General features: G+C 38.0%; 2 long non-coding RNA genes and 3 pseudogenes across 7 annotated transcripts; all 5 read right to left on the bottom strand.

The window, feature by feature from the left end:
* Positions 1-2541: 2541 nt before the first annotated feature.
* LOC147478120 (uncharacterized) lies at positions 2542-5111 on the bottom strand (annotated as a pseudogene).
* A 7233-nt stretch (positions 5112-12344) lies between these two features.
* On the bottom strand, positions 12345-23275 carry LOC147478119 (uncharacterized). The gene is made up of 2 exons (XR_015208194.1): positions 22827-23275; positions 12345-12816 (listed from the first exon to the last, which is right to left on the bottom strand). It is a non-coding gene; the product is annotated as an uncharacterized LOC147478119 (long non-coding RNA).
* A 9910-nt stretch (positions 23276-33185) lies between these two features.
* On the bottom strand, positions 33186-36553 carry LOC147478118 (uncharacterized). 6 transcript variants are annotated; one of them, XR_015207735.1, is made up of 7 exons: positions 36069-36553; positions 35806-35898; positions 35622-35690; positions 34968-35090; positions 33639-34320; positions 33433-33531; positions 33186-33322 (listed from the first exon to the last, which is right to left on the bottom strand). It is a non-coding gene; the product is annotated as an uncharacterized LOC147478118 (long non-coding RNA). The 6 variants fall into 6 exon arrangements; XR_015207732.1 differs by having other exon boundaries at positions 35806-36553; XR_015207733.1 differs by having other exon boundaries at positions 35622-35898.
* A 471-nt stretch (positions 36554-37024) lies between these two features.
* Positions 37025-40702, bottom strand: LOC147478117 (peroxisomal targeting signal type 2 receptor-like; annotated as a pseudogene).
* A 2669-nt stretch (positions 40703-43371) lies between these two features.
* LOC147478116 (cytochrome P450 86B1-like) lies at positions 43372-47116 on the bottom strand (annotated as a pseudogene).
* Between the last annotated feature and the right edge of the window lie 11942 nt (positions 47117-59058).

Raw genomic sequence — 59058 nt, 5'->3', positions numbered from 1 at the left:
CGAAGGGTAAATCAATCATTGCGTGTTTCCAACACTTAAAACTCACGAAAGTTGGAAATTCTAGACCAACAAACGCACCGCTTCGCCTATAATTTTCATGAATAAACCGATAATCCACCCCATTCAGAATTCAAAAAAGTGCCTACCGTTTTGTCGCCCTTTCTCCATATTCATACCCTTCTGTTGCAGAAAAAAAAAAAAAAATCCTATAATCCATCTTTGAATTCTCAGTTTTAATATATCCCTCTAATCCTCCTCTTCTCTTCCTTTCAAACGAATTGTTACGACTGTTTAACACTGCCGGAATGGAACAAGTTGTTATTCGTTTTTTTTTTTTTTTTTTTTTTTTTTAAATGTTTCAAGTTTTCATCATTTTAGTTCTTTTTTGGTTAATGCGTTATTTGCTTTGTTTCACCAACATCGTGTGTAGTATTAGAGATAGGAATAGATATCAGAGGCGATTTTGAGCACCTCATTCGTCTTCTACATAAGGTATTGATAGTGCCTATATTGTTACTTAATTTTCTTCCTGTTTTTGGGTATTTAGTTCCCCCTACATAAATTCTTTCCAACCAATAATTTAATTTTTGGATATTTGACACTGTCTATTACTGTTTTCCGTTCAACATCCCGTATACAAAATCTCCCAATGTCGACGCATAATCACAGTTTAGGTAATTTTTTTTTCATTTAATTGTTTCTGTTTCTCATTTAAATTTTGTCTCTTTAAAGTCGCTGCTTTCAGATAATTGATTGTTAACAATGGATGCAGATGACAACTACCTTAATAACCCTTCAACGTCATCACCACTACAATGCTCGAGAACGTCTAGGATAAGCACTGGTTTTATAGATTTGCTACAAATTTCGTTTGAGATGAAGATTTCCACCTATACATGTTGCCACAACCTAAAATTTGCAACAAATGTGGAGCAAAATAGTTCGTTCATGAAACCACAAAAATATGTTGCTAAAAAGGAAGAATAAATCTCCTGAGGCCATCACCACCACCAGATTTAGTTCAATTGTTTTGTGATGAAGGTGACCTTGGGAAACATTTCACAGAAAACATACGGTCATATAATCATGTGTTTGCATTTACTTTAATGGGTGTTGTATATGATGAAAATATAACTCTCATCTATTACTTACTAAGGGTTGGTTGAGCCTTTTCTTCCTAACGTCTGTTTTATGGTCATGAATCTCGACAGGTTCAGTTTTGTCCTTTTGGACTCTTCTTTTGTGAAAATCTTTTAGTTCCAAAATATTTGACTGTAATGCACTTTACACATATTTGATTGGAATTTGGTGGAGTTGGTTTCTATTACAAATGTCATCTTTTGGGTTCTCTCAAGATTATGTGAGTTCCTCTTTCTATGTTTTTATTCTTCCTCTATTTATTGTCTTACTAATGATCGCATAATTTGTACTGATGCTTTAATTTGACAAAGAGAAACTTGCTATAGGTATGAGTTATTCACTCATTATATATACTAGCAAAATGCACGTGCTCTGCACATGGATGGAAAATAGATAATATTGATAGGTATTTGCATTTGAATACAATATCGGTGTCTACATTTCATTTTGGGTTAGATAGACTTACCCCTCCCCCTCCCCCTCCCCCCCCCATTTGTAATATCCAACGGTCAAATTTCTTCATCTGAAAAAAAAAAATTCATCTCGTAGTTGTTGGATCTTGCAATTGGGGGTATCACTAATATTTTTGAAAATGGGGGGTAACACTAATTGCAACTATTAATGGGGAGTAAGTCTAACTAACCCTTTCATTTTTATGAAATTATGTTAGCATACTCAGTTCATTAGCTTCCGAAACTGGCATGCTAAAAGAATATGGAAGATGGAAGTCGTTAAATACTGACATACTATATATCTGCCTATACATATAAAAAAATTTCCAATATGATCATGTGTTCACAGAGTGACGACATATATAATCTTAGAAAAAATATTATGGTTTTAGAAGAGGAACTTGGAAGTGTGGAACACAATTAGATAATATTGTGTAAGTTCATAAAAAGTAAAAAAAAAATGTAGTTGTCCATCATAAGTTCTAAGTTGAATTGAAGTCCTGACGACATGGTCAACATAGGCACAAAGAATAATTGTTTCCTCTAAATTTGAGGAAGAAAGATAGTAATTGCCCCCTCCGTTCCATAAACATAAAATAATAATAATAAAACTTCTACTAAATAAGCAATCTGTAAGGTGTGGACTTTCCTTAACTACAACAGACACCTTAAAGGGTCATTGACTATAATTAAAATACAAATGACGTGAATAATACTAATCATTAATGTTTTCCTAATGTTCACAATTTGACCAGAATTACAAAGAATGTTTTTCCCCACCTTCTAAATATATACATGCTGAAATGGCAATATGCATATGCAAGGTACATCCTTAAATGACACCCAAATCTTATAGAGCAACTTTATATATGGGAATGACACCCAAATCAGGTACATCGGTGAACGCATGAAACCGATAAGCGGATAAGCCCCTTCGCATCCTTCCCCAGCATGCCCATCCAGTGCGTCCTGTGAGACTTGAACACTACAATTACTATATTGGTAAAGACTGACTTACTACATACTATCACTTGTAGAGGCTCCAGTCAATTGCTTTTCCTTGATGAAGTTTTAAGTAGCATAAATTAATCCCTCACGTCAAGGTGTTGGCTTTCATGTATTGCTTTGTAGCACTTGAGACTGCACAATGGAAGCTCTGACTTGGAATCTCGATATACATATGGATTGGTGCAGGAAGAACCAGCACATTTTTCACGAGGAGGTGAGTAACTAAAAGTCCAAACCAAATACCTCGTCAATTTTGTAAAAGAATGTAATATGTATATAGTTTAGATATGGGCATAGGCATATCATGTCTCAATTTTGATCCCACGAGAATGAAGCCTGGAGGGATTTTCACCTGCAAGGCTTCGAGCTAAATATACTTGGTAAGCCAACATCTTCTGAGAATGTAACGACTATCCCAAAGAGGGATCTAATGACTCAGCTAGTAGTATTTGGTGGAAGTGTCCGTGCATTGGCAGCCTTCTCCTGTCAGCAGAAAAATATTGATGGCATAAACAAAGGGTTGTAGATACCCGACAATAATTTTTAACACAAAGATTAAAATTTTCAATAGGCCTCTGTACCTGTGCTAACTCATCTCGACGCTTCTTTAGCTTATCTTCTCGCTTCTTCCTATTTGAATCTTGACTCAGTATTTTCCTAATAGCCTCAGCCAAAAAAACCCCAAGTTAATCATTTGTTCACTTAGAATTCTAGAGGTTGACATTTAAGGAAATATATGGAAATACAAATTATAGAAGATGTTATACATAAATAATAGACAAATAACCTCAGACTCCTTAGCCGCCTTCGCTACTTGCACTCTACGTCTTTGAGCAGCCTCTGCCTTTTTTAGCTGTTGCTCCACTTCAGTAAGCTTTTCTTTATGCTCTGCTCACCCAACAACCAAAAAAAAATAGAGAAGTAAGCTTAATGGGAAACCAACATGTTCATCTAAGAAAATTCAAAGGACAACAAAAAAAAAGTTAAAAATTGTTACTTCTAGGTGGAGCAAGAGGCAACCCATTTGGTAATTCAATCAAACTTGTCGATGCATCTTTGCTCGACTGAAGCGCTCGTTGACGTCTTGTAAGAGACATTTCCTTTTTCGCCTCAATTGATGAATAAATAGAATCCTTTTGTAAAACGTCTGATATAAGTTCTTCTTCCACAAGATCCTTATTCTCAGATTGACATTATGACCTTGACTTCTTACCATCTCTTAAAACCTTCCTTTGATGCTTATCCTCACCATCTGCATAATTGAAGCCACAATCAGAAGTAACCTTAAGACTCCTGAGTTTCTCAAGATAGCGAATCTCCTTATCATTATCACCATCATCAAATTACTCATCTAACACACGCCGTTTGGGGACACGCCTGCTCTTACGAACAGGCTCCAACTTGTCTGTTTTCTTCCCAGCTACACCATCTCCAGGCATCTTGTTTTTCGAAGACCCCTTCTTCCTGAGACTAAAGCTTCTTCCAGAGAAATCCTTCCATGGGACTCCTTGCAAACCAGACACTAGTTTTGAAGTGCTATCAATGTCAATTGTAACCTGAACCCAAAAAATACTCAAGCAAAAGATTTGCTAAGATTTTTAGATCTTTTTCATCATAATGCAATAAAAAAATTATTGAGAAGATAAATTAAATTTGCATGAAACTTTCGGCATTTGGCATACAAAAGGTCGTGTTCCTCATCTGTCTAATAAATTGGGATTAATATAGGTAATGCCAATATCCATAAAGAAATTAGACGGGGGACCCATTCAACCTACTCGGAATGGCCATAAAATCTAAAAACTACTATAACATGGATATGATCTCAACGTTTTTGGCACATAGCAATGCAATCATAATCATTATATAGATACCTTAAAAAGTCAAAAGAAATTTTCAATTGCTGGAGTTAGAAACTCAAACTTAATCTCACACCTAGAAAGATGACCATCTTTTGAAATTGTACAAGGAGACCTTTTCCAATTCTGTATTCCATTTCAAAATTTGACAGAGTGAATAAGGGATCACCTAAAGATTCGCCTTTTTAATGTATGAGCATCCAGAGAGCAAGAAGGCTTCAATCTAACAACACAGGTTTCATTTGCAACGGAGTTGGTATGTGACGTACGAGTAATGGCTCCCACTCTGAGCTTTACTTTTCTTAGTTTGTATTGATTTACTAATCCATCTGAATATCCTGAAGTCCGGCAATCACCTGTCATTGTGTTGTCTATATTGGTACAAAACTTTTCCAACTGCAAGTGTAAATTTCCTATGATCCTATGCATCCTTTTATACATATCACCAACATTGCAACAGTTGACATCTGACCCGCACATGAGAAGCTCAAAACAAATTGGTTTATATGAACTCTTTCTTATGAAGACTAGTATTACAACCATCGTTTTCATTACTGGATACGTTCCTCAAAATGTCGGACATTGGTGTCGATGGTATTGACAAGACATTGTGACTGACTGGAAATGGCTCCAACAGAGGCCACCTGGACATCTTGCTTCTCTTCCTCCTTACAGGTACTTCTCCAGAATAGGTTAGAGAACACATACATCTGTCGATTCAGAAGTTATTAGGAATAAACTTTCAACCTAAACCACATAGATAGTAGGAAGCTATGGTCTACAGCTAATCCAGAAATTCTAAACATATGAAAAAACGGATTCAAGTTGTATCATATGAAAGAGATAAAGAAAATAAATATCAAACATTTGAGTAGCAAACATTTGAAGTGATAAATAGCAAACATATTCATCCAAACTGAAATCAACTTTAGTCCTTTGACTTGAATTCCCGTAAAATGGGCAAGCCAAGGATTTAGACGTAAAATCCCATTGTTGCAAATGTTACGAATAAGCATTACATATGCTATGAAGGCCCCCTTAATTATCCTATAAACACCTTAAACAGGTTGAGTAGCAGAAGTTGAAATATAATTCAAACTTTTATGAAATATGAGTGAGAATATATTTATGAAGTGGTTCGCTATATCAGTCCTTTCAGGAGCATTATCGGAGCCAGTGCTCTAACCCAAGATATTGCTCCCATGCTCCAAAGACATCGCTTATCTATGGGTAAAATGATAGAAAATAAAACAATCATCGCCTGAAAATAACATAACAAATTAAATACAAACCAAGAAACAGAATTCAGGGTATTCATATACAGAAAAACTGTTGTTGCACCGTACGATCTGAAAAGTGGAGAAGTTCTAAAAATTCTATAAGACAATGGACAAAATCATGCTTGTATAATCACATGGAACTTTTCATTAACCTCTCACAAACTAACTATTTTAAAATTCTGATCATGGAGTCAGGGGTCAGTTACTTCCAAGGCATGAAGCATGCATATGGTTCAACTCACCGTTGAACGTAGCATCCCTAGAAAGTTCCCTAAGGAATGAAAGAAAAAATCTTTAGGTTATTAAACTAATAGCACAAACAACATGCCAATATTAATTAGACATATGCATCACTATAAGCACTGAAAGTCTTGATAAAATTATTAGAATGGAATATCATGGGTCATAGTAATCCACACAAAACATAAATACCAAAACATACTCTATAGATTTGAGGGTTCATGCATGTTAACTCTAACTGAACATTTTCACAACATACCCCATTTAAAGTAACAACATACAACCCCATTAAACCAAGAAATCATGATCAGACCAAGCACTCCAAAATTTAAAATTGATTGCAAAATGAAAAGAACTCACCATTCTTATCAATATCCTTGATGATACACGTGATATTATAACACCACAATATGGTCGTTCGTGCTCTCACCGCTCCTACTCCTTTCCATGCTTTCACTTCTTAAAGTCGGTATTCTGCCACTTGCTTTCCTTTCTTCAAAACTAGAAGAAAGCAAGAGAAAAGGAATAGGCAACAGAGAGTTTTTTTTTTTTTTTTGGCTTGTAGATTTTAGGAAAGAGCAAATGAGGGGAGAATTAAGAGAGAGGAGTGGAAGAGAGAAAAAGAGACCGGGAGAGAAGTACGTTCAAAATGCGTACAATTCAAAATGAGAGGCGTGGATTTGAAATTTTAATTAACCACGTCTTTTCATTTTTTGTTAATTACATTTATTGTGCATACAATTCAAAATGAGAGGCGTGGATTTGAAATTTTAATTAACCACCACGTGAAATGACTAATTACTCTCATTCAAAGGTGTTAAGTAATACTTCAATTTAAGGATAAAATGGGTACATTAAATTTGCAGAGGGTGAGAAAGACGAAGCAGCCCTTCTTAATATTATATGGGTGTTTTTATTTAAGCATTCATTCAGGGGCATTATGCGTAAGAAAAATACCCAAATGAATTTAAGGGTCCAGGTTAGTTATAGGAGATACAACTAGTATATATATATATATATATATATATATATTAAATGCTAAAAGATTTACGGTCTAGGAATTGAAGTTCTAATATTTTTAATTAGGATAGACTAGAGTCTGAGATGGGAATTGCGTGTGCATAACGGCTAAAATTTTTATTTACTTTTTTCCTTAAATTTTTCTTTATCATACCTAAGATTTTTCAATAATGACAGTGTGAAATTGTTCCTTTCAAAGTTTTCTTAACAACATATTGTTGCAATGTACATATTTCCCAAAATGAATAGTCATACTTCTGTGTGTAGAATATCTTTTCCCATCAGCAATTTGATCAATATTGATTATTCGTTTTTGCTTTTGGATAAATGTGATTCTCATTATAGTTTGAATATTGTGGCAAGGAATGTTCCATTAAAATTGAGGTAAACGATGGGCAGAGGCATGATATGTGGGTTACCTCTTCAGAACATTAGAATGGGAACAACGCATGTAGCAGACATTGTGATGTTAACCAAAAGGTACATCATTTTACTGCTCCACTCGAATTTTTTTGTCTAATATGTTCCTTTAACGTTAGATAATTCATATAGGGAGGACCGATGACATATTATGAATTATTAGATCATCCAACTAGAAAAGAATTATAGAAAAATATTGTAAGTTAACCAGACAGGAATATGCGGGTCCATCTTCGAAGTGTTGTTGATCAAACCTCAAAATCAGAATAAAAAGGATGCATTTCAAATTCAAAGAGGATAATTATTCATTGGAAAACATGCACTTAGCAAGTGGAGAATAGATAGTTGGCTGATTGGAAATCGTACGATAATCTCATGTGTCAGTTCCAGGACCGGTCGTTTCTAAATTCAGAAAGCCGAACAAGATCAATAATATGACTTCTATGCAGAGTTCGCTTTTGAGTTCAATTACCGCTTGAGAGGTCAGAGGTTTCTTTTGTACATTGTGCTATTTAAATCCGATTGAATATGTTGGTGGTGTACTGGTGTATTTGGTTGTTGCAAGTTTGTTTCTACATAAGTTGTCGTATCTTTACTGTTGTTGCTAAGTAAAAACATTTTCTTAAAAGTTAATTATTCGATCAATCAATTGACATTCCATATGTACTACTCTCTAATGTTCAATTAAAAAAAATGAGGTTTAATCTGCATGTACACAAACTATAGCTTATGAACGACAAATACATGGGTTTTTTTTGTACAGTTTGCATGCTTCAAGTTAATTAATATTGCCTTTTTATTTTATGCACTAGACATTATGGGAAGTCCAAATATTTTGGATTGCAACTGTAGATTAGATGGATACAGCCATTAAGCAATGAAATTTTAAGTTCAATTTAGGCTACTTTCAGACATACGATTAAGCCAAAACATTTTCTTCCATTAGTTGAACTTAATCATGCAAGTTTTTTCCATTATTAGTGTTGCAAGCTACTTTCAGACATACGATTAAGCCAAAATATTTTCTTCTATTGGTTGAACTTAATCATGCAAGTTTTATCCATTCTCAGTGTTGCAGGCGCGTTTTGCCCGTTTACTAGTATATATATGGGTCAGGCTACTTTGATATCTTATTTTGACACCTTATTTTGACATCCACAACTTACACAATGAACTAAGGGCTGATTTTCTGGGAATATGTTCTCCATACAATAGAGATCATCTCCAGAAAATATCAAGACATTTGAACGTGTCTAACCTTGTCAAAAGTTGTGTTTAAGTCCGATATTTATCTAACGGTCCACAATTTTAGCACTCTTTTTAATAAACTAGACATATCCAATTGAGACGAGTTTTGGTAAAGATTTTATCCATGATAAGAAGATTTTCTCTACCAAAAATCAGCCGTTACTTTAATGTGCAAGTTCATTTTTAGGTTTTGGATGTCAAGATAAAGTGTCAAAATAAGATATCAAGGTAGGTTGCCCCTATCCCCATATTTTTCTACCAAAAAGCCGCCCTTACTTTAATGTTTATGGCTATTGTTAGTTTGTTAGAGCATCATCAACCGCATTGTTATAATTGGCTGTGACATGTCAGCGTTTTTCAGCGAATAAAATTGCCAAATCAAAGTTAAGTACCAGCGCAAAAAATCTGAAAATTTGATTTTGTTTTTTGGACGGCACAACTTGCCCCGTGCGAAACTTTTTTTATTTGGCACGGGTAAACTTGTCCCGTGCCAGTTGAATTCATTTCAATCCAATTTGTTCTCAGGCCCAACGGTACAAAAGCTCAATGGTACAAAATCGAGAAGTTTTAATTTTTTATTAAAAAAAAAGGAAAAAATGTTGGACGAAAAAACTTGTCCCGTCCCACTCTTGGGAGGGAAAACTTGTCTCGCACGAGTCATTTCTATATTTCCGACTAATTTGGTTTCGGATTTGACAATTATTAAAATAAAAACGGTGTTTTGATAGTGCGTTGGGGACGAAAATTACCAATTTTTTTGTCAACTGTCACATTAGAAATCGATTTTAACAATAGATTGATGATGCTGTTAGTTTGTTATATGGTTGTTTATGCAAACGCAGCCATATTGATTGCTTGTGGAAATCGGCAATAGACTTTCTTCCTAGTTCCTATCAGCACTGTGGTCCACTAAAATGGATGAGTATGGGCATTTGATACTCATGTCTTCTAGTGTATAAGATTCAGTGCAATATTAAGCACGGCACTCGTGTCTCACCTAACAATGCAAGTAGGATTTATGTCATCGTTTAGCCATGTGATTGTGTGAGTTGTGACCATCCTTCTTTTCTAAGACATGGCCACAGTAACTAACCCTCGATCATTAAAATGGGAGTTTGATCCTAAATTGCCAATTGGATCATTAACAAAATTCACATTTGTAACACCCTGGGATTCCTAGGAATAACCGAATACTACACAAGCAGTGCACCAGCAAAAGGGCTGAACCGATGATGTTATCTATCAAAGAGACCATGCAATGAGTATTCGATGAACTAATTGAACATTTTTTAAATCCCAAGACAATTTACTACACAGCAAGATTTCCTTAATTTACACCCGATGCCTAAGCTGGCTGCTTTATACGCTCGATCACCACCCGAAGGAGCTCATGCGTTCGAGTTTTATTCTCTACCTCTTGTGAATGGTGCTGCGCTAGGGGCTGGTTCCAACCTAACTGATTGGCTCATGGTGGAACCCAAGTTCTGTACATTCAATAGAAATCAGGCTAAAGATATGGATAAGACCTTTTGACAAATTGCAAAAGTTCATGAGCTATTTGTACCTTAAAAAAGTTCGTCCCCAATAAACATGTGGGTACTGAAAATGATCAAATAGCCTTGGCCATGTAATCGGATTCTTGATTTCAGATAAATGGTCAACACTTAATGGATTATGCACTTTGTACAAGGTGGTGTACGTAGTGCAAAATCTTGAAACCTAGAACTAAAATTTACAGTGGCGGAGGCAGGAATTGTCTCCAGGGAGGGGCCTAGTGCTTAGTATACACTGCACAACCTAAACAAGTACTTGTTTTTTTTTCCACTGTAGAACAATATACACTGTGGAAGGCATGGCAACCAAAATAGCTATGCATCTCATAAGGCAAAAGTCTTCGTATTGACCAACAAAGTAGCACTGTGGCCGGGCTTAAACAAGTGCTATTACTATTCTTTTTTTTGTCGCATGTTCAGGGGGCCTACGTCCTACCTGGTCTCCACATAGCCCACTGACTAGAAAGTATATATATATATATATATATATATATATATATATATGGAATAAAGCTTACCAGACATGTATGTATTGTTTCTTGAGTTGGACGACGAAAAACAAATTAGACAACATATATTACTATGGTTCAAATTATTACATACATTGAGGGCGCATCGAAGTTAATTTGTTAGAGTAAAGAAATAGTTTATATGTCAAGTGTGTGGAGAAGTAAGTTAAATGTTCCAGGAAATGAACAAAAGCACGTACATACCTCTAACCCGGCCGTCATAGCAAATCCTTGTTGAAGTCTTCAATGTTCTTAAATCATGCCTTATCTTCATGTGGGGATTCTCTTAAGATTAGGCTTCATTTTTATCTATACCTAAGATTGTGATTGGTGTTGATTGATGATGATATGGAATTGGGAGTAAACAAAGAATTGAATGTGGATTCAAAAATACAACAAACTTACGTGCGTGGTTTCAAAAAAATACAATGTATTTTTTCCTCTATTAAACAGTACAACTAACTTTCTGATGCAATATAGTTAATGGCAGATATGAATGAATGTCGTGGAGCTTGAAAAAAGGGCTATGAAATTCCAATTACTAAGAGGTAACCTTGGAAGGGGTAGCACAACTGGTCCGGCTTTGGGTTGCTCCCCAATAGTCATTAGTTCGATTCTCCTCAAGGCCACTGGCGACAGGGGATCCAGTGCCTCTCACTGTATCATATACTTCAACAAGTACTATAAAGGAATTAGATATGCAACTAAGCATGCTTTCGAGAAATTAGGCACGGTCCATTGTTAACCACGTGCAGAAGTACAACTACCCTAGCCTACCAAAAAAAAACTCCACTTGCCTACCAAAAAAAAAAAGTACAACTACTTAAGAGGTAGTTAATTAGCTAGCTGGTAGTTAAGAGATAGTGGTGCTAGTAATTGAAGAAGTTGAGACCGGAAGCTTATTCTAGCCTATAAAACACAGTAGTACTGAAAGATAAAGAACATACGACATACAAGATTATGGACCTCCAACATTCACTAGTGTCATTAGAAAACCATTTGATGAAGAGATGGCCAGAATTTTGTCTTACACTATTTTGCTTCATCACCGTAAGGTGGTATCTCAAACACAAGAACGAGGTCCTGGTGCAGTGGCCCATTCTCGATGTAATGCCATCACTTCTCAAAATCTGCCATCGAATTCATGAATGGAGCGTTGAGCTCGCCAACTCAGTTGGCAACACAATAGTAGGAAGGGGACCGGTTTTTGCACGTTTACGTTTGGTGTACACATGTGATCCACGCAATGTCGAGTATATTACCAAAACCAACTTCACTAACTTCCCTAAAGGTGCAGACTACATTGAGATCTTTGATATACTCGGCAAAGGGATCTTCAATTCGGATTATGAGTATTGGCATGCACAGAGGAAGGTGGCCAATATGAAGTTCATGTCAAAAGATTTTAGATCTTACATAGCTCAAACGACCAGGAAGGTGGTAGAGAATTCACTACTTCCATTTCTATCATAAGTTGCTATACAGTCATCTGTTAAAGATTTGGAAGATATTTTTCTGAGGTTCACTTTTGATAGTGTCTCTGACATTATTTTTGGGGAAAATTCCAACTCCCTTTCCATAAACCTCCCAACTAATGATCTAGCACAAGCAATAGCGATGCAACTCAAGCCATATTTTACAGGCATATACTGCCTATGCTATGGTGGAAGTTTTGCCGTTGGTTGATGATCGGATCAGAGAAGAAACTAGTTAAGGCATGGAAAATTTTCGATCGTCATCTGGAACAATACATCATGTTGAAGAAAGATAACTTGCGGAAAGGAGATAGGGAAATTAATATGATAGCATCGTACATGATTTCCCAAGAGACGGGTAACAGTGGATTATTACCCGAAGGCAATGGTTTCCTCATAGATATTAGACTGAGCTTCCTTTTTGCTGGACGAGATACAAGTGGCACGTGGCTTGGTTCTTTTGGTTAATCACAAGGAACCCATATGTTGAGGCTAAGATCTTAGAAGAACTAAGACGTGTATATGCAGAGAATAACGACAACGGGGCTCTTAGAGGAAAGGGAGGACCTTACGCGTTCACTTCAGAAGATTTAAAGGGAATGGTGTATCGACCTAATTCATGACCACCGAGACGACAGGTGACGAGCCGAGGCGACATAATAAAAGAAGGAGAATGAGCACAGGATCCAGTCTGCGAACAGAGAAGTACCGCGGAATCCGGAAGGGCATAGGGGTCAACGGAGTATCAATGCCCCAAAAGGAGATGCTGAATAAGAAAAGAAAGAGCTGGAGCACCATAGCCAAGACACGATAACGTGAGAGATAGGTGGACAATGCAAGAAGATGGGACACGAAAGGAGATCATGGGGAGAGGAGAGCGGTTAGAGAAGATGGGAGCGGTTCGAGAAGAGAAGGTGGTTAGAAGGGATATAAAGAAGAATGAGAAAGAAAAGAGAGAAAAAAAAACGAGAGAGAGAGAGAGAGAGAGAGACCTTTATTGGTTGTATTAAGTGAACATATACATTTTGGCGCCGTCTGTGGGGAAGAAGAGAGGCTCACGATCAGGTGATTGATAATAAAGGGTTATAGGATGCCAACAATAGCTAAGAAAGCAAGAGGGAGACCCAAAAAAGTGAGGGCTGAGAGTGTTGGAGAAGAATCTGTGAGTGTGGAGATAGAAGAGATGGAAGAGGAGGTTCAAGAGGACGCGGGGGAAGCAACCAGGCTGTTACAGGAGGAGATAGGAAGGTTGAGAGATGAGAATGACAGTCTGAGGAAAGAAAGAGATTACACACGGGGAGAGGAGGAGATCAGAGAGCCGGAGAATAGTGAGGTGCAAGGCCAGCATGAGGAAGCGCATCTTCGGCCAAGAGGCGATCTGGGGGAAGGCATCACCATGGAGATGGTCCAGGCAATGATTGAAAAGGACAGAGAGATGAATCGGGTGGCGGAAAGAGAAAGCCAAGGGGTGGTGAAGAAAGTGGTGGCAGGTCTTAATTAGAATCCGCTGGCAGATGCGATCTAGAACTCCGAGGTGCCCAAGAGGTTCGCGCAACCAAGATTCGAAAGATACGACGGGAAGGGTGATCCTGCGGACCACCTGCACCATTTCAGGCAGCAGATGCCGCTGTGGCAAGAGAACAAATATGATGGACTCCGTTGCATGATGTTTCCCGCCAACTTGAAGGGGGGAGCTTCGGACTGGTATTATCGGTTGGCGTCACGGAGTATAACCAAGTTCGGGGAATTGGAACAGGCATTCGTTGACCATTTTATCCACCAGAAAAGGAGGGTAGTGGATATAGCGGATTTGTTTAATGTCAAACAGAAGTCCCATGAAACACTTAGGGAATTCCTGTGTAGATTCAAGGAGGAGACTCTGAGGGTGGAAAGTCTGGATGAGCACACCGCCATCATCGCATTCCAACATGGGCTGAAATCGGGAACTAGAGTCCACGAATCTGTGTCAAAAATCAAGGTCACAACCTTACATGCGTTATACCCGAAAGTGGAGAAGTACATATGTTATGAGGATATGTTGCAGAGAAACGCCAAGGAGCCTAAGAAGGCAGATAGATCAGTACATAATGTAGAACAAGATGAGCAGAAGAGCAAAGGTAAGACAGTGACAGGAGAAGGGAAATCTTATAGGGAAGAGTCACGCAAATCAGATAGAGGCAGAGACCAAGTTAGGAGAGACATCCGTGAAAGAAAGCCATATCACGACATAGAGTCCACACCGTTGAATAAATCATTAGAAGAAATCTTGCCACTAATCAAAGGGCTGCAATATTACCAAGGTCCGCGAAACATTCCCAGGGAATTAGAGGGTAAACCGTTTTGCGCTTATCACCAGATCAGAAACCATACCACCAATGAGTGCTTCGCGTTACGATGGTTGATCGAAGAATGATAAAGAAGGGATTGTTAAGGGTGTTTATCAAAGAGGTACACCTAGTTGAAAGAGCACCGGCCGTGCCCAGAATCCTGGGTACAATCAATGTCATATTTAGTGGAGCGACGTTGGGGAGGAGTGCTCACAGGGACAAAGTAAGAAGGACTGCCAGCTTACAACAAATAAATGAGTTTTCGTGTGTGCCATGACCCGTACCAGGGGCCGCCATGGGAGATGAAAAGATTGAGTTCACCTCGAAGGACTTGGAAGTGGCAACCGCTCCCCATGAGGATGCATTGGTGATTACGGTAGCGGTGGGTAATTATATGGTGAAGAGGGTTTTGATAGATTGCGGGAGTGCAGTGGATTTGTTGTTTAGGGGCACAATGGAGGAAATGTGTATTGAAAAGAGGCAGATGAAGCCCCCAAGGATGAATTTGTTTGGATTCAACGGTAGCATGACCGAGCCTATTGAAGAGTTGCTGCTACCCGTAACTGCTGGACCGGTGACTGTGATCACTCGTTTCATGATAGTGGACGCCGCCTCTCAGTACAATGTGATCTTAGGAAGAAGATGGATTCACGAAATGAAAGCAGTTCCATCCACATTTTATCAGGTGATTCATTTTCCAACCAATGGGGGAACATATGAGATAAGAGGGGATCAGGTCGCAACTCAAAACATTCACCAAGTGATGGTTAGAGGACTAACCCGCGCACCAGAGAAGGGAATGCAAGGGAAGGGCGAGTCCCCGACATAGCAATTAAAGTCCGTGATTTCCAATGAAGAGTTGGCGGCGGGGGGAAAGACAATGGATAAGACTGAGACCGTGAACCTGGGTCAGGGGGAAGAAGAGAAACTGGTGTCTGTTGGGGCGGGGTTGCCAGAGGTTTGGAAGGCGAAGCTGATCGCGTTGTTAACAGAGAATAGTGATGTGTTTGCATGGTCGATTGAGGATTTGGTTGGACTGGAGCCGGAATTTACATGTCACAGGTTGCACATACGAGAAGGTGCAAAACCAGTCAGGCAAAAGATGAGGGGAGTGAGGCCGCAGTATGCACAAGGGATAAGAGAGGACGTACAGAAATTGAAAGCGGCCGGAATAATCCGCGAGTGTCAGTTTACAGAATGGCTTTCAAACATAGTCGCGGTTCCTAAGAAAAATGGGAAAGTGAGAATGTGCGTGGATTTCGCAGATGTAAACCAGCAGTGCCCATAGGATTGATATCCAATGCCGCGAATAGATGAATTGGTAGATCGAACGACCGAGTTTAAAATTTTCTCCTTCATGGACGCCTCGATAGGGTATAATCAAATGTTAATGTACGGACCGGACCAGGAGAAGACTGCGTTCATAGTAGAGGGAGGAGTGTACTGTTATACCCGGATGCCTTTCGGACTGAATAACGCAGGGGCAACTTTTCAGAGGATAGGGGAGAAGATGTTTGAGGGCAAAATCAGGAGGAAGATGGAGATATACATAGATGATATGGTAGAGAAGAGTATGACTGAAGAGAAACATCTGGAAGGATTGAGGGAAACTTTCGCTATACTGCGAAAATATAAGCTAAGGTTGAACCCGGAGAAGTGCACATTTGGGGTGACATCTGGAAAGTTTTTAGGCTACATTGTCACATACTGCGGAATCGAAGCTAACCCAGACCAGATTAGGGCATTAGTAGAAATGTCGTCACCACAGAACGTGAAGGATGTACAGAGGTTAGCGGGAAGAATCGCGGCTCTCAATAGGTTCATTTCCAAGTCCTCGAACAAATGTAGACCATTGTACTTACTATTAAGGAAGACAACTGACTTCCAGTGGACCGATGCATGCGAAAGAGCATTCCAAGAGTTGAAGGGTTATTTAGGGAAGGCTCCTATCTTGTCACGACTGGGGCAAGGGGAAAAGTTGTATTTATACTTGGGTGTGTCAGAATACGCAATTAGCTCGGTGCTGATAAGGGTGGTGGACAAGGCAAAGATACCGGTGTATTTCCAGAGTAAAACCATGTTAGATGTAGAAACCAGATACAGCAGGATCGAGAATTTTGCGTTGGCCTTGGTATTTTCAGCACTGAAATTGAAGCCTTACTTCGATGCTCACTCGGTGGTCGTGGTGACCAACTTGCCTCTCAAACAGGCGTTGAAGGCGGACAAATCGGGGAGAATGTTGAAATGGGCAGTGGTACTGAGTGCCTATGACATTGAGTATCAAATCAAGATAGCAGAAAAAGCACAGGCTATGGCAGAGTTCTTGGCGGAATTTCCCCCCGAAGACCCAACATGGGGAGAATAAATGATCATGGAACGGGAGGGAGAGGTCGGCCATGACCTTTTAGACCCTTGGGACATGAGGAATGGATGGAGGGTGTTCGCAGACGGGTCCGCGACTAACACCGGCAACGGAATTGGAGTGGTATTGGTTACCCCAGAGAACAATCGCTTGGAACTGTCAATGAAATTGGGTTTTGCGGCTTCTAGCAACGAATCAGAGTATGTAGCAGTAATAGCTGGGCTGGGATTAGCCGCGGATCTGGGAGTGAGGGAGCTGACGGTTTACTCCGATTCTAACTTGGTGGTTTGTCAGATGAACGGAGAGTTCGCTGCCCGATGTCCCAGGATGGCAAAGTACTTGGAGGTATTGCAGAGAAAGGCTAAAGAGTTTGATAAGATCCGTTTCGCTCATTTAAGACGCGGCGAGAATAGACATGATGATGCATTGGCATATGTGGCCGCAGTATTGCCTGGATCCGAAGGCATCCAATTGAGATCAGGGTGTTAAGCAAGCCAAGTACCGCCAATAATGAAGAGGTTCGGATGACCACGGAGGAAGAACCTGGATGGATTGAACCCATAAAGAATTTCTTGTCCGGGATAGAGATCGAGAACAAATGAGAGAGAAGGATAATGGAATAGGTATCCCAGAGATACACGTTGCTGGATGGAGACTTATCCAGACGAAATATCAGTGGACCGTTGTTGAGATGTTTAGGGTCGCGGCAGTCTCAAGAGATCTTGGGAGAGGTTCATGAGGGGGACTGTGGAAGCCATTCGGCTGGAAGAACGACTGCGCATTGCTTGTTATTCCAGGGATATTTCTGGCCACACATGAAGAGGGCAGGAATAGAGTATGCCAAAAGGTGTGAGAAGTGCCAACGATTTGCACCACTGATACATGCTCCAGCTGAGCCCTTGCATAAGGTGTGCAGTCCTTGGCCGTTCGCGATGTGGGCCCTTGATATAGTAGGGCCGCTACCGATGGCAAGTGGTAAACGACGGTATATGTTAGCAGCGACGGATTACTTTACAAAATGGGTAGAGGGTGTGGTGCTCCAACAGATTAAGGAAGAACAGGTGAAGAAATTCCTATGGGAGAATATAATTTGCCAGTTTGGGCTACCACATACCATAATTGCTGATAATGGTACGCAGTTTACAGGTGGGAAGGTGCGAGATTTCCTCCATGCGTTCAAAGTAAAACAAGGATTTGCGGCTCCTTACAACCCAGAGGGGAACGGGCAGACAGAATCTTCCAACAAAACAATCATGGACAATTTGAAGAAAAAATTGGAGGATAAAAAGGGCTCTTGGGCTGACGAGTTAAACCAGGTTCTGTAGGCATATTGAACCACACCGCGAACATCCACGCATGAGTCACCGTTTGCCATGGCGTATGGGGTGGAAGCAGTGATTCTGGTAGAAATGGTGGCGGCCACAACTCGAACAAGAGCAGTGGAGGAAGGTCAATGAGACGGTATTGGCCGCGGAGTTGAATCTTACGGAGGAAAGGAGAGATATAACACGCATCAGACTGGAGGAGTTCCATAAAAGATTGCAAAGACAGTACAATAAAAGAGTAAAGTCGCGAAAGTTTCAGGTGGGGGACCACGTTCTGAGACGAGTAACACCGGCAACCAGGAAGGAGACGGACAAGAAACTAGGGCCAAACTGGGAGGGGCCCTATACCGTGGTAGAAAAGGGGAGCGCTGGAACCTATCGGCTGCAGACACTACAAGGAAAAGACATCGTGAGGCCTTGGAACATCAGAATGTTGAAGAGCTTCCAAGAGTGACATATTGTATAATGTTTGAATCAATGACAAAGGCAGCAGCTTCTAAAAATGTAGTTATATTTTATGATGATGTTTGTGTTACATATGTTATCAATGAATATAATACTCCTTTGTCCAAATGTTCAATTACCTTTTTGGCTACAAGTAAGCAGAGATGGGCTAAGAAAGAGGGGGTCCAACAGATAACTTGGGAAACTGAGCTGTCCCCAGACAGCTTCACAGCAAGAAAAGTTAGCGAAGGAAGAAGGGGGAGAGTCCCTTCGCGAACCACGAGGTCCAAGCCCAACTTGGGGGCAAATTGAGTTGCACCAACTTGGGAACACATCGAAGATAACGGGAGGGGTGAGCCCCTCGGACGACGAGGTCCGAACCCAACTTGGGGGCAAATTGAGCTGCACCCAATTGGGAACACATCCGAGATAACGGGTGAGTCCTTTATGGACGACGAGGTCCGAAACCAAGTTTGGGGACATATTGGGCTACCCCCAATGGAGAGTACATCTGAGATAGCTGGGGATGAGCACTTCGCAGACGATGAGGTCCAAAACCAATGTGGAGGTGAGCCCTTCGCGGATGATGAGGTCCGAAACCAATTTGGGGGCAAATTAAATTGCCCAAATGTATTAGTGAACAAACTAGGCAATTGTGGTGTTGAGTGAAAATTGTTATACAATATAATAAATTACAGAGAACCCACTGGTTAAAATAGCAAAAGATAAGTGTTTGCCCGCTGGGACTACCCAGAAATACGGGACGCGAACTATGCATACAAAATGTGTGAAAGCAGAATATCACCCAACTAAGTACATGAGAAACTATCTCCCAAACTACTGCTCATTGGCCGCATCCTGCAGAGTAGGATCCTCAGCTTTTTGGGGCGAGCCTTCGGATATTTCTACTACCGCATCATCTGCCCTTGAGGTAGTATTGAGATTTCCTTCGGATGTCGGCGGTGAAGCAGCGGAAGTACCAACAGTCAGGGTAGAGATGGAGGAGGGCACGGGGATGAGTCTCCCAGCAACGGTGAGCTCTTCTAGCTGACGTTGAAGCTCCCGGGCAATCTTCTTTTTAGCCAATTCACAAAAGCGATCAGATGCAACTTTTAGCGATTGCTCAAGGGAGGCTTTTGTCGCTGCCTCAAGGGCTACTTTCTCACTCTCCATCTTAGCCTGTAGTTCAGACTTTTGTTGGCTGAAAGCCTCCTCAACGGACTGATGCGCCTTGTGGGATTTGAGAGCCGCGAGATGTTCTTCATCGCGTTCTTTCTCCAAGCGTACGCATCACACTTTCCAGCCTTCAAGCCCGTTGATCTCCTGTTTCACCACTTCTAGTTTATCCAGGGTGTTGGTTAGGCCGCGAATGACATAGCCTATATCCAAGCTTAACTGAACAGAAATGAGTTATTAGATACGGTGTTAACAAGGAAAACGCATCAAGGCAACAGAAAAGATGTACCTTTTCCCAGCCAGTGTAAATGGCAGCGCGGTGAGCAGCAAAGGTCCCAGAGTCACCGTAGGCCTGGTCCCGAGGAAGATGGGGACTGAAGAATAGCGTGGCAGCCACTGCATCATTGTCCAGAGCTGAGTCTCGGGTGGTCACCACGTGATCCCTAGCCTTGAAGTCAGGACGCCAGACTTCAGGTCCAACGGGGATGGGATCCTTGCCCGGGGATGAAGTGGAGCTACAGCCGCCGCCGCATTACCGGGGCAGAAAGGGTAGCGGGAGTCCCCATAGTTTTGCATCGCTTAGCGGGCAGGCTCTTCGCCGCAGATTCATTGTTGCCTTCCTCTTCATCGTTGTCCCAGAGTTTCAGCTTGGTGACGTCCATGACAGGGGGTTGTAGAGGGGAGCCGGCAGCTTTAAAGTCGTCCTCCCAGTCAGCAAGGGAAGAGTATGGGGCTGGGGCAACTGGTGGGCGGACTATTGACGTCTCCGCGGTATGAGGGTGTGATTGAGCTGTCGTGGCTCGTTGGGCAGCAACTTTGGAGCGAGAAATCTTCTTGGTGTAGCCCCTCCTCTTGGTCTTAGGGGGGAAGCTTTGGGCAGTCGTTCCTTGGGAGGAGGCAGATGATAGAAGGGTCCTTGGTACTTGCCGAAGTCTTTGAGAGAGGAATCTAGAAGAAGAGGGGTGCCTTTCTCCGGATCGATACCTAGAACGTCGCACTGATCACTACCTAATGCACAGAGGTTTTGGAAGATGTCTGAGAAGACACCGACGTATATCTGTGAGTGTGAGTCGGGTCTCTAACCTGTGCACAAGAAAATTATAAGGTGTTAGCATCGCGAAATTGAAGACGAAATAGACACGGTCAGACTACACTTACCGCTTGGGAGAAAATGTAAATGCCTCAAAGAGACTTCAGAAGGTATGTCCGCGGAAAGAAAGCTCCCAGACACATACAGCGGATAGTGATGCCACACTTTGTCGGAAGTACTGATGTTGAGAACAAATGACTTCTTCCGCAGACGGCTACAGAATGATTGGTAGCCTACGTACACTCCCGAATTTGGTACTTTTCTTTATGTAATAGTGGGCAATAATGTCCCAGAGCTGGATTTTGGGGAGTTGGTTTTGTTATAGAAGTTACCGGCATACATGGCTTGCCAGAAATTACCAATACCCTGACACGGCAGAATATTGAAATGATTGCATACTTATACATCTAACAAGGATAAGGGAAAGCGCAGACCGGCCACTATCTGACCTACCGTAGTGACAAGAGTTCCCGGCCGAGGTTTGACCAGGTGAGGGAAGTGAGTAACCCCAGACACGTGCTCTAAAATCACATCGTCTGGGATATCGTAAACCGCCTTGACCGCAGCTAGGTTTGGTTGGCGGTAGTGTGTAGGGGGACGATGGAATTTAAACGATCTTCCAGAGGTGGAGGGGACAACGATAGGGCCATCCGAGTCCGAGGCCGCGGACTCAGATATCTCAGCAATGTGGCTACTAGACCTAGAGGAGGGAGACCTAGATATGTGGGATCTAGCGGCAGATGAGCTTGTCGACTCAGAAGCCGACATGGTGCAAATGACACTAATTGCAGAGACTAAAATATGAAAGATTTAAAATGCACAAGTGGGAGAATCCAAAGGTTGCCAGTGAACAACAAAGCTAAAGTGTGTAACAAAGATTTGAAAGAGAGAAGGAAAAAGAAACAAACCTTTTCCACGAAGCAGCAGTGGGCAAAGAAGATAGCAAGAGTTGAACCTGGTGCGAAAGTAGTGGAGAATCAACGTAAGGAAGGAGAGAAGTGTGGAAACAAAATGACTAAGGAGAAAGAAGGAAGAGAGGGGGGAGGGGGGTTTGGAAAGAGAAGTGTGAATGAAGAAGCAAAATGAGGTGGGAGAGAAAGGGAAGGGTTTGAACGGGTTTCGAAGCGACAGGGGTACCAATGTAATTCCCAGAGTTCAAAAATCGAAGAATTAGAAGGATGGGCTAGTAAGTGAGCGACACGTGGAGGGGTAAAGAACGAGGTGTCAGGTTCTGCAGGCCATCATGATTATTGGAAGCGTGCAAGACACGCGAGGTGTATGGAGCACACAAACAGAGTTAGGGTGACACGTGTTAGGAGGAAAGGGCCCAATGCTGGATAACAGGGCTTCCACTTTTCTATGGGTTCCAGCATACAAAACCCAAGCACCGTGGTGTCAGTGGGAGAGGGTATCTCGGACCCGAACTAAGAGTCTGAGGACCGAGAGGGGGCATCTGTATCGACCTAATTCATGACCACCGAGATGACAGGTGACGAGCCGAGGCGACATAATAAAAGAAGGAGAATGAGCACAGGATCCAGTCTGCGAACAGAGAAGTACCACGGAATCCAGAAAGGCATAGGGGTCAACGGAGTATCAATGCCCCAAAAGGAGATGCTGAATTGAATAAGAAAAGAAAGAGCTAGAGCACCATAGCCAGGACACGATAACGTGAGAGATAGGTGGACAATGCAAGAAGATGGGACACGAAAGGAGATCATGGGGAGAGGAGAGCAGTTAGAGAAGATGGGAGCGGTTAGAGAAGAGAAGGTGGTTAGAAGGGATATAAAGAAGAATGAGAAAGAAAAGAGAGAAAAAAAAAACCAGAGAGAGAGAGAGGACTGAGTACAAGAGACCTTATTGGTTGTATTAAGTGAACATACAAATGATGTATCTACATGCAGCCTTGTGTGAGTCTCTGAGGTTATACCCTCCAATTCCTGCCACTCACAGAGGCGTTGAAAAGGAAGATGTGCTACCAAATGGCACGACCGTGAAGCCAGGAATGATGATCTTAATCTCAATGTACGCAATGGGAAGGCTGGAATGGGAATGGGGGAAATATTGTTTAGAGTATAAGCTGGAGAGATGGATCGACGAAAATGGGAAGCTTAATCCTATTCCCTTAACTAAATTCTTTACATTCCTTGCTGGTCCAAGGAATTGCATCGGTAGGGACATGGCTTTTACTCAGATGAATTGGTGATAGCGGCTGTGCTCTTCAACTTTCATGTTGAACTAGTGGAGGGTCATATTGTTCGACCTAAAGCTTCCATAGTGCTCCATATGTAGAATGGATCGAAGGTCAGGATCAGAAGGAGGGTTTCTCAAGCGACTCACGCGCAGTCTAATGAGTAACAGTATGGTTTCTGTTAGTGAATAATAGTATTCTACATAAAAGCAGTGATGCATGTGTTATGATTCTTTAGTAACCATAACAAATATAGTTGAAGAATTCGTATTATTGCTTCTTTCCTTACGATGTAATGGTATTAGGTACCAATTACCTATGCTACATACCCAAGGAGAAACATGTCTCTGAGACCTGACCATATATCCTTCATTTCTGAGACAGTAACCATCATTAAAATTGGAGTCTGATTCTAAATTGCAAATTGGTTCATCAACAAAATTCATGTTTGTAATTTATGAATAGTACACCGCTAGCACACCAGTAAAAGGGCTGAACCGCTGAAGTTATCTATCAAAGAGACCATGGGTATGACTGCGTACGTACTGCACCAGAACTAGTCTGTGGGATTGTAACGATTGAACAATTGAACATTTTTTAACTCCCAAGACAGTTCACTGCACACGACTATTCCATGGCAAGATTTCCTTAATTTACACCATATTAAAGACTGTAGCTATGGTTACTTTTTACGCTCACCACCTAAAAGAGCTCATGTGTTTGAGTTTTTTTTTTTTTTTTCTTTTAGTATTACCACTCTACTAGATGAGCCAATTAGAATTTACCCCAACTAGATGGGGAAATTAGGGTCTCCTTTTGAATACACACAAAAAAAAAGTCAACTTAGGTTGACCGTGTTTTTTTTTTGTGTATACTCAGGGAGAGACCCTAATTTCTCCATCTAGTTGGGGGAAATCCTAATTGGCTCATCTAGTAGGGGGTAATACTAGTTAACATTTTTTTTTTTTTTTTTGGTAATCATGTGTTCGAGTTTTATCCTCTACCTCTTGTGAATGGTGCCGTACTGCAAATGATTGGCTCATGGTGGAACCCAGGTTCTGTACATTCAATAGAAGTCAGGCTAAATATATATGGATAAGAACTTTTGACAAATTGCAAAAGTTCATTAGCTATTTGTACCTTAAGAAAGTTCGTCCCCGATAAACATGTGAGAAGTTGAGAACTAAAAACGATCAATTAACCTTGGCCATGTAATCGGATTCTTGATTTTAGATAAATGGTCAACACTTAATGAATTATGCACTTCGTTGTTAGGAGGTGTAGCGCAAAATCTTGAAATTTAAAAAGCATATATGGAATAAAGTTTACAACATGATCGTATTGTTTCTTGAGTTAGACTTTTAGAAAAGGTTTGGTACAGTAATTGAATTAATCTGATTGTGGATCAATGGATAATGGTTGAAAAACAAATTAAACGGCATATTGCACTATGGTTAACTCAAATGTTTTTGGACTGGATAAGAGTTGAGCTAAAAGAAATTAGTTGTGATCAACGACAACATACATACATATTTGAAAGAGAGTGTAGTAGCCATTTATTCGAAAAACAAATTTGTGTTGAACACCTATCCCATGTTAGTATTCTTTTTGGCAAGCCTATGAAGATCAATAACCCTTTGATGTGGTTTTGGGTGATGTTGTCCTAATCACCCAAAAATTTTACCGACTTTGTTAGTCGGCAACTGCATTCATATTAGTATAAAATTGTGTAGTAATTTTTTTTTTCTAAAGATGAGTGATGGATAGGTGATTAGGACAACATCACTCTTCTAAAGTAAGACTCGGACAAGCATGTGGACAAGCAAGTAAAATGGTTTCCAGGGAATGAACAAAAACACATACCTCCAACCCCTAACCTTATTTTCTTCCATCATAGCAAACCCTTGTTTATTTTCTTCTTCATTAGTATTCAATATTGTGAAATCATGCCTTATCTTCATGTGGGGGTTCAATTAAGATTATACCTAAGATTGTGACTGGTGTTGATTGATGATGATATGGAATTGGGAGGAAACAACGAATAAAATGTCGATTCCTCCTTGAATAATACCTAAAACAACAATCTTCTTTGTTGGGGGAGAGAAACCAAAACCACTAAAAGCAAGATTTATGTTTTTGTAATCACTTCTTTATACATTTCTGATATGGATAGGGGTGTATGGTTTTCTAGAGATGCACTCTAGGAGTCTCTAGGTATCTAGGTTATTGAGTGGGTTCAATCGCCTAGACAGAGTGAAACAATTAAGTTAATGAACATTAATGCGAGTAATTAGCAAAGAAAAGCTATTGCATAAGCTATTAGCTCTTAACAGTCTTAAGTAACAATGACACATAAAAGCAGCTACATTCTATTCTAAACTCTTTAGTTTATCAACTTTTGAAATGGCCAGAGTTTTGTCTTACAATGATTTGCCTATTCTCTCTGACATGGTATCTAAACGCATGAATTAAGTCTTAATACAGTGGCCTATTGTGGGATATTCCCCCTTCTCTCATTCAAAAATGCACACCGTGTGCATGACTGGACTATCTACATCAGGTACAACTGCAAAAAACCGGCTGTCAGGAGATTTTGTTTACCTGTGACCCTCGCAATGTTGAGTACATTGCTAGGAGTCTAAGACCAATTCCCAAAAGGCAAGCACTACATAAAGACTCGACATACTAGGAGATGAACTATCCAACCTGGACTCTGATTCATGGCATGTACGGAGGAGTAAGCACGCATGGCGTTCACATCAAACAATTTAGGAGCTTCATAACTAGAGTGAGCAAGAAAATGGTGGAAGACACACTTGTGCCTCTGTTGTCACTTGTAGCAAGAGAGTCATCTTTTATTGATTTGGGAGAAACTTTCATGAGGTACTCGTTCCATACTATTGTCATTGCTACCTATGGGAGAATCCAAAATTTCCATTCACTGGCTTTATGGACCCTGGATTTACTCTTTTTTTTTAATCGGTCATGGATCATGGATTTACTAAAGCCATGGTTGATTTTTTTAAAAACTGTATTCTTTAGGCATATTATGCCCCCTTTCTGGCAAAAGTTGTGCTGTCTATTAAATTCCTTAAAGAAAGCAGATCTTTCTAAAGGTGCAGAACAAACTGGTCTATTAGCTCATATACAAGCTTTCAAATGGTGACAAGTTTCCATTTGCAGGACAGGATACAACAGGAACAGCTGCCTCCTAGTTCTTCAGGTTGGTTTCAGATAACCCTCATGCGGAGGAAAATATCTAAGAAGGGCTGAATCAAGATTGAAATGCTAGGCAGGGTCTTAGAACAAGGACCGATGGGTGTTTGACTTGGAAGGTTTAAGAAGTATGGTACATCTACATGCCACCTTGTGTGAGTCCTTATCCACCCACAAAGGAGCTGTAAGAGAAGATGCAGTGATGTACTCCCCCCACTAAGCCATCTTTGGTCCTCCGCATGAAGAGTGGGATGACTGTAAAGGTAAAAGAACGGGTCTCCGGATGCTTAGACGAGATTAGAATTATAGCTACAGATAAGATAAACAACATGCTGTACTGCTTTCTAAGTGAACTTATAACAAGCTATATAATCAATATATTTAGCTTCCTTGATTATATAATAGAAAGAGTACATTGTAGTAGGATGAGATATCCTACAATACAAGTACATCAATAAAGTAAACGAGTTGATACACTATCAAGTATCAACTCCAAAATCCATTTCATGAACTTTGTATAGAAGAAAAATTACTGAGATGTCAGGAGAGCATGGTAGTTCAAATCCTAAAAACCGGGTGCACATGCAGCGGATGTAATGGAGTATAAACCGGAGGATATAATGTGATAGAGTTACAAAATATCATGGGGTGTATGGTCTCTACATCTACTGTATATACAGGATTGAAACTTTAGAGCATTTATAGTACACCTAATCGCTTGAAGTCCTTCTCCGCTAGTGACTTAACTACATGTGCAACCAAACAACTACATGTGACTTAACTACATGTCCTTCAGCACCTAATGTCTTCAAAATAGGTAAACACAGGTTCATTGCTGCATCTAAGGATTGGTTGGATCCTATTTGTCTACATTTCAACAGAAGACTATAAAAACACAAACAACATCATGAATCATAAAACAATAAATGGAAAGGATAGACTGTTGAAGGCTTGTCAAACATGAAATAATTTTCAGAACTTGTTCGAGTGTCATAGATGCTCTGCCTTTAGGTGTATTCATCTCCATTTTATGATTTTCCTTCAGGTTTCATGTCAAATAATTGGATCTATCGAAGTGTTACACTGCTGCAACAACATTCTTGTAGGGACATACCAAGTCCGACACAGGAAGATCCTGTAAACTATGCTTACAATACCTCTATTTGATCTGACTAGAGCTAACCACTACTCAAAGGCTAACATTGTAACACTAATATTATACTACTGCTTATTTAAAATACCAATTAATTTGTCTTCTATACTAGGACGTGAGCTAATGGCGACATTTTATTCATTAGAGTTGTGCTCAAAATTCTACTCCTATTAGTAGATGATGTGTTTTTCCTTCAATGGAGTTGTAATGATATCAATTAAAACAATGTTCAATAGAATATTCAAGAAAAAGCTCGCAAATGGACTTGAGTAACCAAAACAATATCGTTGACTGTAGAAAGCTACATGAGTTTTTTGAACAACATTGGGGACTAAGGATAAGTTTTAGTACAATGAGGCAATCTGATATTCATCACATTCACTAAGTAACATTACGGAACAGCATATCAGAATGCGAGGAAGCTCAGTCTTTATTAAATAGGACACAAAAACAATACTAGTCAACTATAAAAGCTTACAGAGTCTATTGAACAACATGGGGAAGCAAACTAGTTTTATTACAATCAGCTTCAATGAGAATTCAGTTTTCATCTCAGTTATCAAGTCATCGTTTATAAACATTAAGGAGCACAAAAAACCCATATTATTAAGCAAGAATAGTAACAACATACCAGAATGAGATTCTCCATTATAAGGACTGGTAAACGGGCACGTGCGTTGCACGTGTTAGGAAAGAAAATTGGGATAGAGAAAATCAAATGAATGAATGTATGTAAATTGGTAACATATTATATTTGTTTGAATGGATATATTATGTAATATGGTTTAGATTAATACAGGTCGAGGTCTGACATAAAACTTCAATAAGAAAAAACACTTCAATATGCTAGTTGTGTACTTTGCCTGCTTTGATTTTTGTTGCGGTGTCATGTTGCGAATAAATATATTCGAAAAGGCATTTAACCGCCTGTAACTTAGTCAATATATAATTATTAGTGTATATGCTACAAACTAATTTACCAAAACAATAGGTATTATGTTGATGAAGTTAACCTTTGTGCTGCTGTTTGTGTAATTATCTTGTCGAGCATCTGTATGTGATTGAGGAACATTGTTGGATTCATATGAATGTTTTACTTGTAAGATATAAGAATATTATATCATGGTGTGCAAAATAATTGTTTATCTACATTGAAGAATAAAATAGCTAAAAAAAAATGCAAGAAGAATAGCATTTTTTTCATCATTGATTCTAGCGAATCCATCAGTTCTTTTTTTTTTTGTCGTTCTAAATATTTTGGTTGGTTTAAATAAGTAGGTAGCTTGGATAGAGAAAGAAATTGTAGCTAGCTAACAAAAGTCATTTTCTATTTATTTATTTAGAAACGATTACAATGAGAAACAATTAGAAAAAAAGACATTGGACACTATTAATATTTCTTCTATATATAGATCTATTAAGTCGGATATAATATGTGGAGTGAATTGAATGTGTAAATAAAAACTTTCTGTAAGATGTCTATGTGGCAAGATTACCATTTAAAACTTTCAATATAATGTGGATGTTATTACATGTGTATGAAGATTGAATGATTCAAATGATGGAGTGATGATTTTTTCAAATCATCTGTATAGAGGCGACAAAAGGAAGAAATTATGAATGCTAGTCGCATCACTAAATTACATCTGTTTAACCATGTCGTTAGTCGCACAATACTTTGATCAATTCTTGCCTTGACTATTGTTCCCATTCTGAAAATGCTATTATCAACCAACTCCACATGCAGTTCGTTGGCACATGTCGGGCTTCAATTCGTCTTGATTAACATAATGCAATGGAATGTTGGTTCTTTGAGAGTCAAATTAAATATATGTAGTGAGTAGTTAGTAGCAGGTGCAGAGTGCATAGTGAAGGAGTTCAGAGGCATTAAAAGCGTTATCCACTATGCACACTCACTATGCTATGCGTAGATGATTATAGAATCGATTTTTCAAGCGGCAACAACTTTAATTATAGAAACATCCATAATACAGACTGGTGTATTGGGAAAAATGTTAGTGTTCTTCATAAAAAAAAATTGTTGGACTGGTATTAAAAACTCTAATATTGCATCCAATAGATGGAACTTCTATATGTCAGAGGTGTTATGTTGAATAAAAACCCCATCTAGTATTCTGGATGAGAACCTTAGAGGTTTCCTTTCATTTAGTATTCCGGAGTCAAATTTAAAAGTTGGAAGAGAAGCCCAAACTAAAAATGCTCATTTGCACAGCGTGTTTTGTATCTACTAAGGCGAAAATTACAGTGTCATGATATTATATTTTTATTTTGAAAAAATTACCGTTTGAACTTTTATTACAGTCATAAGTTTCATTTTCTATTGCACATAAGTGTGCATGCGGGATTCGAAACAGTGTTACTAATTATATTTGTAAGTGAAACTATTGGGAGTCTAAATGATGTAATAGAAAATTTTGAACAATAAAATAAATTTGAGCTATCAGTGATTACATTTGTTTATTTATAAATATATTAAGCAAGCCTAAGCCTACCTCACATGAGTGCAATTTTATCCCTTGATTCAAACACTTTAGCCTTCTAAATGGTTAGCCACCAGCGTGCATGGTGAATATATATACCTCATTAGCAGAAATCTCATTGAACTCGACCAGGCAATCGATTTGAAATCTGAAACTTAAATCTTTCGAAACTTAAATCTTTGAACATTCTTGTGAACTTGTCTGCTTAAGTACTAATACCTTATTATCCAAGTCTTCCTTTCTTTTCTTGAGCCTTGAATATTGTATGCCTTGAATACTCTATTGTATTACAAACTTAGAAAAATCAGATTTTCTATGAACTTGACTTACATACCCATAATGCTTGTTTAACTTTCGAGTAGTTACATGCATACATGCATACCGATAGACCCACTTTGAAACTGAAATAAACTGCTTATTCTATTTTTTGTATCATGTTTATCTTTTTGCCATAGATATAATTTCCTATCATTTGATTCCATGACTGAAGAAACTGTCAGGCTAGGGCACAGAGCATAATTCCTGTTACAATTCATTTCCCACTTATGCTACAAAAATCCAGTATGTTAGTGTGGCAGTAAAGTGTCGTCAACTTGCAGAGGACATGTGTTACGCCAATCGTATTTTGTAGAGGATAATATATCCACAAACATTTATTGGTATTTTGTTTATTAATTTGCAACTGTGAATACCTCCAATTGATGTGCGGAGACTCAGGATACTAATGGGGGAAGAGGTGCATGGAAGTCATTTGGGTGCCTGTAGATAAAAACGAAAAAGGATCTACTTGCTCGTTCCAATTGTTCAAGTAGAGAGAGCCGAGAAATTTCTTAGAAGCAAGCCTTCATATATGAAATGTGGCATCATGAAAATATTGTTTGATGTATTAAAATAGCATTTCTCTAAATTCTTTACTTCCTTTTTTTTTTTTTTTTTTTTTTTTGGGTGGAAACTTATTGCCATTAGTTTGTATAGCTTTCATTGATATTTGGCAACAATTAAGAAAGAAATCACCATTTTAAGAAATCAAATTAATTACATTCATTTCCTTTAGAAAAAAAAAAAAAGAAGATAAGTATGTAACCGGTTCACCAGACAGAATGCCAATAATTGTATGGATTGGTGGTTAATCGTGGATATACTTAGAACATATGTCTTGAGTACTTGACAAACTTTTGGTTAATTCATCAATACACTGAAGTAATGTTACGAAGTTCAAACATTTTAGATTCAATTGGCCTTAAAAATGTGCATGGCTTCTTATTAAATCTAAAACTGTAAAATGCCTTTACAAAGCTAGTTGATTAGAACAAAATTCCCAAGGATAAAAAATTGCTTAGAACACGAACAATAGGTAGCCGTATTATACTATGATCTGGTCGAGCTCGATCATCTTTAAGTGCACAAAAAGAAAATTTCTTTTTATTTATTAATCCAGTTTTATATCTCTAGTTCGCAGGGAGTAGTTCTACTATGGCTAACAACAATGATTCCAAAGAAATGGGTTTCACAAACAAAGCTTAATCCCCAAATTCAAGGCAGTTGGCACTTCTATATTCATCATTTGTTCTTATGACCATAGGAAGTGGCGGCATTAGACCATGCTCCATGGCCTTTCGAGCAGATCAACTAAAAAGAAAAGAAGACAGTCCAAATTATAAGAGAATCTTACAGAGTTACTTCAGCTGGTACTATGCATCAATTGGACTTTCTATTTTAATTTCAATGACTATCATAGTTTACATTCCAGATCGTTTTGGATGGAAATGGGGGTTTGGAGTTCCTGCTGTGCTGATGTTCCTATCTATTGTCATTCCTCGTGAGCAAAATAAATCTAATAATGTGCTGAATGTCGTTGCGAGTGAGCATCCTCACCCACCTAGTGCGAGGAACCTGCATCAGTAGCTCTTGATGAAAACTTGGTCCCCCTGGCGTTGAAGTGAACATCGGATTAGCCAGCAGTCTAGAAGCATTTCCTCGCAGTACGTGTTTCCGGGCAATGGTGGTTATGTTGCCCTCTTCATATGTGGTTATCAAAATTGATGGATTCTGAAATGATATCTCTACACGTTTTTTCACAGTGCACTTCTGGCTAGTGCATCTGTAATAGCTTCTGCAACGGCCAAACAAAGGCCTGTTAGACAATGAAATGAAAAACAAAAAGGAAATAAGGAAGAGAGAAATTGTAGGGGTACATTCTTAGCGACTCGAGTCATCTAACTGAAGTTTCATTACCTTGTTGAAGAATCTATGATATGATGCAATGCAATTCTAGCTAGCATCGCATCACAATCATAGTGTTTGCATTGACATTAAAGCATATATAGAAGTATATATATTCAAATTAGATAAGGATTGGAGTTCATTGATAAATGATCTTACATCCATTTTAGAACCTACAAACACTACATATATATAAAACTGAAATATTTTACTAATAACCATATCAGTTTTAAATGGTTAGCAAATTGTGGTGGTTTCACTATATGGATCAAATCCATCTTACTTTCGGAGAAAAATAAGTATATATACAGTTACATAGCTTAATTAAAGATAATCTTGCACTGTTAAAAAGAGGTTGGGGACCTCTCTAAAAACCTCGCTTATCGACCCAAAAAAAAAAAAGCAAAAGTGCTCATTAACTCTGTGTGTATGTAGTAAATTAACAAACCTTGGATAAAGGCTATTCTTGACAGCCTTCTGGCCATATTTCCTCCATCTATATCCATCCTTCCATGTCCTCTGCAAACATTTACTGGGCCTAAGCCATAAAGAGCAAAGCTTAGTTCTGTTTGTTGGAATTGTAACTCCTTATCTCTGCAAATAGAATTCTCTTCACGGTCTTCACCAAGAAAACGCCCATGCATAAGCACATAAACAGCATGAGAAAGTAGTACGAGTAACTCCACACGATCCTTCCCATAACAGGCACACACATCCCAGTAAAAGCATATCCAGCATATGCGACAATGTCCAACAACGGTGCTTCCCCACTCCCCAATGAATACAATGATACCTTTTAGTAGCGCAGCCTCTACGAAAACCATCCAAGTAGTCCCTTTGTGAATTGAAGGCTCAAAGCTTCTGGACTAAACCTGCATCACATGAAGGAAATGAGGAACATTGGAAACGTATTCGTAAGGGGAAAAAAACATTGTATGGCCCTAATTATGCAGTCTTACTTTCCAATAAGGCCAATGTGAAGCCAGCAAGGACCACATAGGTACCATATGACATCAGGGGGGTGTACAGGTCAGGAGCATTTATGTCAAAAGATGGAGGTTTATAGGAGAGTCTGCCACCTACTGGTTCAGTTATTCTTGTCCAATGGCCCTGAATAGGAGAGTCAAAAGCGGATTAACAAAAGAACCAAAAACAAAAATCCCAAGAGAAATTTAAAAAAAACACAGCATAAGAGAAATTTCAAATCACTTTGTGCTTACTCGGTGTAAAAAAGGAAAAAGAATAACTTTTAGCTTGTTCCTCACGTATTGTCCATTCACTTGGAAGTAGTACTGAGGATCGGAGAAGTACTTGCTTACCTGATCAAAGGATAAAGAAGAATTAGTATAGCTTACTTCCCATAAATTTCACAACTCAATTGTATATCCCATTGCCTAATGCACTCTGGAAATATTTTATTACATACATTGCTTTGCACAAACTCAGAGCTCGAACCAAGAATTCTCTCTCCATATGCACCCAATCCATCGCGGATGATTCCTTCCCCAGCCCGTCTGTTTTTCGTCGAAACACACGAACAAACACAAAAATGAAATAAAATAAAATTAGACAAAATGCACAAACTTAGAGATGAAGGGCAATAAGCAAAACTGCCACATTAGTTGTCCCCGCTACTCTTGCTGCCCCATTGCCTCCACCTGACTCTAATGATCCAGCAGCAAAATGGCCATCAAGAATTGCTTGGGCTGGACGCTTTTCATTTCCAAACTCATCAAGACCAGAAAATAGAATAATATTATTCAGACAACCAAAGGAATTAGTATGCTTTGGTATTGGATAAGAAGAAGTATATTCAGGAGGAAACATAGTTTCAGCTTGTCCATTAATTGGAGGCACCCAGATGACTTTCATGCACCTCTTCCCCCATTAGTATCCTGAGTCTCCTCACGCACATCAACCGGAGGCGTTCACAGTTGCAAATTAATAAACAAAATACCAGTAAATGTTTGTGGCTTGGCATTCATACCCCAGCATGCGTCAATGACTGCACCCACTCGTTGACCTCCTGTTCTAGTGGCGGAGTTTCATATATCACTTGCATTTGCCACCTGGCTTCCACTGTCCCCCAGGTAACATTTAAACACAATCTTTTCTAAAAAAAATAGTGAATGTTAAAAAAAAGAATATGAAAGCAATGATACCAACGCTAAAAAGAAGAATATAAGGAACATGACTGTTGAAACAACAATTATGTACTACCAAATTAAAGTCAAAATGAAGGCATAAAATTGAAAAAGAAAACATTGAACTTTAAGTTAAGGTAGTAAAAAAACATTGCACGTGTTACGAAGAAGATAATAAATTTTTATTTGGGAAGAAGAGTGCGAATTACCGAATTTTAAGCTAGGTACACATCTCTCCTGAATTCTCAAACCTGTAGGTGCACATTACTCATAAGCTGGTGCAAAATCCCTTTGTCTAAAATAAAATGATGCCATTTCTATTTTATCGAAAAAATCCAAAGAAGACCACCATGAAAGAAAGAGGCACCACTTTAGCTTTATATTAACAGATGCCTTAATGTTTTGAAAATCTCAATCAGATATTATTGAATCGCTCAAATTATGGGGGTGAGTTAGACTGATCATGTTGTAAGGGAACTTTGTTTTTTATAAACGTATATGAAAGTCGCAATTACATTTTCTCAAATAACTAATCGGTAAAAATGCCTACATTACACGATGAAAATGAACAATAAAGAATGAAGAAATTAATTGATTTCAAAAAAGCGTACCTGATATGAAGTTGTTATGTTTCTGGAAAAAAAGCTCTCAAGATTTTAATACACGTATAATTGCTACAAAGTAGAAATCCCCAACATACCAATGCTCTGAACCAAGATTCACCACTCATAAATCTGCAAATCAGAAACCATTGATTAATAAAAATGTTCAAAACTATAATTTCTATGAAGCTGATCCTAAGGAAAGCTATGGAGAAGTGTCTGACAGTAACAAACTTGTGTTGTACAATCCATCGAGGTTAAACCATAAATGTCTATTGTTTAAATATGGAAAGTATGGTATGGAGAAAGCATAACATGTGCTAGTGGTTAAACCAGAAAAAAAAAAAAAAAAAGTGTCATTAACCAACGTAGCACATAAGTTTACAGAATCCCAACTATTAGTCTCAAACCATTTGTGTATGAAAGAGACAGAGAATAAAATAGAAAATAAAAGCATAACTGAAGAAAAAAAATCATTTATGAATCACCAAAAGTACTGGGTTAGAGATTATATTTTTCTTCACTTTGACGGATACTCACTTGATTTTGTATTATTTCCATTGATAATAACACAATGAAGCAAAGGATAATACCCTTAAGTCTTCCTGATGCTCGTTGAATGAAAAATGAAAGCGAAAATTCAAACAGTAAGCAATGACCAACCTGTTATTGAATCCAGTGTGTTTCTCCCAATCCAAATAATCCACTTCCTTTCATTTCTAAGAGAAAAACCTATAATATAAAGCAATTTACTAAAAACGAATAGACTTGATACCAGACAATTCATAGAATAACAACTAAGCAAGGTCGAAAAATGAAGACGACGAAGAGCAGACAATTAACATACCCAATATTTTTCGTTTAGTAGCCAATCACCTCTCCGAAGCGTCGTGAATCGGGAGAAAGGGATATTGAATAGACACTTGGAGAAGGTGGGAACCTTAAATTTTTGCCATGGAGACGACGAAGAGCAGACAATTAACATACCCATTATTTTTTATTTAATACCCAATATTATTGATGTAAATGTTGTAGATTAGTGAAGTTATCAACAATTTTGAAGTATTGTCTCACAAAAAATTGTAAATTTAAACTTAAATCGAGATTTACCTGTCAGCATTGTACAACGAAAAGCTTTTGAGACCCGTAAAGCCTTTTTCACCTCTCTTGTTTGCGTGTGTCTTGCTCAAGATTTAGGGCAACAAAATATTGCCTCTTTGAAGGCTTCAAATGAAGAGACACCAATTTAGGCGAACACTTACAATATTATTGTTGGGTAAAAGTGCGCCAGCATGAAAAATCCCTAATTAAGAAAAAATAGTGGCTGTTAAGAAAAAATGAATATGAAAGCAATGATACCAACTCTAAATCTTGATGGCTATTGAAACACCCATTAGTATTACCAAATTAAGGTCGAATTGATGGCATAAAATTGAAAAAAAAAGAAAAAGAATATAAAGAGACGATCTAAAGAAGAGTGAGCAGTCGATACCCTTGCATTTGGAATGGAAAATTGTGTAGTAGTAAATAACCCTTTAAAACAGTAAGAAAACAACAACATACCAAATTCACAGCGATTAAGAATTGTTAAATGCAAACAATGGTTGCAAGTCTTCAATTCAATCAGTAGAGCAAATGAATTTCCAGCAAGTTTCAGTTGTGAAAAAATAGAAAGTGAAAAACTGTTGACGGTCGAAAGTGAGCGCATTTCGATCTTGTGTTTGGAACTTTGGAAAGGGAGGAGAATGGAAGAGAAACGGAAGAATTACCTGTTATGTCGACAAAAAATCTTGTATCTCTGAAGTTGGGAATGGGATCGAACATGTGTTTTTCGATCCGAAACGGTGCGACTGTATTAGTTAGTTAGGTGATGACGGAAAGACGCACTATTTAGAATCAATTATATTGTAAATTTGTAATCACCAATTTACCCTTTGACTTAATGTCCGCTGAGAATTTTGTGGGTGAAACTTTCGGGTACCCTTTTGATTTAAAAGATTGGATTAAAACCGGTAATACGGGACTAATAAACGGCGGCTAGTTTTCCCATTATATATAAGATTGCTTCCAATTACACTTCTGCTGCTCCAAAACAAAAGCAAATTTTCTTCAAGGCGCCCTTGGATCAGTTCCATGTTGCCATACATAAATAAGCTCATCCCAACCGGTACTCACAAAAAGACCCTCAACAAGTACACTCATATCCATTCCAACCGCAAATTCCGTATGGTGATCATATCATATCTCCCAACAAGTGCATCCTCAATCTTATAATCCCATAAACATACAGTCATGTCATAGGAACATGACGCAATTAAGCTATCCCTATGAGGCAAAAATTTAACTCTCCTCACAGCATAACTATGCCCATTTAAAACAGTTACAGGAACTCGAAAACTCCTCACAGCCCAAACCTTAATCAACTTATCAACCGAAGCAGTAGCAAGTAAACAATCTCATGCATACTTATTCCAAACACAAGACAAAATCTCAAAATCATGAGCAGGTAAAATCATAGTAGAATTAGGCTCTCTAACATCCCAAATTCTAAGTGTACAATCACCCGAAGCCGAAGCAAAAACATCCCCATGCCGCGGGTTCCATATCGCCAAATAAACACAATAAGCATGCTCCTTAAAAGTTCTAACAATTATAGGCCTATCAATAGTCCAAAGCTTTACACTATCATCCTAAGAAGAACTTAAAAACGAATCCCTCCTAACCGGATTCCAATCAACCGAATGCACTTCACGAGTATGTTCATGTAAGGAACGTATCGAGTTTTGAGTTCGTGGTAATGCAAGGTCATATAGCTTAACTGAACCATCAGCAATAGCAGCAACAAGTAGATTTTCATTGTTTTCAGACCAAGTAACGTCGTAAACACCATCAGCAGTGTCGAATGCGGAAATTTCAATGATGGGGCCTGATGGATTTAAGTCTAGAACATGAATTTTTCCATTGCCTAGTATTCCAAAGTTTTGTGATGTTCCTACTGCTAAACGGTTTTCATAAAAAGGACTAAACTTAACTGAATAGCCATTAAATGGTGTTTTAAAGATGGGCTTATTAAGTAGTAGTAGTACAATGACTTAAATAAATTGAAAAAAATTGCTAACAAAATTTCATGGGAAAATAAGTTAATGGATAAAATAGGAGTTCGAAGCACGAACTGGAGAGAGAAAGTTCGAAGATTGTTTTAATATGGGTGTCATGCACTCGTGAAATTAATTAATGTAGAAAATTTATTCTAAAAATATACTTATTGTTAAGTAAACAAGAAAATCAAATTGATATAACAAATATATCACGAACAAATCTTTAGTTCAACAAAGAAACAAACCTTTTAGTTCAACTAATGAACTTAATTTACCAATGATTAAATCCGAGCCTAGTGAAAATTCACCATGTCCTTAAAACAGATTTTCCTTCTCACGGTGCTTGAAGGTTGATAGGAAACTGTCTCCCAAGATATAATGGATTTCCTTCTATAGAAATTAAGCTAGCACTTCAATTCTATAGACTCAACGAACACAACATAGTATTTGACTAAGAACAGAGGGAGAAGAGAAAGATCAGAACTCTATGTGATTTGGTGTCTTTCTCTCCAAATTCATCCACTATTTATACGTGAGTGGTGCCTCTTCGAAATAACACAGTGACTCTTAGGAAAAAGTGAGCAACTCTTTGAAAAGTCATATGTTTCGAAAAGACATATCATTTTGGCATAAAGCATTGTTTTGAACCAGTGACTATTTCGAAAGGTCACACCTTTTCAGCATTATGCATTGTTTCGAACCAGTGCACATTTTGAAAGGTCGCACCTTTTCGGCATAATGCACTGTTTTGAACCAGTGCATCCTTTCAAAAAGGTTTTCCTCACTTTACGTACTGTTTCAAGAGAAACCCATTTCATCTCAATTTGGGATAACTTGGGAGACAAATTACTCATTCATATCTCAATGGATTTGTACAAAGCAAATCAATTTTTCTAACAATCTCCCCACATGAATGAAAATTTGGCTTTTTCTATCATAAACATCGGATTTATGTTCTTTTACAAATGAAAATATACCGCATTAGGTCAAGTAGCATGGGAGGCCTTGAACTTGCCTTAGTGAAAGACTATCGGATTTAATTGATTATTTGAACTGTCAACCGTTTGTATAAACCTAGACAATCATCTTCACGCAGTACCTTCTCGAATATTGCTGGTTCTCACATTTGTATTCATTTTGGCCTTGAACACTTCTTGGTTTCAGATAGTGCTTTTAAGACATTTGCCTTTAAAATTCTCATAAAAGCGGCCCCACTTCGCACTAACATAGGTGATTTCTATAAAGAGTATCCTATAATACTCCACTTGGATAACATAACTTTCCAAGATATATTAAATCATTAAAAGCTTGATTTATCCTGGTTCTCACGACAGATATGCACTATCTTATATAGGAATGGATTAGAGTATAATATTACTCTCTAGTGTTAACTGAGTCACAAACATAATTCAGTTGACCCATTGAACCTAGATCTTGGGATCTCCAGTCAACTAGGTTGGTTTTTCCATTATGAAGACTCTAGTTGATTATCTCAAAGGCTTTAAGCCCATTCCTTTTGATAATCTTTCAACTTGCTCTCCTGTTAAACCTTTTGTAAATGGATCCGCAATGTTATCTTTTGATTTTACATAGTCGATTAAGATAACTCTATTTGAGAGCAATTGTCTAACGGTATTATGTCTATGACGTATGTGTCGAAAATTTCCATTATACATGCTACTCTGTGCTCTACCAATAACAGATTGGCTGTCACAGTGTATACACACTGCTGGCATAGGTGTAGCCCAGTTTGGAATATCCTCTAAGAAATTTCGAAGTCACTCAGCTTCTTCTTCTTCAACCTCGTCCAACACTATGAATTATGATTCCATAGCGGACCTTGCTATACATGTTTGCTATGAGGATTTTCTTTAAATTTATGCATCTCTCCTAGAGCAAAACACCACATTTGATGTCTTTTGAGTAATGCTTCAATAAATTTCCAATTTTGAATTGATTAATTCAAGAAGATATATAATCCCCCACATTTTCCCAATTTCTCATGACAAAGTCAATAAATTGGAAACCATTTAGATATATGTTTTTCAAGTGAGACGTCTTGTTAAAAAATGTCACATATCATTCATATAGTGTCTAAACACTTCTAAGACCTCAATTTGCTTACAAGGATGTTGACATTCACAAGACTGAATAGTCAACCATTTAGTACTTTTGTTGGTTATTAGTTATGTTCACAAAGAGTCACAAAAACTCCAAATTTTGAACCTTATCTTACCAACAGCGGTGTCTTGTTCGAAATATCTTGGTTCCGCTTTCCAAGTGTTTGCCTTTTCAAACAGTCGCACCTTTTTATCAAGTTCACTTTAATTCCACCCATGTTCAATGAACCATCTTTATTTAAACCCAAACCATATGGCGCCAAGACTATTACAAAGACCATGGTGGTTATTTAAGTTATTGGACGGATGTCCATTAAATTGGATACAAACTAGTGTGCTTCAAGCACTTCATCGACTTTCCATTCAATCAGTACGTGAACCATTTCCTTCTTTCACATCTCTTCAACCGGATTGAAGGAATTTCGAAGGTCACTTTAGCGTTCACTACTAAAGAACTGCCAAAATATATAATTTCTGAGTGCGTAATTAACTAGAAATACATACCTGTCCCAGTGCATGAAACCATCATAGTGAGGAACTATGGCAAGAAAACATTTCTGCCACATATTAATCTTTTGACCACCACTTCTCAACGACACATTAACAAAACCCACTTCAAGATTGTTAGTGCATTTTGCAATAAGTATAACCAAAATTAATTCAACAAAATTAATTCAAGGCAAGTGATTTGTCTTAAGTTTGTATGAAACTTATTCCAAAAATATATTTATTGTTAAGTAAACAAGAAAATCAAATTGATATAACAAATATATCATGAACAAATCTTTAGTTCAACAAACAAACAAACATTTTAGTTCAACTAATGAACTTAATTTACCAATGATTAAATCCGAGCCTAGTGAAAATTCGCCATGTCCTTAAGACAGATTTTCCCCCTCACGGTGCTTGAAGGTTAATAGGAAACTGTCTCCCAAGATAAAATGGATTTCCTTTTATAGAAAGCTAGCACTTCAATTCTATAGACTCAGCGAACACAACATAGTATTTGACTAATAACAGAAAGAGAAGAGAAAGATCAGAACTCTGTGTGATTTGGTGTGTCTTTCTCTCCAAATTCATCTACTATTTATAGGTGAGTGGTGCCTCTTCGAAACAACACAGTGACTCTTGGGAAAAAGTTAGCAACTTTTTAAAAAGTCACATGTTTCGAAAAGACACACCATTTCGGTATAAATCACTGTTTCGAACCAGTGCCTATTTCGAAAGGTCACACCTTTTCGGCATGATGCACTGTTTCGAACCAGTGCACATTTTGAAAGGTCGCACCTTTTCGACATAATGCACTGGTTCGACAGTGCATCCTTTCGAAAAGGTTTTTCTCACTTTACGTACTGTTTCAAGATAAACCCATTTCATCTCAATTTGAAATAATTTGGGAGACAAATTACTCATTCATATCTCAATAGATTTGTGCAAAGCAAATCAATTTTTCTAACAATTAATTGGGCCACCCGGAACCCAACCATGCTCTACGTACATTGGTCTTGGGCTTGCCGTCATGGTGGTCCTTCTGGTTTTGTGCAAAAGTGGGTTTTAAAATTCTCTTCTTTGAGGCAGAATAAAATCATTGAATTGATTTGCATATTGTTGATATTTATTTGTGACCGCATGTATCTTGATGCAAAGTAATTGTGGTAAGCAGTAAGCGTAAGCTGTGGTGAAAAGAATTTTGGATTGGGATTTTATTTTATTAGTTTGGTGGTCTTCCTGGTTTTGTTGTGTATGTTCCTATGTGGTTGATCTTGATACTCCGAAAGTAATTTTTTTGCATGATTTATGAGGTCGACACTCGAAAGCTTTATTGTTGAAGGAACAAGAAAAATTAGACGAGACTTTAGACAATGCTTTCGAGTTTCGACAATCGACCAGTCAACTATTGATTTTTGCCCTGTCCATGTACTACATGTCTACATACCTTGATTAATATCAAGAGGACAAGAGACATTAATATCCACAATCGTTGCTAGCTATTTACATTTTTCTTTTTCTGGCATTTAACATCTTTTTATTTACTAGTAGTACCCTTACAATTTTTTAAAAAAAAAAATTAGGATGAACTAGTATTACCCCCACTAGATGAGCCAATTAGGATCCCCCCCCCCCATGTCTACATACCTTGATTAATATCAAGAGGACAAGAGACATTAATATCCACAATCGTTGCTAGCTATTTACATTTTTCTTTTTCTGGCATTTAACATCTTTTTATTTACTAGTAGTACCCTTACAATTTTTTTTAAAAAAAAATTAGGGTGAACTAGTATTACCCCCCACTAGATGAGCCAATTAGGATTCCCCTCACTAGATGGGAAATTAGGGTCTCCCCCCTAAATACACACAAAAAAATTTCGGTCAATCCACTTTGACTTTTGTTTTGTGTGTATTTAGGGGGGAGACCCTAATTTCCCATCTAGTGGGGGAGAAATCCTAATTAGCTCATCTAGTGGGGGGGTAATACTAGTTAACCCAAAAAATTATTCATCAAATCTGAGGGCACCACTGTCCACAGCACGAATGACTATATTCAAGCTCTACATATGGGTATCAAAGCTGGCGGTGACTAGGACTAAAGGGGCGGACATCCAAATATACCTGAGTAGAAGCTCAAGAGTCGTGTTGTACCTCGATAATAGTTCAGATAGAGAGTATATGTTAATTCTACTTTTCTTTTATCCTACCTAACTAGGTGCAACTGGATATCTAAATATTCGAATTTGTATTTGATAAATCGGATATTATTCAAAAATTTCGGATATTGGATTCGGATTCGATAATTTTTTATGTCCAAACTGGTTTCGGATACGGATTCGGATACTGGCATATCCACATCCGAAAATATCCGATCCGATTTAAAAAATTAATAGTTATTATATATAATTTATTTATTTATTTATTATTGTATAAAATATTATATAAAATCATAAACTAATAATATAAAACTATAATAACAAAATAATAATAATAAATGACAAATATATATATTTATAATAGTTTTTATAGTGGTAAAATAAATTATTCAAATCAAATAAAATTTTAATTAATAGTAATTTTCGGATCGGATAGATAATATTCGATTCGGATATCCGAAATCGGATTCGGATAATTTTTTTAATATCCGTCGGATTCGGATACAGGCATATCCAAATCCAAACCTATCCGTTTTCACACCTATAGCTAACCAATAACCAATATTTTATATGAAGATTTATGATCCTCCACCAATTCAATATTGAAGTTGAAGAGTATAGCAGCAACAGCAGCCTTCATCTGAGTGAAACTGTGAAAGAAATGTCTTTACCTATGCAAGTTCTTGGCCCAGTATTGAAGGCAAAGAACTTAGACAAAGGTTCATGATTAAGCTTCCCTCTTCATTGATCCATCTCAGGCTTGAACTCCAGGCTATCCTCTCCCCAAATCCATGGGATTTTACCCTCAAAATAGAAAGAGAGAATAATTTGTATTCCTGGCTTCATCCGAGTGCCATCGAGAAGAGCATCCTCCTTAAGAACTGCTTTGCTATTAAGAGGAAGTGGAGGATACAACCAGTGGCGGAGCCAGGAGGGGTCCCAGGGTACACCCTGGCGCACCCTCAAATTTCCTTAACAAAATATATATACTTAACTACAAACCTTTGCTTGGCCAGTGGCAAAAAAGAAAGACCAACATCTCTTTTAGTGATGTAAGAAAACATGTTTAAAACAAGAAAAAACAAGAGCTAGTGAATGAGGGAGAGTTGAGTTGGCAGACCTGAACCTGATCGTGCCTCATTTTCTCAGTGAGGAAGATGATGACATCATCTTTCTTTTAAATCAAGTCTTAAGTTGGGCAGCCCATGTCTTACGCCCATATATATCAAGTCTTAAACCCATACAACTGTTAAAAGTTCATGGACCCTACTATAATGTAATTCCTTCCGGTCCACATATCATTAAATCATATTCGGGCCTTATTTCATTTTGACCGATCACACTCAAGCAAACTAACTATCCAACCCATTTACTAGAGTAATAATAAAAATAAAAATAAAAGCCAACAAGGAAAAAAAATAAAAGGAAAAGATCTTCTTTACAATTATTAATTACTCTACTTAAAGATATCTCGTGGACTCATTTTACTATGGAGGAGCATGAAGAGCGTATACGTATTGTATTGAGATATTGCTAGACCAGAAGTTGTACGGTAAGTTCAGCTCATGCTTTAAGATTTGTAGGAATGACGCATAAATAAAGTAAAATCTATTTGTTGTCGATTTGGATTCTATAAAAAAAAAATCTGAGCGTGACAGTTACTCCTAGGAAGTACAATAGATGCGAGTTTTGATCTAATACTTCCAAATTTAAAATTTCGTTACCTAAACTATAATATGATTTTGTAATTGATAACATACACTACAAAAAAATTGTTGTTTGTATAACAATATTAAAAAAACAAATAAAAAAATAAAATAAAACGATAGACTCACAAATATTAAACTTAAGAGAAAAAAAAAAAAAAAAAAAAATTGAATTTACGCTTTTTTTAATTGAATTTAAAAAATTTGTAGTGCTAATCGGCTCACCCTGGAATAAATTCCTTGCTCCGCCACTGGATACAACCTTAGGGATTCACATATAGGGCAGCATGCAGGTATACTAAGCCTTTTAGATCTTCCGAATCGAACACCACTGGTGTCTTTGTCCTTGGAATACCTCCACACTGCAACTCATTATTCTTCTTAGAGAATATAAGCTCTAGCTCATAGAGAATCTTTGCCTCCAAACGCGGAGTTTTGACAACCAACCATAGAATCCAAATAAGACCAGATGCAATTGTGTCACATCCTGCAATAAATAAGTTTAGAATGGTATCTCTTAGGAACTTATCGTCCCTAAACAATTTGTCTTGAGACTTGATATACATAGATAGCAAATCAGATGTTTCTACCCCTCAAGTAGATTTTCTCTTGTTTGTGAAATATATTTTCCTCTCTCGGCCAACATTTAACAATCTTAAGAACTTCCATAAAAGCTTAGGAATTACATGCCTATAAAATATAGCTACTTGTGCATCATCAACAGCATCAGCTAATTCATTAATAGGAAGACCATTAGACAAATACTTCTCATCCCCTCCTAATATGGTTCCCATATTGCTATCAAATGCAAATCTTTTACACACATCTTGCGAATCAATTATAGAACCTTTTATGAGCTAAAAATGGTACTAACTGATCCTCTACTACTTTTTGGCTGGACTTATGATAGGGAATAAAGGGGCGCACGCACTTGGTAGTTTTGGGCCCTTATTTCGGTCCATATTTTTGGGTATATTTTAGGTCGCCTATATAAGGCTAAGTGTAGGGTTTTGAGAGTCACTTCTTGTTTATTTATTCAATTTATTTGATCGACACTTGGTTAAAGATCAACTTTTATCGATTCTCGATTAGAGATCGATTCTTTTAGATTGTTTGAGAGCTAACGTTTCGCCCATCCTACATCAGTTGGTATCAGAATCAGCTACGGACTGGATATTTATGACAAAGAGCGCATGGCCGAACTTTCTAGGCAGGTAGCATTGCTATCCCGCCAGATCGCCGCCTTTACTCGGTAGCTTGACCAATCTTATGAGCGTCAGACACCAGCAATGGAAGCCATATTGAAAGTAAAAAGTTCTAAAACTTTGAACTTTGTTGATGTGGTTGAAAAAAATTCAATTTTTAATTTTGAAGTTGAGGAAAAATTGCATATTGTTGATTGGGATTTAACCCCTGTGTTTGATGAGGAGTCTGTTGACGAGAAGCTGTATTATCAAGTTGGTGATAAAAAGGAGTTTATCGACTGGGATTTACCACCAATTTATGATGTTTATCCTAACGATAAAGAATTGCCTGTTTTGTATTTTGTGGATCTGAGTTTGTCTAATTTATTTGGAGGAAAGATCTAGTTGTGTTGGTTTTGTGCGTTTGTTTGAAGGTTTCGCAGATTCGTTCCTCAAAGACTTTGAAGATTTATTAATAGAGAAGAATCATTGCTTTTTTTTCAGAAGATATTTGTCTGTGTGCGTTGTTGTGACCACGAGTTATTTTCGTCAAGCTATACAAGTTAGTCAATGTCGTGGCAAAGTTCGAGGACGACTTCCGTCTGCTTTGTTGTTCATCTTCTATCTTTGCGCTAGTAACATTCAAGGACGAATGTCCTCCAAGACGGAGAGAATAAAGAGGTGCACGCCCTTGGTAGTTTTGGGCCCTTGTTTCGGTCCATATTTTCTGGTATGTTTTAGGTCGCCTATGTGTAGGGTTTTGAGAGTCACTTCTTGTTTATTTAATTTATTTGATCGACTCTTGGTTAAATATCGACTTTTATCAATTCTCGATTAGAGATCGATTCTTTTAGATTGTTTGAGAGCTAAAGCTTCGCCAATCCTACATCAACTTAGCAACAAGCTTTCAAAAATTAGTTGAAGAGAAAAATCCATGTGCCACCTTTCTCTATGAACACCATGACTCATTGTCAACATTGAATATCCCATCACCAAGTATGTCAAAGGCCTCGTTAAAGCCAGGGCCTTTGGGGAAGTTGGCGAAGTTGGTTTTGAGTATGTAATCAGGTTTTGAGGGTGACAGGTAACAATGTACCTAAGGTTGGAGAAGATTCCTCCGTTTACAAAGAATGAACCTTTTCCAAAACTGAACTGAAAATTTCAGAGATATATTCAGGTAGGCGGTACGATTCCATAGTAGAGAAGGAAGTGATCCGAAGAGCGGCCAACAGGCCACGGCTTGATTCTTATGTTTCAGATACACACACCCTGAGACTAAACATAGGAAAAAGGTGAGGAACACTGGAACCAATTGAATCTCCATTGTTTTCTGGCCGTGGCTATGAGAAACTCTCAAGGACTTGAAAACAATATGTATATATACGAAACTGCTGAACTACAAGTACGGCTGATACTTATTGAAGCTGTTGAGTGTCTTCATCATCTTTAATTAGTTTCAACTTTCAAGTACATATATATTCCCTTTGTTTGATTTGTTTTTTATCCTTCATATTCTTAATTTCTTTCTAATCTTGTTTCATTCTTTAAAACATTTCTGAACACGTCTTGTGGTACACTGGTACTATCACATAACCAGCTTAAGCTGGGAAGGTAGACCACACCCAGGCACCCAGTTATCCTTTGCTGTAATTTCAATCTCTTCAGTACTACTAATTCTCTCAACAGTTCATTGTCCACAGATTGATTGAGGTTGACACGAGAGTACTTTGCTAATTCTCTACTAGTCATTGAGCTTGAAGAATCAATGTGGTGGATAATTAGTCTACTAATTATGACAGTTAGTCGTCTGTCAATTTATTTTCATTTTTTGACACTGTAGATTGTGCGACTCTAATCTCCAAAATAATCTAAAGCCAGAAGCCCGGAATACCATACAGGATACACCATCATTGTAAAGAAGCGTTTTGGTCTTCCTTTACATACAAGGTTAAGAGGAGAAGGGGATTGGATATTGGAAAGACTGAGTTCGTTGATGAATGAAATGCCTATGTATCTGTCTCTCGATTATGAGGGGAGAGAAGAATCAGGTCTGGCGTAGTTCATATGAGAGGTATTTATAGTTAGGAAAGGTGAATCTCTATCCAACACGTGCCTTGTCAATCACAAATGTATGGTTGAGATTGAGAAGAAGTGTTGAAGTGGTGGTGGTAGGAATTCTGTAATGATGGGGAGTGGTTACAGTGGTTCATAATTTGCGGTAAGTGATTGAGTAAGTCAGGCTTTGGTAATAATTGCTTCTAGATGATAGGCTGAGTCATGAAGTAGAACGTTCTATGTGAAGATGTGCGAGTCGATCTGTTATAGAACGATGTAGCAGCTCGTGGATGTGACTTGATGATGTAGGTCGTTCCAAACGTATTTCAGGGAACTAGGTCGGAGGTCGGTGTGATATTATTGCTATGCTGAATATGTGCTTGATATTCCAGAATGAGGATATCACTCCCTCACACAGCCCCCTCTCAGTAGGGCGTGTTGTGCATGGAAGCGACCTGCTGAGAGAAAATGGTCGCGCGTGTTGAGCATGAGTGAAGGAGCGTTTTGAGGTAAATGGAAATACCCAAACGAATTATAGAGGTCGACTCGTGCTGTCCAACGAACTGATGTGTGGTGTTAGCACGAGGCTGGCACGTGAGCAAATCTGAGCAGTTGGGGAGAAAACATGTCGCCCCTATTTTTGGGATTTGAAAAGACAGGACAGCTTTTTGGTAGTTGATAAGAGCTCAAAACTGTAGTTTTAATCCCTTAACAATCATACTTTTAGACCAATTATGCGAGTAATAAATAAGAGTTAATGCTGATTACGTGTTTTTATGTATTTCAAGCATTGAAGTCAATTATGTACAGAAATGTGCCACTTTGGCGAGATAAAGGAGCAAAGGTTAGTTGCTAAGAAGTTCTGTGATTAAAGGCCAAGATTCAAGGAGACAAAGCCTTTGTAAAGCCCGGTCAAAAGCTGAAAAGTCAACGCTTGAAAGCGAAACAAATTAAGACAAGTCGTGAGAACTTCCGAAGACCATATCTTTGGACTCAGGCCTCGGAATTGGGCCTACCTTATGTCAAAACGACCGGCTCGGAAAGAGCTTTCCAATGGTCTAAACTTTGACCCAATCAAAGGAGCAAAAGTGAACAAAAAGTCTACTGAATTCAAAGCCAGCTGAAACGGGCTCTGTGGATTGAAGAAATTGGGCTTTGGGCTCGATTTTCCGGCCCAAAACATGACTCCTCAGCCCATGCACGAAAATGTGGATCTGGTCTCCTCCTTTACAAAAGACAAGACTTAACTCTAAAGTCATAGTTAGTTAGGTTAGAAGGTAGCCATTAGAGATAGTTTTTTAGATCTAGATCTAGTTTTTACATTCAATTAGTTAGTTTAGAATCATATTTAGTTTTTAAAATAAAGTATTAGTTCTTTATTTCAATTTAGATTATTGATTCAATTCTTAGTTATATTTAGTTGTTTTAAATTCAATTTAAATTCATTTTGAATCATTGTTCTTATTGTTCATTAGATTAATAAGTAATTGTTATTCATTCCATAATGACATGTTCTTATTGTTCTTCTGTTGGGAATGGTAGTATAGAAAATTCACATCATTATATTGTTAGTTAATTTAGTATAAATTCGTAGTAGCATCATAATAAGTTAATTTCTTATTCAAATCATTACTCTCACCATTGTTCTTTGTGTTTGTTCAATTGAATTTGTTTAAGTCTTGAGAGTTAAGAGTGGAACGAATCCGTAATCTTATCTATATTGCATGAATCTATTTGAGAGAGTAAGGAAATATAATTGATAACATAAAAATGGTAATATTACGTATTAGTGTTGTTAACATTAATATTAGTGTTTAACTATTTTTATAGTTATCAAATGGCGCCGTTGCCATCTTAATCTCATTCAAGACAAGAATTCAATTGCTTGAATTCAAGGGGCAATCCCCCATTCTCTACCCACCCACCCTTTTAATTTTTCATTCTTATTTCTTGAATTTTCGGAACTATTCACTGTTTTAGGCATATAGGCTGCGGATTCACAAAGGAAAACACTGCGGTAAAGGTATTTTTAAATTTTCAAAAATTCTGAAAATTTTCAGGTATAATATTTAAGGTGTTATTGATTTACTGGAATATTTTTAGAATTTTTCTAATTTTGTTACCTTGTAAACAAATACAATCGTCACAGTGCTGCATTTCAGTTTTCAAACCGTAAGTTCTTGAAAAACAGACGAGTAAGGTTATTTAGGCAGTTCCAAAAATTCTAAAATTTTCACAGGAGTATCTACCCTAAGTCAGGAGTTTTCAGTAAATATTTGACGAGTTTTTGATTTTTTTTTTTACCTCCTAAATAGTGGAGTGTTTCCAGTGTGTTTCTGTCATTTTGCAAACACTTAATTTCTGGAACAACAGCCGGTAAGGAGGGTTTGTAGAACTCCAATTGCTCTAAAATTTTTACAGAAATACGTAGGATCTATCAGGAGTCTCCAGTAAAATTTTGGCGATTTTTGTCTCTGTTTTGATTGGTTAACCATTCAGTTATTTGTATTGTATCCAAAACCTATTTTACAAACTTTGGATGGCAGTAGACGAACTTTCATAGCTCCGATTGATCTAAAATTTTACAGACTACTTAATAGATGTCTTAGCAATCTACTGTAAAAATTTCATATTTTTTGGAGAGCGTAACCTATGCCCATACAAGGCCAAACCAGAGTGCGACCTGCGCCCAAAACACTGGAATTCCAAATTCCACCGAAGACGATCCGCATACAGGCAAAAAAGTTGAAAGTTGGCGCCACCCGCCCAAACGCCTGGAAATCCACTTTTTGGCTGAGCGCAACCCGCGCCCTACCAAGGCTAACTGCGAGCGCGACCCGCGCCCAAACGCCTGGAACTCCAGCTTGATCAGAGCGTACCCCGCGCCCTACCCAAGCTAAAAGTGAGCGCGACCCGCGCCCTCTTCTGGAGCAACCCGATTTTCACAGGTCAGTCCAAATTTTCATTTCTTCAAGTTATTCAGTGTTTCTAATATCATACAAACACTGAGATCGCGTATACAAGACGCTATTCAAACGCGTAGCAAGGAGGCATTCAGGTACTCCTTCTTCCACTCCTCGGTTCTTTTGTCAAAGGAGTTTCAATTCTAGTATAATTAGGCTTATATATCATGAACATAAATACCACACACCTATCTAGAATTTCACACACTACATCTGCATCAATGGCTAAAGAACAAGAGACTCCTCTCTCTGATTTTTATAAAGCCCTAAACAATGGCCCTAAGTCGTGTATCGTTCTTGCAGACCTAGTGGGGGATTTTCAAATCCCCCCTAATATATTTAACTTGTTACCGGTTTTTCATGGTTTAGACCACGAGAAGCCTTACCAGTACATGCGTAGGATAGACCAAGTTCTCACTACATTCCATCATCCTAGCGTAAGTCCAGATCAAGTTAAACTTAGGGTGTTTCCTTTCACCCTAGCCGACAAGGCAGCGTCTTGGTTAATTGCCCAAACGCCAAACTCTGTGGACTCATGGGCTAATCTTGTTCAATTGTTCATGGAACAGTTTTACCCACCACCGAAGACAGATGAAATGCTTCAAAAGATTCATTTCTTTTGCCAGAATCCTCATGAATCCTTTTCAGAAGCCTGGAATCGTTTCACTGATCTTCTTATTGAATGCTCGCATCATAATCTTGCGAAGGACACGCTTGTTCGTGCCTTCTTCAAGGGGTTTTCACATCATCATAAGGAGGTTCTAGATATCATGACTGGGGGTAGTTTTCTTAGTAAAGGAGCCTTGGAGGCTTATACATTCTTAAAAGATCAATCTAAGAGGAACAATAATTGGGGAGGTACTTCCCGCTCTACTCTTTCTTTTGAGGTTAAACCTAATCCCGAGCTTAAAACTCTTATCGATGCCCTCACTAAAAAAGTAAATGCCATCTCTGTTAAACAATAACCCATTCCAGTCATGAACATTAAATCTACTCGTTGTAATGTTTGTTTTAGTCTTGAGCATTCCGACTTTTATTGTCCTCTCGTCTATGCACAACCACCACCACAACCATCAAATTTCAACCAGTTAACTCAACATCAAGGACAAGGAAACTTAGGTAATCAGAATAGAGGTTTAGTACCCATGACCCAGAACTATCAACATCAAGACATGACCGCTCAACAAGCTTTAATTCTAGTCCAACCAACTACAGACAAAGTAGTAGTGACCTTGTTGGAGAAACAAAATCAAATTATGCAACAAAACTCCAACTTGATGAAAGATCAGCATGATCAAAACTCTAATATGATGAAACAAACGATGCAAATGATGCAGTCTTTGTGCCAAAAGGTTATTGACATGTCTCCTAACCAAAATAATAACCAAACAGGCATGTTTCTAGGTCAAGCAGTGCCTAATCCTAAGTCAACAAACATCGCCTTCGAAATAAAAAGTATTCAATGTAATGGTAATATAACCTCAGGGGACCTACAGGCAGTCACTACCCTTCGTTCAAGGCGAGTAGTTGATAACCAAGTACTAGTTAAACCACAACCAAAAGGGAAAACATTACAAGACCCAATAATAGAAAGTGAAGACTCTACACCTGTAGAGGTTCCAATATGGACACCTAGATGGAAAACGAATAGAGATAAAGCAAAGACTAATAATATTGCTAAATATATAGATAAACCACCATCACCCCAGAGACTAGTTATGTATAAAAAGGACGAAAATTTTGACGAGATTAGGAAAGTGTTTAAAAATCTGACTATAAACCTACCTTTTCTAGATGCTATAAAAAGTCTACCTGGACACGCTAAGTTTCTAAAAGAGTTGTGCACCAAGAAGAGGAAAACCAACATACCCCATGAAGTATTCTTAACTGAACAATATCCCTCTTTATCTGAACATAATGGAATTGTTAAGTACAAGGACCCTGGTCGTCCTACTGTACAATGCACCTTAGGTGATACCTTCATAACAACATAACAACTGCTTTATTAGACATGGGAGCAAGTGTTAACTTACTCCCTTTTTATTTATATAAACAACTAGGTCTAACAAAATTTCAACCAACCAAAATGACTTTGCAGTTAGCCGATCGTTCTATTAAGTATCCTAAGGGTGTAGTTGAAAACATTCTCGTTAAAGTTCAGGATTTTTACTATCCAGCCGACTTTGTTATTCTCGACACAGAAGTTTCTCATGATTCCATTCCCATCACTTTAGGGCGTCCTTTCTTGGCAACCACCATTGCCCAAATTAATTGTCGGGATGGCTCAATGACTCTTTCTTTTGGAAATCTTTCTGTGGAAGTTAACATGTTTAGACAAAAGCAGAGTCAACTAGGTTTTCTTGTAGAAGGTGAAGTTAAGTCTATTGAGAGTTTTGTATATCACATTAGTGCTTTCGACGATCTTGTCCCTACACTAGTAGATACCCCTCTTGTAGAAGAAGACAAAGATCACAATTTTGACTCCTTGAACATAACTGAACTAGAGAAAGAATTTTCCACCCTGCCTTCCGACCCTACAAGAGATGGAGTAAACCTCACGATAGACGAGATAGATGAATTCCTCAAAGATGGAGATGAATACCATAATTATATTGATGCGAACAACCTAGATGAGGAATTTGACGAGTTTCTAAGAGCCTATGATGATCCACCCTCTCAAGAACTACCTAAAGAGCCACCTAATACCTTCATTTTCAGATGTATGATAATACCAACCCATGCCACCAATAAGTTTTATGCTAAAACCACGCACTCATTTTTTCCATTCCTTCAATCGAAAACTTATCCATACCCTACATATCTTCTACAACCATCCATTTTCTCACGGTCATTCACTTGGACACCTTTTCGTTCAAAGAAAAAGAAGAAACTGTATGCTTGATTAGGTTCTAGATCTATCAGGCTTCGCTTTCATTCCACTAAGCCACATCATAGGAAATCTTTGTGCATAATTTTGTTTGATGGTGCATTCCGTGTTAACTATTTATGGAAAGATCCACAATTATTTAGATTATTGATATATGGAAAACTGCATGTTAATACATATATATCACATTAAGTCTAGGGAATCTGACTTTAAAAGACCCAAGTTTTCGTACAATAACAACTTTCTGGAGTATATGTCAAACAAAAATTTTCAAACTTAAAAAGAGTTTTCCAATTTTGTTTGGGGGTGGCGTATTTTGGTATTTCATTTCAAATCTTGTTGCCACCCTTTGCCTCTCATGTTTACTATAGTAAAGTTTGTGTTAGTCAGTACGTAACAATTTAATTGTGTTTCATGTTATCATATCATCTTTACAATATTTCTATTACAGGTACTGCCAATTTTTGCCACGTTTCTATGGTAAATTCTTTCCTTATCTTTTTACACTTTGAGGACAAAGCGTTTGATTGTTTGGGGGTGGGATAGAAACATTTGTAAAAATTAGACACTTTTAGGATGTAAATTACGCACTTTTATTTATAAAATATTAAAAATCATAAAAATTAGTTAGTTACATAATTTAATTATGCTATTGAATTGTTTCATGAACCCCCTTCTCCCAAAAAATTTGGGGGTGGTATAGAAACACGATGTAAATGTTTAAACACATATTAGGTTGTATATTATGTATTATTTGTCTTATAAAAATTATAAAATTCAAAAATATAAATAAAAAGTTTATGTTATACACTTAGGAATATTGGTATTGTTTCTTTTTCTCTGCTCTTAATAATCTAAAAGTTTCACGTTAGATTTGCATTAGAATGATTTTTTAAACTTAAATTAATATATAGGTAATAGTCATTGCATTTTTTCACGAACATCTTGCATGAGCATCTTTGATTGTACTTGGTAGTATTTTTCTGAGACCTAGGTTAGAGTACTTAATATATATCCTGTGAGCATCTAGCCTAGCTAAAAGCCTCATAAGAGTGAAATATTTGAGTGATAACACAAGGGAGAAGTAAATTCCGAGTAGAGAAATCACACATCCACTTACTTGATCATCATACCATATCCTAAGCGAGAATTTAGGCCCTCTTTGGATCGATATAGCCAGAAATTTACACCTATATGAAATTTATCTGCTAGTCGCCCCACTAAGCTTTTCATTAGCCTTTTCACAAACTAAAAATTCTTTACCCAATAAAACAAAATAATAAAATAATAATAAAATCAGCCTACCTATCTGGATAAGTCTGAGAAATAGGATGAGTGAAGAAAATAGAAGAGAAAAACATGTGTAAACAGAAATTAGTTAGTTGCTCCAGAAAATAAAAAGAAAAGAAGTTTTCATCCAAAGAAAAGAAAAGAAAATTAAAATAAAATAAAAACTCCAAAAATAGAATAAAATGAGTCAAAAAGCCAACATAAAAAGGCTAAAGATGGAAACAAAGTGTAAAAGCAAAAGAACAAGGTTTTCTCTAGTTACATAATATGAAGACCCTATTTTCTCAGACTTGTCTTTTTGAATATCTACTTCCTTCCTTCTTTAACCAACACCTACGCCCCGTATCACCTAATAAAGACCTTTAGCTCAATTAGGAATAGGTTTGTGTGATAGTAAGTGGTATATGTGTTTGATCGACCTCGGCTTCCTTGGATTGTCATTGAGATTGTGAGGAAACGTGTGCCCACTGCACACTAGAGTTAGCAAACTCGAGTGGAAAAATCAGAGTGTTATGTGTTTTGACACATTTTTTGTGAGAACCTACTTAGGCACGCTACCCAAAAATTTCAGAAACGGACCTGCTATTGCATTTCATATCATAGTTCATTGTATAGTTGTTTATCTTAAGATGATTTGATTATTATTCATATATTAGCTTAGGTTTCGACTTGATTATTTTGTATTCATTGCTAGCGAAATATATAGATAATTGAGATATAAATAAGGAAATAATAGTTTTATTTCTTAGTCGTTGTAGTATAGATGAAGTTTGTGAGTACCTTTACTGGAAAACTCTCACGAGGCTATAACTCGTCCACTAGGGAAATTCTAGTGGTTTAAAACCTTGTTGCATATGGTTAATGCAATCGCACTCAGCGAAACGAGAGTAGTTAGAACTCCATTTTTGGTCACTTATTCTAATTTCTCATATTTGCTTGAGGACAAGCAAAATGCTGTTTGGGGGTAGTTTGATAAGAGCCCAAAACTGTAGTTTTAACCCCTTAACAATCATACTTTTAGACCAATTATGCGAGTAATAAATAAGAGTTAATGCTGACTACGTGTTTTTATGTATTTCAGGCATTGAAGTCAATTATGTGCAGAAATGTGCCACTTTGGCGAGATAAATAAGCAAGGGTTGGTTACTAAGAAGTTCTATGATTAAAGGTCAAGATTCAAGGAGACAAAGCCTTTGTAAAACTTTGTCAAAAGCTAAAAAATCAACGCGGGCAGAAATAGTGCACAAGTCAGCAAAACTTCCAAAGACCATATCTTTGGACTCAGGCCTCGGAATTGGGCCTACCTTATGTCAAAACGACCGGCTCGGAAAGAGCTTTCCAATGGTCTAAGACTTGACCTAATCAGAGGAGCAAAAGTGGATGAAAAGTCTGCTGAAGTCAAAGCTAGCTGAAACGGGCTTTGTGGACTGAAGAAATTGGGCTTTGGGCTCGATTTTTTGGCCCAAAACATGACTCCTCAGCCAATGCATGAAAATGTGGATCTGGTCTCCTCTTTTACAAAAGACAAGACTTAACTCTTAAGTCATAGTTAGTTAGGTTAGAAGGTAGCCATTAGAGATAGTTTTTTAGATCTAGATCTAGTTTTTACATTCAATTAGTTAGTTTAGAATCATATTTAGTTTTTAGAATAAAGTATTAGTTCTTCATTTCAATTTAGATTATTGATTCAATTCTTAGTTGTTTTAAATTCATTTTGAATCATTGTTCTTATTGTTCATTAGATTAATAAGTAGTTGTTATTCATTCCATAATGACATGTTCTTATTGTTCTTGTGTTGGGAATGGTAGTATAGAAAATTCACATCATTATATTGTTAGTTAATTTAGTATAAATTCGTAGTATCATGATAATAAGTTAATTTCTTATTCAAATCATTACTCTCACCATTGTTCTTTGTGTTTGTTCAATTGAATTTGTTTAAGTCTTGAGAGTTAAGAGTGGAACGAATCTGTACTCTTATCTATATTGCATGAATCTATTTGAGAGAGTAATGAAATATAATTGATAACATAAAAAATGGTAATATTACGTATTAGTGTTGTTAACATTAATATTATTGTTTAACTATTTTTATGGTTATCAGTAGTTGTGTGCTGGCTAGGGCTAGGTTGTAATCATCATGCATTGGGAACTGGAGGGGCGGTTGTATAAACGAACTTTTGGAGATCTGAAAAGTCATTTCTTGTTTTCATTCCCAGAACTGCCGAAACTAGAACTCTTTAGGTTAGTGCTTCCGCCATTGTTGATCTTCTTGTTTTCTTTTGCTCTTGCTTGTTTCGTACGGTTGTTAGGCCGGTTTTAGCTTGACTTTTCTAGGATTAATGATTTGTAAGAAAAAGGGGCATGTCTGACTCAGACAATACTTGATCTGAAGAGATTTGAGAAGTGTCACTGAGTTGTGGTGAGATGGAGGAGGAGAAGGAAAAGTCGGTAGGATTTGATAATGAGGATGTGGAGGAAGAAGTGCGATCTGAATCTGTTGGTGTTATGGCTAGCACTTCAGGTCGTGATGAGGGGTCGTCCTCTAGTGGGCTACCTCCTAGAGTTGTAGACAAACACGCCACTAAGGCTTTCGTTGAGTTGCTTAGGATGCGTACTGCCTAGGAAGTTGACAAGAAGAAGATGAAGGCATTGGGGAAGAAGCATCAGGACGAGTTAGATGAGAAGGTGGTGCCAATTAGTTCGATGATCGACCTGCGTGAAAAGCTGGCCTCCGTGACTGAGTATGCGATGCATTGTAACGGTGTAGCACGAAAAGCGCAGAGGGAATATGATCGAGTTTGTGAAGAACATGCTTTGCTGGCAGAGATGTATGTTGAACTACTGGAGAAGCAAGATCGTGAAGCTGGGGGTACTGCTGCACTTGTCGTACCACGATATGCTAGTAATGTCCCTTCTACCAGCACCGCTCCTACTGATAAACACGCTGTTGCTAATGCTTGACTGTGATTGCTGGACTTGTCTGTGTAAGCTGAATTTTTTTTTTGAATCTTTTGTCTGTTCTCCTCTCTGTAAGAGAGTCAAACAATAGAGCTGGCTTCTCAGGCTTGCCTGGGCAGTTCGACTTTTTGGTACAGATACAGAACAAATTGGTTTCCACGAAAGTGGCAATTCGATATTTGTGAAAGTTGTAAGAACGCCGATCTGGATTTTCTGGGTAGTCCCAGCAGATCGGTGGATTCGCGGACTGGTGTCTTGAGTTTATTCAGGCAGTTCCATTAATGAATGTTTACGAAATGCATCTCTTTTGCTTATGCTCAATTGCGTGTAGCAATTGTTTAGTTCATAATGAATATGACATATAGTGGTTACGAAGCCTGAGATTTAGCTTAGGGAAGCGTTTTGCTCGTATATAATGTTCTCATTTGTGGGTTGCCCACTAGCAAGAACTATATAGGTTGTGGAGCCTGGTAACTCTAGGATCAACTGAGAGCGTTATAGGTCCTCAACTAGTAAGAATTGGTGAGGCTCGATCTGGAGCCTATAAGCTCAAGAAAGTGTGCTGCTCACGGAGAGCGTGTTGCTTGTTGAGAGCGTTGAAACTTATGAGAGTGCTGGGAGGTCGTGTATACTGGTGGTGCTTTGAGTGCAAGTTTCATGTCTTGTTAATGAAATTGAACGGAGTGGATTGTACTAATGAACATAAGTAAACTATACCTGAATTTGCAGTAAATAAAAACATGGAATGTACAACAATACACTTTTATTGATAAAATTTCTTTAACAAATAAGTGTTCCAAGGGCGTGACAATGGTTTTCCCTCTTGGGTCATTATCCAGTACGCTCCATTGCCGACAACGCGTTCTACTATGTATGGACCTTCCCATTTTGGTGCTAGTTTAGAATCATCTTGAGTCTTTTTCAGAACTAGGTCACCAGGTTGAAAGGATCGAGGATTGACTCACTTGTTGTAGGATTTCTTTAGAGTCTGATGGTAAGATGTCACTCTGATGACTGCCATGTCACAGTATTCTTCCAGCAAGTCGACCTCTCGAGCTAGGATAGAGTCATTGTGGCCAGACTCGACGAGTTCTGACCGAGTCGTAGTGACTGTCAGTTTGGTGGGAGTAACGACCTCCGTGCCATAGCATAAGGAGAATGGAGACTTGTCTGTACTAGAGCGCGTT

This window comes from Coptis chinensis, chromosome 9 (genome assembly GCF_015680905.1).
Source record: "Coptis chinensis isolate HL-2020 chromosome 9, ASM1568090v1, whole genome shotgun sequence".
NCBI lineage: Eukaryota > Viridiplantae > Streptophyta > Magnoliopsida > Ranunculales > Ranunculaceae > Coptis > Coptis chinensis.
The sequence above is the reverse complement of the archived record's forward strand: the minus strand, read 5'-3'. Positions and strand labels throughout refer to the sequence as shown.